Source organism: Cibotium barometz, chromosome 49 (assembly GCF_041138505.1).
Source record: "Cibotium barometz isolate CiBa-2024 chromosome 49, ASM4113850v1, whole genome shotgun sequence".
Lineage (NCBI taxonomy): Eukaryota > Viridiplantae > Streptophyta > Polypodiopsida > Cyatheales > Cibotiaceae > Cibotium > Cibotium barometz.
In genome coordinates this window covers 26,764,930-26,837,018 of record NC_141094.1, presented here as the reverse complement: position 1 = coordinate 26,837,018, position 72,089 = coordinate 26,764,930, and positions in this window count along the sequence as shown.

Genomic DNA, 72,089 nt, shown 5'->3' with positions numbered 1-72,089 from the left:
ATGTATATATACATATATACATGTATACATGTATATATACATATATACATGTATACATATATATATATATACATATATACATGTATACATGTATATATACATATATACATGTATACATATATATATATATACATATATGTATACATGTATATATACATATATACATGTATACATGTATATATACATATATACATGTATACATATATATATATATACATATATGTATACATGTATATATACATATATACATGTATATATGTATATATGTATATATACATATATACATGTATATATACATATATGTATATACATATATATATACATACATGTATATATGTATATATACATATATACATATATGTATATACATATATATATATATACATATATACATGTATATATGTATATATGTATATACATGTATATATATACATATATACATGTATATATGTATATACATATATGTATATATGTATATATGTATAACATATATATGTTATACATATATACATATATGCATGTATATATGTATATATACATGTATATATGTATATACATATATACATATATATATGTATATAAACATATACATATACATATACATATATGTATATATATATATACATATATATATGTATACAAATACATATGTATGTATACATATATATACATATATATATGTATATATGTATACATATGTATATATATACACATACAGGTGGCTATGAGCCGTAGAATACAGGGCCGAGACACCCCTGACCCAGGCCTCGGGGAATCCCATCCTAAGCATCGTCCCCTCCAAGAAGCCCCAATCTACTCGATCATAGGCTTTCTCGAAGTCTAGCAAAAGAATCGCGAGATCCTCCTCTCGGAGCCTGGCCAGGGCGACAGCCTCCCAAAAAGTAAAAATGATGTCAAGGGTACTGCGATCCTTGACAAAGCCAGTCTGAGTGGGGTGAATCGTCGTCTCTAGCATGGGTTGTAATCTTAAACTCAGAGCCTTCGCCAGAATTTTGTAGGCTGAGTTTAAGATGGTGATCGGCCGCACTGTCGCACCTCCTTAAGATCAGCCCCCTCTTTGGGGATCAAGAAGATCAGACCCTCTGATAAGCTCTCAGGCAATCTGGCAGTGTCCATCACCTCCTGAAAGGCAAGTCTCAGTCCAGGCCCAAGAGTCTCCCAATACTGCATGAAAAAAGAGGGAAGCAAGCCATCCTCCCCCGGGCAAGTGTCTCGAGGTAGGGCTCTCAATGCATCATAGAGCTCCACACTAGAAAACAGAGCCATCAACTGAGCACACATCTGGTCAGTCACCACTCGCCGTGTATGTGCCCAGACTGCCTCTCTGCAAGTGTCCTGATGCTCAGACCCCTTCTCTGCTGAGAGCAGGACTCCATAAAAATCAGTGGCAACCCCTCTAATCTCATCTGGCTCAGTAGCGCAAGAGCCATCCGCTCTCCTCAATCTCCTGATGCCCACCTGCGAGTGTCGAGGACTAGTGATCGCAAAGAAATCTCCTGAGACACGGTCCCCCACCTGAGTCCAGTGAGAGGCCTGTCGATGGAAGAAATTGTGGCGTCTCTCCTCAACAAGCTGAAGCTCTCTCTGTGCCTGCTCCAACTGAGTCCCAGTCCAAGGGCTATCGGGATGCCTCTCCAGGAGTCTCTGGAGCGAGGCCACACTGCAATGAAGTCGACACCCTGTCTCTCTCGTCTGGGCCAGCTGCACGCTAGCCTCCTCTTTGAACATAGAGCACAACTCTGAGATGCCTCGAGCAACAGAGTCAGCGCAAGAGTCCTGGAATTGTAGGTAGACATGGTTTTTCGACCAATCATGCACCATTTGTGCTTCCCTCATGAAAGGACGTCCTAAGATCATTTGATATGACAAGGTCTCGCTCTGACCACGCAATAAATGTCCACATCGCCGAATACGGCTCTCACATAAATGGTGCTCCTGAAGCAAAAGAATATCAATAGTGCCACCCACCAAGCATCTCTGGAGCTCCTGCCTCAGACGGCCCCTGTATCACATAAAGTGGGGCCCACCCATCCCCTGCACATTCCATGAGACTATCCTCATGGCTCTAGTGGGAGAATACTGAGGCTGCTGCAGCAGCTAAACGCACCATCTTTGAGGCCGGCTTGGACGGGGAATAGTCCGAATCAGAGCGGCCCCTCCAAATAGATAAGCGCTCAACCATACATCTGCGAACAAGAGCCCAGTCACAACTAGCCCTGGTCAATATCACAGCCTCTGGCAGTCCATCCTCAAAGACATATACATAGCATGGAGGTAGTCTCGTCTCAGCACAAATGTGAACAATCAGGTGCCTCTCCATGGCCCCTAGGTAGGTCGGCAAAACCGAAAAGATAGCCAACTCCCAGAGGGCACTCAATAAATCCGACACCTCAAGATGGCCTACGTGATGCGAAAACTCAATCACCTGTCGACGCAAAAAGTGCATAGCTGTCTCATGAGACCAATCCTGGTCAGAAGTGTCACATAGCGGGAAAGAGAAAGCAATGGGGGAGTCCAGAGCCTCACCCCCTCTAGTCTCAAGAAGCAAAACATGCACCTGCACTCTCCTGGCAGCTGCATCAGCATCACTATCCCCAAAGTGGCGAGTGAACTAATATCCAAATTTCTCCCCCGCAAGTAATAATCAAAGCTGACAAGCCCTGGAGGGTCGGGGAGACATTGAACTCAAGAGGTCGGCGGTGTGAGCTGGGCTCTCGGAGGGGGTGACTCAGTGTGAAATCACTGCTCAAGGATCGGCGTGCTCCTCCCGAGGAAGAAGGGGTAGAAGACAAAGAGGGGTGGCGAGGGGAGGAGGAGGGGTGGGGAGAGGAAGAGGGTGAGAGGGCGTCGAGAGGAAGAGGAGGGGGAGGCCGCAGGGACCGCGGCTGGGCGAGGCGAGGAAGGACCCGGAGCCGAAGGAGGAGGAGGCTGGGTCTGAGAGAGAGGCGGGGGCGGGGCGGAAGGCGCTAGCGGAGGAGGGGGTGGATGGCCCTGTAAGGGGGCCGAGGAAGTCGAAGCTGCGGAAGGGTCGGGAGCTGCCTCAGGGCTCCCCGAATGGCTGGTCCGAGGCTCCTCTTGAAGAACGCTGAAACGGTTCCCCGTGGGAACCCACTGCTGAGCTGGAGCAGGAGGGTGCCGGCCTACGCCTGTCTGCCGCTCACCTGCCCCAATGTGGCGTCTGCCAGTCATTGGCTGCCACCCAGGCACCTGCTGCTGCGTGCTCGGTCCAACTCTCCTGGGGGCGCTTGCCCTGTCGGCTGCTGCGTGCTCGGTCCAGGAGGTCGCGACTCTCCTGGGGGCGCTTGCCCTGTCTGCGGCTGCTGGGTAGGCCCCTGTGTCGGCTGCTGGATAGGCTGAGTCTGAGGATCCTGATAAGTTACCTGAGAGCTCTCCTGAGTAGAGGCTCGAGGCCTACGCCTAGGGCAAGCCTTCGCAAGATGGCCAATCTTGCGGCAAATGAAGCACTGATTCGGGAGGCCCGAATACTCAACCCTCTGGCGAATCCATCCTCCCATGATAGTGGGGAGCAAGATCTCCTTCGGCAGGGATGAAGGATCTGGCACAATAACTTTGACCAAAGGGAGACCTGCTGCCTTGGCAGCTATTGAAGCTGCAGTCGGGGGGGGGACTCAAGAACGGTCCCAATGGCCCCCCCCATCTGCGAAAGAAGATGAAGATACTCTCTCCTGAGGCCGGGGAAGCAAACCGTCACTGGGAAGCCGGTCGCCTCCTCCATCACAGCTGTCGCAGGGTCAAAGCCGTGACGCCAAGGCTGGAAGTACGCCTAAGCGGCGCATATAATCAAGGGACTCTGCTGAAGCACTCTGGACGCCATGGCAGGGGACTCAAACTTGATCTGATAGAAGCCCCGTCCCAAGGTCTGAACATCTGTGATTTTGCCCACCTCAGCGAGCAAACGAGCCTGTAGGAGGTCGCGCAACTAGGGTGGCTGCCGATAAGTTTGCAAACCACTGATGTGGCCTGCAGCCGATCAACCTCTGCGGCTAAGCTCGCTTTCTCCTCGGCAGAGAGAGAAAGTCGGAGGCATCTCCAGCGGGGTCGGGTGAGGGGGCTTCTGCTGAGTCCCTCTGTGGAGTAGCCGGGGGTGCCAATCGTGTCTGCTACACGGCAAAGCGGAGGCGAAGAGGGAAAGGCGGAGCGCAGGCTTAGTTTCGTACATCGTACGGATCAGATCGTACGTACGATTCGTTCCGTACGGTACCGTACGTATCCGTACGATCAGGTACGATTTTGCCCTGTTTCTGCCCGTTGGAAATAGCCGTTTTTTTGCCCGTTTTTTCTGACCGTTTTCTGCCCGTTTTTTTGGCTGTTTTCCTTTCATCTCTCCTGAGTCCTTCTATAAAAGCCTCAAGGACCAAGCCTCTCCTCCATCTACTCCAAGCCTCTCCTCCACCACCCTCCATCTACTCCAAGCCTCAAGGACCAAGCCTCTACTCCAAGCCTCTCCTCCACCCTCCACCCTCCTCCAAGCTCCTTCCATCCCACTTGAGCCTCTACTCCAAGTTCTCTTCCTCCAAGCTCTTGCCATACTTCATCTTCTCTACGCTCTCTCCTCTACTCCACGCTTTAGCCCTTCTCTTATCCATCATGCCTCGGGAGAAGCATGAGGCTTTTGATTTGCATTGCCTCAATGTGGAGAAGGACACCAAGAAGTCCAACTCCCATCATTGGACATGCCGATATTGCGGCAAGTCATACACCAATGGTGCAACAAGGCTTCTCCAGCACCTTTCAAAGATTGGGGGACAAGTTGCCCCATGCAAGGAGATTCCGCAAAGCATTGCCGATGACATTTCGTGGAAGATGAGCGGCGGCTCAAATTCAAGTAGAGGAGCATCATCAACACACGCACCGGCACCACCACTAGCACCACCATCGGCACATGATGAAGCGGCCACCGGCTCTTTCATTGGTGTATCCTCCACTGCCACTTCCACGGATTCACGGTCCGCCTCCGCACCGGGCAAAAGGCAAAGGGTGGTGCAACCCTCTCTCCACCAAGTCACAGGTAGTGTGAGAGGTTTGGTTGCATTCCTTACCTCACACCATTATTGAATGCAATCTTGCCTTCAATGTACTCCAAAAGGAGCAATGGAAGAAGATGGTGACGGCGATTGCGAATGTGGGCCCATGTGAGGGGTGGACGGGGGTCTCTTACACGGCTATGCGCACGAGGAAGATTGATGAAGAGAAGGAGAGAATTGATTGAGCCCTTGACCCGATTCGAGCTGCATGGACGAAGTATGGATGTTCTATTCTCACAGATGGATGGAGTGATCAAAGGAAGCGTGGCATTATCAACATCCTTGTGTCTTGCCCGCTTGGCACATACTTCTTGCGTGCGGTTGACACCGGGAGAAGGGGGAGAAAGACTACCGGGAGTTTCATCTACCGCCATATTGGGCAAGCAATCAAAGGTAAGCATTATTTTACTTAAGTGTGACTAATTTTGTCATTTGTGCAAAGCCCTCAACTCATATGATTTATCTACCATGTAGGTTGGGGCTCAAAACGTGGTGCAAGTCATCACCGACAATGCATCAAATTGTCGACTTATGCCGCTTGCTTGAGGCGGAATTCCCCACCATTGTGTGGACTCCATGTGCGAGTCATTGCATTGACTTACTCATGGAGGATGTGGCGAAGCTCGGGTGGGTGAAGAGGATTGTGCAACAAGCTACATCTATTGTCAACTTCTTCATGCTAAAGGTGAAGGTGCTTGCTATGTTTCGTGAGCATAGCAGGCTTGACTTGAAGAAGCCATCGGCCACCCGCTTTGCCTACATGTGGCTGGTTTTGGAGCGTCTATACGATGTGAGGCCCGCCCTTCGCCAGACAGTTGTTTCCACCATGTGGAACGAATGGGATGAGCACGTCACTGAAGAGGCCAAAGCCATGCAACGCTTTTGCCTAGAGGAGAGATTTTGGACTAGAGTCCGAGCAATTGTCATTGCTATGACTCCATTCTATAGGCTCTTGCGGATGACAGATTGTGAGGGGTCCACCATGGGCCTTCTTGTCCACTTCTTTAGAGCTGCCCTTGTGGAGTTGGAGGCTTGCACAGACATTACATTTGACGAGCGAGCACAAATTATGGAGATTGCACAGAAGAGATGGAGGTGGATGCACAAACCAATCCACGGGTTTGCAGCATTGGTACATCCAGCCTACAAGTCTCTAGTAGTTTGCACCGATAGGGAGCTTCGACAAGATTGGGATGCATATATGCTTCGAGCTGTGCCAGTTGATGAGCACAATGCCTTTCTAGAGGAGTTGGGCTGCTATGTTGATCAGAGAGGTCAAACCTCCTTTTCGTCTCCCACTTGCTGGAGGAGGGAGTCACTTGTGAAGCCCCTTTTTTGGTGGGACAATTCTGGGTATGGACTAGAGCATCTCCAACCCATAGCCTTAAGGGTCCTAGCCCAGGATTGTTCTACGGGTGCATGTGAGAGGAACTGGAGTTCCTATTCTCTCATACACACGAGGATACGCAATCGACTGAGCACACGACAGTTGGAGTGGTTGGTCTGCTGCCGCACTAACTTGCGCATGATGTAGGGCATTCTTAGTATGGGTAGTCCCAAGCAGGTAAGTGACAAGTCTAGACTCTAACTTGTCATGACTCATAACTTTTAAGTTTTGTGTACACTGTACAGACTAACTTTTGTGCCTTAATGTGTAGGTCAATGTTGACACTTTCATGTTGACGAGTGAAAACTTTGCAAGTGTCAATCAACAACCTGATGAGGAGGAGGAGGCAATCTTCAGGGAGCTCTATAGTGAGGTTGTGGCAGCAGATACTCGCAGCACCAGGAGTCAGCAATGGACGGGACCGAGCAGTTGGAGTTCATAGGCCTCCGCCTTCGACATCGGCAGAGGGTGGCCTTCGCACATATGTGAGGTGGGGATCCTCCAGCTCCAATCCCCGCCTTCATGATGATATTCCATTGCCCCCTCATGATGATACCCCACTACCTAGAGAGCCCTTGTTTGATGATGACGGCAACCTACTTAGCGAGAATGATCCCCAGAGTGTCTTGTCCACTTTCGAAGAGTCCTCTTCAGAGAACTCTCTTGATGGACACTCTAGTAGTGATCATGTTGATGATCATGCAGATGTTGGTGATGATGTAGACTTTTGATATGTTATAGCTGTCTAGGCATTGGGCATCTATCTCCTTCTAGCCCATTGATGATGTATTGTAGTATGTAGTATCATGTATGTACGCATGTTGGCGGTCGCCCATGCCATGAGTTTTTGGCCTATCCTTTTGTAGCAATTTTTTACTCTAATGGCATGATGACATTATGTTCATGGTTCTACTATTTTGTAACTTCTTGTTTACAATTTTTAAGTTTAGGAAGTATTTTTTTTAAAAAAACGTACTAATATCGTACCGTACCTCAAAAAATTTTTAAGGTACCAATTAGTATCGTATTTTATCGTACCGTACCGTATCGTACCGTACTAACTAAGCCTGGCGGAGGGGGAAGGGGGGGGGGGGAGGAAGGCGAAGGAGAGCCCACACACCCCCACACACAAGCAGGAGCAGGGGGAAAAGGAACACGCACACACCCACAAACACTCACAGCAAAAAGAAAGACACACACCCACACCCACATGCGCACACACACACACACCCACACCCACACCCACACAAGCTGGGGAGAAAGAAAGGGGGGACTGGGGGGGGGGCGGGGGGTTGTGGGGGGGAAGGCGGGAAGCACTAGAAAGAAAGCCCTAAACACACACACCAAGAGCTCGAGACACAGAGAAAAGAAAGGGGGAGAAGGGGAGGGGAGCAAAGAAAGGGCAAAGCACAGACACACAAACACGCGCGCGCACACACACACACACACACCTACAAGCTCACACGCACACCCACGCAGACACACACACACACACACACACACACACACACACACACACACACACACAAACGAGAAGGAGAGAGGGGCAGCGAGAGGCAGGAGGGGACGCGACAGGGAGGAGGTCAGGGGCGCGGAGCGCAGCCAGCAAGGAAGAGGGGGGGGGGGCGGGCAGAGAGCGCGAGGGCAGAAGGGGGGGGGGCACGAGGGCGAGACAGAGGAGGAAGCGATGGAGCAGGGGGGAGCGTGCCACAAGCGAGCCAAATACCTTGAGATAGAATCCATCCTTGGTGAGAATAGGGGCTAATTGTATTGTCTTCTACTACCATGTTCATGTCGTGGTTGCACCCTTTGCAACCAGCTATCTTGTTCCTTATCTACTTTCTAACCTTATGTGCTTGTTCAAAACAAGCTTCAAATCCCTGGTGGCCTCCTTGCACTATAGCTCTCTGCAAGCTTCTCAGACTTACCCTTGACCATATTTGCAATGAAACGCGTTTCATTCCATCTGAATGAAACGAAACGTTTCATTGGAATGAAATGCGTTTCTTTCATGCTGCCTGGGAAAACCTACGTCATTTTCTATCCAAAGAGCACGTTTTTCGAGAAAAAACGTCTAGAGGCAACTGGGAAACTGATTGAAGGAGCTCCTGCCTTGCACAAATCAGCTCCTCTAGTTTGTCATCATTCATGCATGATTGCATCTATCAGGCTTCAGCATACTTTACTTTGTGTATTTCAGACTTCAGTTTACTTTTTTTGTATCAACTCACGATTCAAACTTGTTGTAATCACTTTGAGTGCCATTATTGAGTAGTTGCCATTATTGATGATGAAATCCAGATCTCGATTCTTGATGTTGCCAGTTTATTTATGCCAATTGGTCAGTGACTCAGTTGGGTGCCCACTGTAACTGGGTCACCCAGATTCTTTAGTTTTAGCTTGTAAACATGTTTTAATGTGTAAATGATGCATGTTTAATATTGTTTTGCAGGGAAGGCAACATAACATATTATAAACCTGCTGGCAACAATGCCCTTGACACCCTAAATTGTGTTGATTCCACTAGCAGGCTGTGTGTTTCATTGGTTTAACCAATGTTGCTATTATCAACTCTCAATAAGGTTGGCCTTCACAATGCTATGGCAACTCTCATAACACAGCCCTCTGTATCTGCTTGCTAAGCTCATATTAGATATCAAGGTGATTTGTACACCTGACAGTTAACTCAACTACCAGGTGGTAGTTACCCCTTGCGTACACACAAAAGCACACTTACATACACATACTTGCACATCCTAAGCCTCGCACATGCACACTTTTGCACGTGCTGCAGTTTGCACAGCGGTAGAGGCAGTGTCGAGCATGGCGGGTTGGGAGGTGCACACACTTGCAGTTACTGTATATTATACGCAGGCTTTCAAGAGTCATGCATGGGTAAACTGGTTAGCTCACAAAGCTTGTGAGACGGGGTCGTGTGTTCAAAGTGAGGTGCGCTCTATGAGCTTTGTACACACACTTGCATTTTCAAAAATTGGGGGTAAACTTGATACCGGGTGCCACGTATACAATCACACCGATATCTAAGTATGTCCTCCTTGTTACAGGCACCAAATGTTATTGAATTAGATTAATATTGGTTCTTGCAACTTGCTGCAAGCTCTTCTCTTAGCTGGAGTTTACACTATCTCTATAACTCCAATTCCATAATGCACTTGGAATCAAACCCGCATTTCACTATACCCTTCCAATTAGGCAATCACACTCTTCCAATGACAAGATGGTTCTGCCACACAATCCAATACAAAACAAAATGCAAAAGTCCGAAACCATATTTATACACTAGGTTGAACTCCTCCTCTGTCAGTTGCACGTCATCGTTGGACTCCAAGCTTAAAATGGGTGTCCCAAACTGAACTGCAATCTCCTTCTCAACTTGCCAGTTCAAGACTTCATTACCCAAGCAGAAAGTGCATTAAGGAAACACCACACACCATGGCAGGCATGGGTTGCGCTGATACCATGAAACGATTTATGGGGAAAATAGACTAGAGCTCACAAGCTCTTACACCCGCATAATCAATACACCATGAATCATGAATCAACACATGAACAAAAGAGAGAGAGAGAGAGAGAGAGAGAGAGAGAGAGAGGAGAATGTGTGGCAACCAAATAACATAGATTACTCTCACCTGAAGTGGTGAGCAATACAAAAGAGATAACATGCTTATATACAAACTGAGGCCCAAGCATAAAAGCCATGTGCCATGTGGCAATACCCTAATGTGCATAATACCTTAGGCTAAGACAATATCAAATTCACCACACTTAATGGTTCGATTTCCTATTTCAACAGCATGCACTGGCTAATAGTGAATCTTTGAGTGGGCGGGTCAGACTTAGCCTCAAAGCTCATAGTGAATATTTGACCCCACTCCCATACTCTTTGAATGCGTACATAAACATAAGACAGATACGAGATGTGTACTTCATGGTTCCTTTAGTTTTCTGATAACGTTCTAATGGAAAAAGCAGGCGATGGAGCTACTTTTCAAAGGGGAAGAGACGGGGGAAAGAGACCGTGGGAGAAGACCGCCGGGGGGTACCTTCAAGCATTTGCACGACTTTTCCCATGGATGGCCGGGGGCCTTCATGTACTCTGCCTGGATGTAGGCAAAGCCAACCTTGAGCACCGCCTCCACCTGCCTCAAATCGATGGAACGCTGGTCGAGCCGGGTGTCCACAACATCCTCCACCCTCTTCCCATACGCCCACGTTGGGAAACACCATCTCTCATTCGTTTCCATCATTGCCGACTCTGTAGAGATGATTCCTTCGCCCATTTACAATTTCCATAATGAGCATCCCATAGCTGTACACATCTGCATTGGTAGTGATGGGCAAATTGCAGACCCATTCTGGAGCTAAATATCCCCTGGTTCCCCTGATGGTGGTCATCTTCACTGTGTGAGATCTCGGCTGTACAAATAGGCCAACCCAAAATCAGCCACTTTTGCGCAGAAGCTACCATCCAACAGTATGTATCCAACAGCCCCTTTGTAAATGGTGCCAAACCCCCCTACCACCCCAATTTATGACTGACTGAAATTCTGAGTTGCCTCTCTTAACTCCTCCTCATAAGAGCATACAAGAGGAGATCCCTCCAGCACTCCATGAAGCTTCATGTACTTTAGCTGCCTTCTATATCTGCTTATGAGGGCTGCTATCGTCCCAGCGAAGGAAGCACAATGCTTGCATCGCAATCACTACTGCCAAGGCTATCTAGAAGTATTTATTGGACGCTTGATTGGTTTTGAGCTTGTAGCAGTAGGGGGCTGCCATAGATACTGGGAGCTCCATTTAGTGGCAGTATTTATGACAGGATCGGATACTAGGGGGTCCGATACCAGATTGCCAAAATAAACAGCTACCATACAGTTGCAATCTCTGGTGCAGCTACTCATCGACTGATAAAGATGGAATAGAAGAAAGATCATTGAATGGGTGATCGACATTCTCAAGCTTGACATACTTGTCGCTACTACAACCATTGAAGCAATTCAGACCATAGACAAAGACAAGAAATGTAGAGAGAGAGCAACCTAACCCCATTCATAGATATGAGTCCCAAGGTACCTGTCATTCATAGATATGAGTCACTTAAGAAACACAGAAGAAAAAAGAACTAGGAGCCAAAAGTTGCATAGCAAGAAGTCTACAAGAAGCTCCAAGCCTTCTGTAGAAAGTATCACTGAGAAGCTGAGACCTGAGGGCAAAGGTCAACCTACTCTTGAGGCAAATGATGAGATTTCTATTGCAAAGGTGAGTGTTGGTGGATCAATCCTGGTCAAGAAAGTCAATGGGCCTTTGGATGCAATTAAGAAAGCCTACAAAAGTTGCATAATGGCTATGACCGAGAACCCAAAGAAGTTCTAGGAGTATCCCAATCCTTGTGAGGGAAAGATAAATCTTGCTATGAATTAGTAGAAGATTAGGGAAACTCAAGCAATATTGGAAACACCTCTACTGACTATTACTTGAGGGACAACTCCCTTAAAAGCTATGCCTCCTGAGGTGATTCCAGAGGTTGCCTGAGGTGATTCCAAAGGTTACTTCAACTATGGAGCACAAAAGTGAACTAGTTGTTTCTTCTATTGATGGAAAGTCTGAGATTAACAAAGAAGGTAATGAGGAAAAATTTAATGATGAATGACCATTGACAATAGACAATTTTGGGGATGAAATCTCTCGGGGCGGTCACTCATAAATATGTAAGTGTATCACGTGGGTTCAACATAAGGGATTTTTTAAATCCTTATTTTACACATTTTTTACACACAAAAGGGTGCCATTTAAAAGAGGTATTCACAGATTGAATAGAAAAAGGGTATGTTTTATTTATGAAAAATATTGATGGAGATGGGGATCCCATCCAACACGTAGAAATATTTAAGTCTACTCCTAAAACTTGTGTACCCAATGATAAAATTACAAAGATTCATTCATTTTTCCTAACATTAGGTGGAAAGGTAGCTCATCGATGTAGGATGATAAATAAGATTATCAAGGCACACTTTTATTTATGACCGGCATAGCTAGATATCTCCTCCTCAGCTTTGTACCTGCCCTCCCTCACCTGCATCCCCCTCCTCCCTTTGCCCTCGCACTATGCTCCCCTCCTCCTTTTTTCCTAGCGCTTCCCTCCACCTCCCTCTTCTTGTGTGCATATCCCCTCCTTTTCCATCACCCACCACCTCCCTGTAGCTTGTCGATGGCTTTGATGTTGAATGACATTCAATGGTCTTTGTTCTTCCGGAGGGAATAAGAAAAGCTAGTTAATGAATGAAAAGATTAGTGGTGTATTGAAAATTCCTAACGGGGTGGAGGTTTTGCGAATGATTGTATTTTTATATTTGTGTGAGCTTTTTTTTCTTTTTTTGGCTCACTTTGTTTTTGACAATTATGGACAAGGTTACATGTGATTTTTGTTAGTGGGGGAGACACTAAGAGATGTTAATAATGGGAGAGAAGAGAGAAGGATCCAGAGGAACGTAGACCTAATCATTAGAATGAGATGATGATTCTGAGTTCCTCATTTGATTCATTGAAGCGACATTCATCATTTGAAGTAATTGGTTGAGTAGGACCTAATCCTGTCTTCTTCTGTCCATGTGCTTTTTATGTTTTTATGCATATTTAAGTGCTCTTATGAAGCAGATTTAGATGAAGTACAAGAATTGAGTATAGACTCTTATTGAACTGCTCTGTATATTGAAGTAGCCACTTGTTGGTGAGGATTGAAAGAATTACGTCGACTTGCGAGACTAATATAGATATCTTCACTAAGGATTAAAGATTATTGATTTGTGAAGTTTGTGGTGTCGTTTGGAGAGGTTTGTAATTTTGGAGAGGTTTGTAATTTTGAAGAAAAAATCCAAGCAATGGGTTGTACCATTGACCAAGCTTTCGCCCACCATGGCCCCTCCATCCAGAGATGTACCTAGAAGTTGTCGATAGTGAGGCTTTGGTGCAAATGTTCTCCAGTGCATGAGTATGGATATGAACTCATGGAGCAGCTGCTACATTAATTTAGTCAAAAGAATAGTAAGCAATAAGGTTAACAAATATATAGTGGCTATTGTGTGATATGGCTTAATCCGTGATGAGGCTTAAATTGTGAAAGTGTAGGTTCTTAAGCCATGAGATGGAAATTCTTGAATTGTAATTCCGTGAGATGGAATTCCGTGAATTTGCAAATTTTGAACCTCTTTTTTTGTATGGATTTTATGGGTCATCTAGGTCATGATTTGTAAGCAACAGCTTCTTATGCGCTCATTTGTTACTTCGAGAGGGGTGACAAGAGCATTGTTATTCTATTCTTGATGTGCTCCTAAGTCTCCGTATTTGATCTTGAATTTGCTGAAATGATGTGGAGGCAGTAGGGAAGACTGATTTGATTGTTTGCTTGAACAGACAAGCTCTTGTGTTAGTGCTGAATGCACGAGAGTGGTTGAGTGATTTGCTTGCTGTTTCTTGGGCCTCCATTCTTGTCGAACTATAGGTGAAGTTGTTGGGGTTGAAGTCGGTGGTGGTGAGGTTTTTTTTATATTGTTCAATTTTAGTAACCATATGATGGAATTACCATCATAGTATCCTTGTTGTTGAAGTACATGCACATGCACCCTTCTTTGACGAACACTGTAATTTGGTTACCGATATGCTTGGTGTTGAGGCTTTCCTCTTTGTGCAAGCTTAGGGGACTTTGTGATGCGCTTGGGGACCCAAGCTTTGGTATTTCTTTGGTAGTACCCTTGTGCTTGCAGTAGTGTTTTTGGTACCCACACTTGTTGCATTGGTGGAGTTCTTTGAGGAACTCGCATAGGCTTTTGTAGACCATGTTGTGGAGTACTCTTCTTCTTCCCGAGTGCTACGTTGAGGAAGAGGTTTTGACTGTCGAGGCACCCAAATTTGATTGGCACCTTCATAGTAGCCTTGAGCTACAAGTAGCTGCTTCTCCACCCACATTTTGATACTATTAAGATATCGTGATTGTGGGAGTCTTGGTGGAATTTTCTTTAGGGTTGATGTGGAAGGTTTAGGGCCCTCCTTCACTTTGGTTGGTGCTGAGGCTGCAGGTTTGAGACTCATGAGCATTGTTGATGATGATGAGGTTAGAGTCTCTTGTGGAGTGGTTGTCGATGACGAGGTCTTTGAGCATGTGGTTGTCTCCTTTGATGAGGTTTGTCGATGAAGATGCATAGGATCCGGGGCCTTTCCTTTGAGTTCCCTGTTAGAGATAGATGGTTTGGCTATGGGAACTTCTTCAGGAATAGATGTTGATTGCGAGGCTCTGGCATTGAACTTTGTAGGTGAGGATGGGGTTGAAGGAGTAGAGGCTTTATCGGAGTTAGTTGTTGATGCAGGTGGTAGGTCATTGTGTAGAGGGGCTTTTGTGGAAGAGGCTTGTATCCTTTTGCATTCAGCATCATAGATATCCATTAAAGTTGGATCCTCTTCCTGGCAGTATGGTATTGTCAACTATTTATTGTTGAACATCATGATGATGACTCTATCGCTTGCAAAGCACAGTGGTGCTTGGGCAGCAACAGCCCATTTATGCCCCAAGATTAAATCTACTTCCAACACATACTCAACCACAAAAAACTTGCAACAAGTGAGGGGGTTAGTTTTCAATATACATTGTATGTTCAAAATACCCCAGACATGGCATGTTCAAGTCGTGTAAAGGTAATTTTTTCAGGATGTGCCGTGAGTGTTGGTTGACCTAACAAATCCCATAGCTCAAGGGTCATGAGATTGTGTTCTCGGTGGATAAAGCTATGCTTGAGCTGTGGTGATTTTATGTGCAATTTTCAATCCAACGAAAATCCCAGGGATCTTTTCAGTAAGATATGTTGGAAGTTCCAACTCCTGCAAGGTTTCTTCCTCCCGTAATAGCAATTGTACATTTCCTTCTGTGCAGGAGTGTTCAAGGTGGCTGTTTGTATGGATTCATCTAGTGAATACAATGATTCACTTATCCAAGGTCCACCAAGGACGACATCATACTTAAGGGAATCTAGGGTAACATGGAATCTTTTCTTGACATTCATAGCAAGTAACATTGCTTTTATCCCTAGTATTATCCTTAATACATGGAGCCTTAGGCGGCCTTGCATTGACTTAGTGCAACTTCAAATCAGCGAATTCTGCCATTAGTTGTGCAATATTATGATCCAGTGACGGAGTTGGTACCTGAGTTGTTGAGGTTACCTCTACCCTGTTGAAATATATAAGTGAATGGGTGTGTGCGGGAATAAGCCCTTAGCAAGAGGCTGTCAAAGAGAATCTGTAAATGAGTGAGAAGTAGTGAAAAGGTGAGAGGTATGTATTGGGAGAGAATAAAGGGTAGCATGAGAAGATTTAGGATGTGTGGAGATATTCTGGGAAAAGTGAAGAGGTGGAGAGAATCAAGCAAAAGAGGTGGAGTGAATCAAGGAGAGATCAGTGGGATTAGATGCTTGGCATCTTGTGGATGTAAACTCTGTGAATTGAGGAATCGGCCTAATGAGAACTTTTTGGTTTTTGATGAGTATCCATGCCTACATTAAGCTATCAATTAATTTCTCACTAATCTCATCTTAATAATCGTCTAATCACTTTGTTATTACTGATGTTGATTCTTGCATTTGATCCACCATAGCTCATCACATTGCTATAAATTTAACATGGTATCAGATCCAAGCTTAGTATTCATCTGGTTTTTAAGCCTAATCATCCTACTAATAATTCTACTAATCATAATTATGAGATAATCTAATTTTTAGCTCTTTTTCAACTAGCCTCTGTACCCCCAGCTGGTCGAGGGGCTTGATCTCCCTCCAGGCTTAACATTAGGCAATATCCTCTTAGCCACACATAGCTACGCTCCCCAAGCTTTAGCCCATCGTATCAAATCGCCAAACCGCCACCGGTTGCTCCTGGAAATTGTGAATTCGTTGGCGCATGTTTTCGGAAGAAATTTCGAGATCTACTCCTCCACATAAGCAATTGGTCTAATTCCTCTTGGCCAGAGGGGTTTTCAAGGGTGCTCTACATGCTGGTGATGTGAGATTTGTGAAATTCCTCAAGGAGAAGTGGCATCAAGCACTGCATCAAATCTACAAGTGACTTTGATAAAACAAAGATTAAGCATTCAATGTTTGGTCAAATCCTTTGTTTCTTGGCTTGATCCTCTACTAGACTAACTGCTATTGATGCCATTAAAAGGAGTTGAGCTTATTTGAACTCTAAGGTCCCAGATCTGGCCTCCTCGTACACTTTGTTTTCTGCACACAAAATAGGGGGATTATTTTGCTAATCAGTGTGATTAATGAGCACTAATCACAATAATTGGTGCAATTGAGGGTTCAAATTTACCATTAGTATCTGATACAGATCCCTATAACTTCAGATTGAAATTCAGAGATGGTTTGATACTCCAACCATTCAATACAGATTTGTTACCCTTGCCTTTATGTAATTTTTGGTGAATTTATGCTGATAAATCTGTTGTAATCATCACCTAAACACCAGATTGACTTGTAAAAGGGTAGACACTGCCCTTGAATCTTGAAACTAGATCAAGAGGTAAGACCCCCTTCACATCACCATGAGCATGGCACAAGAGATAGCTAAATTTAATGGGAGCAGTTTTATGCATGGCAAACAAAAACCATGTATTTGCTCATGAGGAAAAATCTGTGGGGACTAGTTGAGGGAAGAGATGAATGCCCATAGGTGAGTGGAGAAAATGAGTGGAAGAGCAAGAATGAGAAAGCATTAGGACTCATCGTACTCAGTTTAAATGATGAAATCATTCACCACATCACATGGACACAATGGGCAAAAGATGCATGGGATGAACTCAATAAATTATTTGACACTCAAGCAAAAAATTCAAAGATAAATATGTTAATGCAATTCTACAAACTTGACATGAAGGAAAGTGAACCTTTAATCACACACTTGAACAAATACAAAAGCATTAAGCAATAACTGGCAGCCATTGGTAAGAAGGTAGAGGATGATGAGGCACTAGCAGTGCTTCTGAAGAGTGTTGTGAGGCCCTTGCCCCCTCCACGGTGCACTTGCCGGCGGCGGCGGAAGCGGTGCCGGCCTCCCGTGAGGGGCGGGGGTCCACACTTGGGGCCTCGCAGGGCGGTCCCTCCGAGACCTTGGCCTGGAAGACTCCCGTCGCCCAGAAGGCTCGGGCGATTCCGCCATGGCAAAATCTTCTAACGCGGGGAATTACTCTAACGAGTCGAAGTCTTAACTAATTCAACTGATCTGACCAAACTTGAAGTCACATAGTCAGATCAAGAAGAGACTTTGCACTTGGTCCATGGAATCACCGGTTTTTTTTCTCATTTACAAGGCACAGCCGTCGCTGATCCTCAGGAATTTAAACTAATTAACGTAACTAATCGTATCTAGTTGTTTCCGAATCCTCCGATCCAGCACCCAGCCGACCACTGTATTGGTGGGATTCCTTTATAAAGATTTGGTTGTGTTTTTGCCCGGGTACCAAGGAAAAGAGTATCTAGGCCCCCTAGCCGGTAATTCATGCAAAAATTAAGGTAGGCATACCACGTACACACCCAATATGAAATTGCCATTTATAACAGATTTGACTGGCTTTAAAACAATCCTTCAATAGAAATCATAATATTTTTTATCATCATTTTCCAAAATTTCGAGTCCGTTGTATTACAATAATATCCTCTAGACTCTCCGTTGAAGACCAGCTGGCCAACCAATGAGATCCAGTATCAAAATTTGGTTCCCAAAATCTTTCCTTTTAGTCCATCCGAAATCTTCCTCGATGTACGCATGGGTGTCCTAGCAACCACGAGCCCATGCATCACCTGGTCAAAACCCTCTAGGATCCTCCTTAGGTGTCCTAGCACTTCACTCAGGGATCGCTTTGTCGGTCCTCGCTTATTGTACCGGAAGCGCACCCCATTTTAATCGTACCGAGGAGGCTGGTCAAGACCTCGGCAGGCTTTGTCGCGAGCGACGTCCCTTGACGACTCCCCGCCAGCTGTTCCAACGAATATTCTCTTCGAAAAACATAAGCCAAATACTTCCTCCAGCATTTTGGCGTAAAACAGTCCTTTGAATAAAAAAACAGAGGTTCCAATGCAAGTAAAATTCCAATTTGAGATTGGTTCCAAAAAACCTTTTTCCATAATTCCCAGTTTCATGAGGATCCTTGATCTCTCAATAGGGTAAACTACCCATCATTTAGTCGGATTGTCCAACTAGATTCTCGATGAGTTTGGTCAGGAAAAAGTAGTTTAGTTTCGATAGTCTATTCTTTGTGATTAGAAACTAGAATTGGTCATGAAGTTTTTACTTGATTTAGATCGAGAGATGGACAAGTAGGTTTACTGTCCGTCCTTCTCGTAGTCTAACCAAATTCATTCGGTTTAGTTCTACAAGGATTCCCTTCAGATAAACATCTAGTTTTTTGGGGTAAATATCAATTTAGTGATTTTACCAATTAAAATATCCAAAGATGTTCCTTCTATCATATAATTTCTCAACCTTAATTCATTAGGTAGAATTATGGTGGAAATCCATCTTTTGACACTAAAATTTAATTCAAATCCATCTTTTCTTAAATATCATAAAAATTCTTCTTTTAACTAAAATATCAATACCTAATTTTTTTGAATAAACTTGAAATCCTTCTTTTTCTCATTTCCATGAGTGCAATCCAATTATCATGGGAATTCATCTTTTACCAAAATTAAATCTATCTAAAATTCTTCTTAAAAATTACATAAAAATATCCATTAATTCAATTAAGCTAGAAATTCCACTTTTCTCATTTAAATATTTGAATTCCAATATGGTGGGAATTCCTCTTTAATAAGTTAAACTTATCTATGCAAAAAGATAAATTTAACTAAATTTTCTCTTAAAATTTAAATAAAAATCTCCATTAATTCTTTTACACTAGGAATTACACTTTTCTCATTTAAACATTTGAATTCCAATATGGTGGGAATTTCTCTTTCATCATTTAAACTTATCTATAAAAAAAAGATAAATTTAACTAAATTTTCTCTTAAAATTTAAATAAAATATACATTATTTTAGCATCACAATTTTTCTCCTACTTCATTGGAATACATGGATTTCCATTGTCATGGGGATTACTCTTTTAACATAAAAATGGATTACTAAAAATTTCTCTTTTTTTTAATTAACTATTTATGCATAAATATAAAAATTAATTTTCCATGATTATAATGAGAATCATTCAATTAATCTAGGATAATTAATCCTAGAATATGGTAGGAAGTCCTCTTTTCATATTATGAATGAAAATGATTTATGTGTTAATTTTTTTGAAATGTTGCCATAGCTCCGCACAGCTATTACTGATAATTCTCAAATAATTTGAAAGCATAAAGTTTAGTAATATCCCTATGATTAGAATAACCATTAATTGGATCAATATCCAATTATGGGCTTGATTCTTAATTTTTTCATAAATTAAATAGCATCAAAGCATTAAAAAGCCACTTATTTGGCCTCAATTAGACAAGCATAGAAATTACTTTTAGATTAGAGAATTGCTTCATGAGACGCTTCATTTGAATATAGAATAGGTCATAGGAATGACCATTCTTTGGGGGAGAGAGAGAGACATGCTTAAAAAACATTATAATTTAAGCATAAAAGTCAATATTAGATAAAGTGGAAAAAATCCCATTCCCATGAAAAAAGTGGGGGTATGGTAGACTCATCCAAAAGTTTGTCAAAACATATTCATGTGACATATCATTGGAAAGAGCTTGAAAAGTAGAATCTAGATCTACTTTGTCCGACAAATTTGGAGTTTGCATGTTCAAGTTATGGCCAAAACAAATTTTTTAAATACATTCCCATTTTGAGGGATTTTTTCCATTTTATCTAATATTGACTTATAAATGAAAATTTATGTGTTTTATCATTACAATTCATTAAAGAACTTCAATTGTATTCAAAAGCCATTCAATTAAATGCTTCTCAAGCTTGAGAGGGGTTGAGAAGAGAGAAACATTTGGAGGTGAAAGAAAAAAGACCATAAACCACATTTTACCTTATAGATTGCTTGATTCTTTGATCAAAGTAGAGGCCCCCAACCAATCAATTGGTTTGGTATGTTGATGAATTCTCCAAGGAAGATTGAAGAGAGAGAGAAGCTCCAATCTCTTCGATTTGTAGAGGGTTTTTAGAGGATAATAGAAAATAAGCTTATCTTAGAGTAATATCGGCATAGTTTAGTTCATAGATGAGAATACAAAAGAATGAGGGTCTATTTATAGGTGAGGGAGGCCAATAACTGAGTCCAACTGAGTTCTAGAATTTTCCAGCTTCAGTTTGGTTGAATTTGGACAAGTTTTGGACCAGTTTGGCTCCCTTTTTGATTTGGTTTGATTTAGGAGGAGAGGAGATAAAAATATCCTATTATTTTTGAGTTAAAACTCATCCACACATGTGACATAGGTGCCTCCTTGAAGGGCCCCCTTCTCCTTACCAATGTGTCAAAATTGAATGATTACTCCAAAATATCTCATTTTTTATTAATACTTCATAGTTTTTAACTAATAAATCTAGTACTTAGTCAACTCTTCATTTTATGTGGGCATTTACTCATTTTTGGGTATTTTCTTTTATTCTTTGGATTTATCTTATCCCAACACTTGGATTAATCTTATTGGTCCATGAGAACCTTAATCTAAAATTTTTAAAAAATCTTGACCCTTAGGCTAAGGTCTTCTAATTAATTCCAATTGCACCTTGGAATCACTTGTCTCCCACTTCTGAACTGCCCTCACATGGCCAAGCCATGGCCTTCCCAAGATCAATGGGTAAGCCCTAGCATCTAGCTTTGTAGGAATAACGTGAAAAGTTTTAGGCACTGAGATATCACATACATCCACTGCCAGATTCTTTACCACTCCTAGTGTTTTCACCCTAGTATTAGCAAGTTTGATGCGATAGGGAGAGTTAACAGAAGATAACTTCAAATCAACATCTTTCATTGTTTTTTCACTCATGACATTTATTGATGCACCTCCATCAATGTACGCATTAGAAATTGTTTGTCCCCATCAATGATGACATCAATCATCATAAGAACATCATCCCCCATATCTATGTCTACTTTTTGAGCCATAGGGATCCCATTATCCTTCTTCTTCTTTCTCTTGGACTCTCTTGTGCTAGCTAACTTGCCCCATTCCTTCCTGAGTTTTGGAGAGAGTGCCAAAAGTTGCCCAAATGTGATTTGTGCAGTTTTCTCTCTAAGGTCTATGAAAAGGTCATAACTAAGAGATCCTTGTCCAAGAGGAAAATCCGATTGTCCAATTTTCCTCCTAGATCACTTTTTCTTCTTCTTTTATTTCTCCTCTTTCTCTTCTTCAACACTCCTAGTTCTACGATTCCTTCTTGCCATTAATGGCATCAAGGTTTCTTCTTCTTCTTCTTCTTCTTCTTCTTCTAAACATATTTCTTCCAGAAGTGCTACACTTTTATCCTCTCTTTTCCTCAATTTTGGACATCCAAGATGATAGTGTCCCTTTTCTTGACATTCATAGCAAGTAGCATTGCTTTTATCCCTAGGCTTGTCCTTAATACATGGAGCCTTAGGCGGCCTTGCATTGACTAAGTGTAACTTCAAATTAGCAAATTCTGCCATTAGTTGTGCAATATTATGATCCAGTAACGAAGTTGGTACCTGAGTTGTTGAGGTTACCTCTACCCTATTGAAATATATAAGTGAATGGGTGTGTGCGGAAACAAGCCCTTAGCAAAAGGTTGTCAAAGAGAATCTGTAAATGAGTGAGAAGTGGTGAAAAGGTGAGAGGTATATACTGGGAGAGAATAAAGGGTAGCATGAGAAGATTTAGGATGTGTGGAGATATTCTGGGAAAAGTGAAGAGGTGGAGAGAATCAAGCAACAGAGGTGGAGTGAATCAAGGAGAGATCAGTGGGACTAGATGCTTGGCATCTTGTGGATGTAAACTCTGTAAATTGAGGAATCGGCCTAATGAGAACTTTTTGGTTTTTGATGAGTATCCATGCCTACATTAAGCTATCATTAAGCTATCAGTTAATTTCTCACTAATCTCATCTTAATAATCATCTAATCACTTTGTTATTGATGTTGATTCTTGCATTTGATCCACCATAGCTCATCACATTGCTACAAATTTAACATGGTATCAGAGCCAAGCTTAGTATTCATCTGGTTTTTAAGCCTAATTACTTTGCTAATAATTCTACTAATTATAATTATGAGATAATCCAATTTTTAGCTCTTTTTCAACTAGCCTCTATACCCCCAGCTGGTGGAGGGGCTTGATCTCCCTCCAGGCTTAACATTAGGCAATATCCTCTCAGCCACACATAGCTACGCTCCCCAAGCTTTAGCCCATCGTATCAAATCGCCAAACCAGCTGCTCCTGAGAATTGTGAATTCGTTGGCGCATGTTTCCGGAAGAAATTTAGAGATCTACTCCTCCACATAAGCAATTGGTCTAATTCCTCTTTGCCCGAGGGGTTTTCAAGGGTGCTCTACATGTTGGTGATGTGAGATTTGTGAAATTCCTCAAGGAGAAGTGGCATCAAGCTCTGCATCAAATCTACAACTTTGGTAAAATAAAGATTAAGCACTCAATGTTTGGTCAAATCCTTTGTTTCTTGGCTTGATCCTCTACTAGATTAACTGCTATTGATGCCATTGAAAGGAGTTGAGCTCATTTGAACTCTAAGGCCCTAGATCTGGCCTTGTTTTCTGCACACAAAACAGGGAGATTATTTTGCTAATCAGCACTAATTACTATATTTTGGTACAATTGAGGGTTCAAATTTACCATTGGGTATCTCATACAGATCCCTATAACTTCAGATTGAAATTCAGAGATGGTTTGATACTCCAACCATTCAATATAGATTTGTTACCCTTGCCTTTATGTAATTTTTGGTGAATTTATGCTGATAAATCTGTTGTAATCATCACCTAAACACCAGATTGACTTGTAAAAGGGTAGACACTGCCCTTGAATCTTGAAACTAGATCAAGAGGTAAGACCCCCTTCACACCATGAGCATGGCACAAGAGAGAGCTAAATTTAATGGAGAGCAGTTTTATACATGGCAAACAAAAACCATGTATTTGCTCATGAGGAAAAATCTGTGGGGACTAGTTGAGGGAAGAGATGAATGCCCATAGGTGAGTGGGGAAAATGAGTGGAAGAGCAGGAATGAGAAAGCATTAGGACTCATCGTACTCAGTTGATTAGTGGTTTTCCATGAAAAAGATGTGGATTTGATGGTGATTTGTGTGAGATTTGGTGTAGAATAGCTCTCTTTTTTGTTTTTGAAAAGAATGCTTTTTACTTAATTTTTAGATTAATTTATTATTTTTGTTGTTGTTTTTATGGTTTTTCATGTTCTTAGGGCTTGCACATAGTTTATATTAGGCTTAATTTGCATCCATTGCATCAAACAATGCAAGAAAATGCATTTCTTAGTGAATGTTAGCTCTCTTTAGTTTAAACATAGATCTAAGATCACTAATTTTAGTTTAATTGTGAGTTTTTTGTTGAAATTATTTGGATTAGAGTGTTAGCAAGCATTAAGAGTAGCTTAATCTTTCAAAAAATTTCTTAAAACCATAAAAAAATCCTTGAATTTGACTAATTTCTCTTAATGGACTGGTTTTTGTCATTAAGAGTGATTAATCTTGTTCAAAGAGGCTAAAAATTTAGAAAATGTGTTAATTGGGGTCTAAATTGATCATATAAGTAGTCAAAATTGGGGTTTTTAATGTTTTGAGAGCTTCTAGATGCATCAAAACACCTAATCACATCAATTGTTTGATCAATTGGAGAAATTTGACTCTCTTTGCTTAATTTTACCTTAAAAAGGAGACTATAATTAAGAGTCTAATTAATCCTCTAATTTAGATTAATTTACACAATTGTTGATGCACAAAGATTTTACCTTAAAAAGGAGACTATAATTAAGAGTCTAATTAATTTTACCTTAAAAAGGAGACTATAATTAAGAGTCTAATTAATCTCCTAATTTAGATTAATTTACACAATTGTTGATGCACAAAGATTAGTTTTTCCTTGCTCTATCCAATGGTGTGCTCAATTGTGTGAATTAATTAGAGATTAGTGGTTAATTAGAGTCTTTGATTAGTGTAAAAGAGAAAAAGATTAGTGAAAGGATTAATCTTGGTTAATCTTTAATCACCTTTTTACATAATTCAATAAGGCTAATGAGCATTCAATGAGAAGATGCTCATAAGTTGTCAATTTGTCCATTTTGGGGGTCATTTATGAAGGGTGTAAGGTGTGTCATTAAAGGGTTAACTTTTTTTATTCCATTTGCCTTTTTTGGGAAAATACCCATATCCCTTTCATTCTAAATTCAAAAAATTATTCCCCCCAAAAAGGAAAATTTGTATTTCCCACTAGACTTCCAAAAAAAATAGAAAAAATCAAAATTTAATCCCACCACGTGAAGTCCGGTTCATTCGTGATGAAGAGTGTTTCACAGGGCATGAAACATAAGTTCACGCGGGAAAAAAATAAAAATAATAAATAAATAAGCAACATTTAATTCACGTAAAGTCCGGTTCACGCATGAAGAGTGTTTCATGGCGTGAAAAATAGTTCACGTGACAAAAAAAAAATTCTGGAAACCACCCTTGTTTGGAGGCCCGTATCTCCTAAACTGTGTATCCGATGAAGGCGCTCTAGGGCTCATCGGAAAGCTAACATCGAGGTCTTCGACTTTGGACCAATCATCTAAAGTCAAAATCGATCATTTTGGCCTCCGACCAGCAGTCTCAAAATTTGACCCGAAAATCGAGGCAAAAAACAGTCCAAAAACCACGAAAAATCGTAAAAAAACTGCGCGAAAACGACGATGAGCCATATTCGGGCTACGTTTTGAGGGTCTAATTGACAAAATCATAGACGAATTCAAAAATACTACAACTCTCTCATACAAAGTTTTTCAAAATTCCTTTGGATCACTCTAAATGGATCACTCTAAAAAATGTATTGCGAAACAGGGAAAAAATCCTTGAAATTTTTTTCTGTCTTGAGACAGTGATGGAAAATAGGTTTTAGGACCTCCTCTTCCATCTGGGAAGTTCCTAGCATATCTTTTTTCTGAAAAAATATCTCTGGTTCACGTGCGTATAGCGCCTAAGCTAATTAGGGCAAACGGACACCCGTTTGATCCAACGAAGAGTACGCCAAGCCTCTTGAGGCTGTAAAACGGGATGTGGAAAAGTAAAAAAAGCAAAAAAAATTATTGTGATTGCTCATTAAGGAGCATTTAGGCACTCTAATATGGCCACAATAGAGGCAATTACACAAGGTCTGAACCCAATGGCTGACATCTTCAAGCCATTGAGATCCATGCCGCCAATTCACCTCCCCATGCCATTGACCATGCCTATAACAAGCGTGTCATCAGGTTTTACACCCCCTGTCACTTCGATTCCACTAGGCTTTGGCCTCTTGCCTAACATTCCTGTAAATTCTATAAGTACCAACCCTTTCCTGGATGTCCACACCTTGGACATACTGACTAGTCTAGGAAGGGGGGTGACCCAAGGACTCAGTGAGTCTCTTCCAACAAGAGCACTCAAATACAGTCTCAATAACTCATACAAAAATACCACCGTACAAATTTCTAAAATTATGGGCAAATACGACGGAACAACAGACCCTGCTCAATTCATTCAAAAGTTTGAATAGAGATGTGAAACCTTTGGAAATCCTAATTGCCCCACTAAGGTACATGCATTGAACTTATGCTTAGAAGGAAAAGCTAGTCGATGGTTCATCGCATTAATGCCAGCAATCAAGACTAACTTCAAAACTTTGAAATCGGCCTTTATACATCGCTTTTCCAGACAAGGTGATCAGTGGAGTGCAGTAACAGAACTCTATTCAATTGAGGCGTCAACCACATGAATCCATTAGAGATTTTATCCTTTTGATAAAACTCTTGGACTCACGTTGTGAGCCATGGGAAAAATTAAACGATGTTCAATTGAGGAGATGGTTCATCTCATGAGATGAGCTTAAAGAATAACAGCTTACATAACTTGATCATTGTATCCAATCCGAAAACATTCGATCAATGTTGTAAAGAAGCAATACGTTAAGATGACAACATGCTAGAAGATGATCATGCTACGAGATGTTACTTATCTAAACTAAATGAAGCAATGGCAAAAGAAAGATTGATCTCGAAATTGACATTTCCAAAATTTTATGCAGCCTTGCGTAAAACCTTACAGCCAACATCACAGAGAGGATGAAAACCTTTAGAACGAGACATCCTTAATGCCTATAAAAGGGACGAGCGAAATGCCTTGTGTTAAATGCAATCACTATGACCATCCCAATCCTCATTGTGCATACATGGCACCTGTTTTTCTATACTGCATGTATTGTAAAACCTTTGATCATAATACTAAGAAGTGTCCCGCTTCATCTACAATGGACTAAAAATCTCCATCTCCTGTGCACAAAACAGAAACTATCCAAGGGGTAGAAACTGCTCAGGAGGCAGTTAATCGGATACTTCAGTGTTTCTATTGCCATGGACCTCACAAGGTGGCAGACTGCACAGTTTTGGAATACTTCCATGCCCATAGTCACTGACGCCTTACGGCCCATGTGTGAACGATGTGGCATTGATCACATGTTCCAAGATTGTCCAAGATGAGTTGCTTCAATGCAACTTGTCTCAAAAAATACAACTCTTAACATCTTAAGTGTACAAAATGGGTAACTGGCCCCAGTGCCATTGAATGTGCTTACACATTTACAAGCCACGATATGACAAACAGTAAAAAAGAACGCAAAAGACAATACCTCAACATGGGTAGAAGAACATGCTTTAAAATAGAACCCAAAAGAGAAAACAAAACCTTCTAAACCCAAGAAAAACAAGGGACCAAAAATTGTCGAAAACAAAGGTCGAGTTAAAAGACAGGGAAAAGGAGTCTGTAAAGGACATAAACCCAAAATGGGACATAAACAAGATAGAGCCATAAGCTATACATGGTGCAGAAGCATCCACATCTAAGATTATCACACAAACTTCAACACCCATATGTGCGACACATGATACAAAAACCCAAAAGAAAATTCGATCTCATTGCATGGGTAAACATAGTGAAAAATTACCAAACCAAAGAAAGTCACAGAACAAAACAAGTTCTAGTACATCACTAAGTGAGGATGAAACAAGTTCTTACTCTTCGCTCAATGCACCACATAGACTAATCAAGACACTAGAACCCACCCAATCACCCCAAATGGATAATAATGATCACATGACATGTGGAATGCAAAAAGAAAGCTCAAGAGAGCATGCTTAGCTTGGTTGAATGTCTTACAGGGTCACCGGTTGTGATTGAGCCTCATAATGCCAAACCTAAAATAGCAACCAAGATACAAAACCTAGAGGAGTACCGCTTTCCCTTCAATAGGAAGACATACTCTCTACAAAAGAGTCATTTGAGATAGATTGACTATCAGGCTTCACAAGTTTCCAACTAGCCCTCATTAAGAATTGTCAGAGGGCCAAGTGTGCCATTGTACGCATTGGGTACTTTTGAACAAGCTGAGACCCAAACAGAGGATGAAAGTGAATGGGAATATGAAACAAACACAAGATCTGAAGCTGAAACAATAACCAAAACACTTTTAATGGTATCAAAATGTGGGTGGAGAAGCAGCTACTTGTAGCTCAAGACTACTATGAAGGTCCCAATCACATTTGGGTACCTCGACAGTCAAAACCTCTTCCTCAACAAAGCACTCAAAAGCCAATGAAAAACAAGAGTACTCCACAACACCGTCCACAAAAGCCTATGTGAGTTCCTTAAAAAACTCCACCAATGCAACAAGTGTGGGTACCAAAAACATTGCTGCAAGCACAAGGGTACTACTAAAGAAATACCAAAGCTTGGGTTCCCAAGCGCATCACAAAGTCCCAAAGCCTCAACACTAATCACATCGGCAACCAAATTACAGTGTTCATCAAAGATGGGTGCCTGTGCATGTACTTCAACAACAAGGATACTATGATGGTAATTCCATCATATGGTTGCCAAAATCGAACAATGTGAAGAAAACCTCACCACCGACTTCAACCACCACAACAACTTCACATATAGTTTGACAAGAATGGAGGCCCAAGAAACATCAAGCAAATCCCTCAACCACTCTCGTGCATCCAGCACCAACACAAGAGCTTGTCTGTTTAAGCAAACAATTAGCAGTCTTCCCTACTACCTCGACATCGTTTCAGCAACAAATTCAAGATCAAATACGGAGACTTAAGAGCACATCAAGAACAAAATAACAATGCTCTTGTCACCCCTCTGGAAATGATAAATGATCCATCCTAAGCATGTGCAAACACAATTGGTCAGTCTCTACAAATTCACGTCATGACTTTCACGTCTGCTATTTCACATCATGACTTTCACGTCTGCAACTTCACGTCATGACTTTCACGTTTGTAACTTCACGTCATGACTTTCATGTCTACAACTTCACATCATGACTTTCACGTCTGTAATCTCACATCATGACTTTCACATCTACAACTTCACGTGATGACTGTCACGTCTGCACCTTCACGTCTTGGATCTTCACATCATGACTTTCACGTGTGCAACTTCATGCCATGACTTTCACGTCTGTAAATTCACGTCATGACTTTCATGTCTAGTCCTTCACGTCCTAGCCTTTCACGTCTGTAGTTTCACATCTGCATAATCATGCCTTAGTTTTTCACGTCTTAGCAGTTCACGTGAATAAGAAAAAAAAGGAAAAAAAAACTACGAGGTCAAAATTTGCAAAATCAAGGAGTTCCATCTCACAGCTTAAGAACCTGCACTTTCACGATTTAAGTCTCATCATGGATTAAGCCATATCACACAATAGCTACTATATATTTGTTAAGCTTATTGCTTACTATTCTTTTGACTAAATTAATGTAGCAGCTGCTCCATGAGTACGAATCAATACTCATGCACTGAAGAACATTTGCACCAACGCCTCACCATCAACAACTTCTAGGTACATCTCTAGATGGGGGGGCCATGGTGGACAAAAGCCTGGTCAATGGTACAACCCATCGCCTGGAATTTTCTTTCAAATTAAAACCTCTCAAAACGACGCCACCATCTTCACAAATCAATGATCTTCAATCCTTAGTGAAGATATCTATATTAGCCTCGCAAGTTGACGTAATTCTTTCAATCCTCACCAACAAGTGGCTACTTCAACACAAAGGAGTTCAATAAGAGTCTATATGACTCAATTCTTGTACTTCATGTAAATCTGCTTCTAAGAGCACTTAAATATACATAAAAACATAGAAAGCACATAGGCATAAGAACACAGGATCAGGTCCTACTCAACAACATTTGATAAGAATCTTGCCACACAAAGGGACATCATCACAAGAAGCCATTTACTTCATCACAAGAAGCGAAATACGTCAAATGATGAATGTCTCTTTAATGAATTAAATGAGGAAGTGAGAATCACCATCTCATTTTGATGATAAAGTCTATGTTCCTTTGGATCCTTCTATCTCTTCTCTCCCATTATTAACACCTCTTAGTGTCCCCACTAACAAAAATCACATGTAACCTTGCCGAAGATTGTAAAAACAAAGTGAACCAAGAAAAAAAAAGCGGCTCACACAAATATAAAAATGCAATCATTCGCAAAAACCCCCCCACCCCATTAGGAATTCCCAATACACCACAAATATGAAAATGCAATCATTCGCAAAAACTGCCCACCCCATTAGGAATTCCCAATACACCACTAACCTCTTCATTCATTAACTAGCTTTTCTTATTCCTTCCGGAGGAACACAGACCATTGAATGTCATTCAACATCAAAGCCATCGACAAATTCTCCCCACACAAAGTCTTCAACACGATCATGAGGACGCGATCGTCATCAGGAAGGGGGGAATGTTAATCCAATTCTAGGATGATTAACAAGAGCTACCGCCATTATCTTACATCAAGGAGTCACGGTAGATACACCAAAGGGTCATACATTCAAGATATCAAGCAATAGTGTCCAAAGCTACAACTTGGACATGCGCTCGTAATGGTGTGATGGAGTATTTATGGAAATTCCTACTTCAAGAGTGTGTGGTAGAAAGTTAGGATGAAGTCCTAAGTGATGTACTTCATGGATATATTATGAGAGTAGTCATTGTAATAGCATTAGGCCTCTTAGGAGCCTAAAGTGCTCGGTCGGCCACACTTTAAGTGAGTGTGAACACTAATGACCATGTATATAAGTGAATGTCTCTCATAATACAACATACTCTCCCATTGTGCAATTGAGTTTTTCTCTTGCTAATCTCTCTCCCTAATGCATGCTAGTGAGTGTGTGTGAGTGAAGTCAGGTAAGAGGAGGGACGAGGACCCGTAGTGTAATGCGGGAGTGTGACAATGCTCGTGGGAGACACATTGGAATTGCTTCTTAAGGAGTTGTAGAGCTTGGAGACCTTGAGGGTTACAAGCTCCGCCATTGGAAGGATCCTCACACGACAGTTGCGGTTCACTAGGTAATCTCTTTTTGGATGTGTTTCCAGGAGGGTTAGGATGAGTCTTAACATTTTTGGCGCCGTTGCCTCGGGGAGCCACCCCTTGGATTTTTCCATCGTTTTGTCTCTAATCTACGCATACCCATTGCCAATTATCTTGATTAGTGGTTTTCCATGAAAAAGATGTGGATTTGATGATGATTTATGTGAGATTTGGTGTAGAATAGCTCTCTTTTTTATTTTTGAGAAGAATGCTTTTTACTTAATTTTTAGATTAATTTATTATTTTTTTGGTTTTTCATGTTCTTAGGGCTTGCACATAGTTTGTATTAGGCTTAGTTTGCATCCATTGCATCAAACAATGCAAGAGAATGCATTTCTTAGTGAATGTTAGCTCTCTTTAGTTTAAACATAGATCTAAGATCATTAATTTTAGTTTAATTGTGAGTTTTTTGTTGAAATTATTTGGATTAGAGTGTTAGCAAGCATTAGGAGTAGCTTAATCTTTCAAAAATTAAAACCATAAAAAAATCCTTGAATTTGACTAATTTCTCTTAATGGACTGGTTTTTGTCATTAAGAGTGATTAATCTTGTTCAAAGAGGCTAAAAATTTAGAAAATGTGTTAATTGGGGTCTAAGTTGATCATATAAGTAGTCGAAATTACAATTTTTGAATGTTTTGAGAGCATTTAGATGCATCAAAACACTTAATCACATCAATTATTTGATCAATTGGAGAAATTTGACTCTCTTTGCTTAATTTTAACTTAAAAAGGAGACTATAATTAAGAGTCTAATTAATCCCCTAATTTAGATTAATTTACACACAATTGTTGATGCACAAAGATTAGTTTTTCCTTACTCTATCCAATGGTGTGCTCAATTGTGTGAATTAATTAGAGATTAGTGGTTAATTAGTCCTTGATTAGTGTAAAAGAGGAAAAGATTAGTGAAGATTAATCTTGAGTTAATCCTTAATCATCTTTTTATATAACTCATTAAGGCTAATGAGCATTCAATGAGAAGATGCTCATAAGTTATTAATTTGTCCATTTTGGGGGTCATTTATGAAGGGTGTAAGGTGTGTCATTAAAGGGTACCTTTTTTGGAAAAATACCCATACCCTTTTCATTCTAAATTCAAAAAAATATTCCCCCCAAAAAAGAGAAATTCGTATTTCCCACTAGACACCCCAAAAAAATAAAAATTTAATCCCACATGAAGTTCGGTTCACGCGTGAAGAGTGTTTCACGCCGTGAAACATAAGTTCACGCGGTAAAAAAAATTTAAAAAAATTAAAAAAAAATTTCACGCGTGAAGTCCGGTTCACGTCGTGTGAAGAGTGTTTCACGACGTAAAATAAAAGTTCGCGTGGCCAAAAAAATAAAAATAAATAATCGACATTTAATTTTCACGTGAAGTTCGGTTCACGCGTGAAGAGTGTTTCACGACGTGAAACAAAAGTTCACGCGACCCAAAAAAAAAACTTTGGAAACCACCCTTGTTTGGAGGCCTGTATCTCCTAAATTGTGTATCCGATGAAGGCGCTGAAGGGCTTACGAAAAGCTGACATCGAGCTCTTCGACTTTGGATGTAGTCGTTTTTGAAGTCAAAATCGATCATTTTGGCCTCCGACCACCAACAGCCTCAAAATTCGACCCAAAAATCGAGGCAAAAAACAGCCCAAAACCACGAAAAATCACAAAAAACAACACGAAAATGACGACGAGCCATACTTGGGCTACTTTTTGAGGGTCTAAATGATAAAATCACAGACGAATCAGAAAAACAAAGTTGTAGTACTCTAAAAATACTACAACTCCCTCACACAGAGTTTTTCAAAATTTCTTTTGGATCACCCTAAAAAACGTGCTGCAAAACAGGAAAAAAATTCTCAAATTTTTTTTTCGTCTTAGAGAGTGATGGAAAATAGGTTTTAGAACCTCCTCTTCCATTTGGAAAGTTCCTAGCATACGCTTTTTTCGAAAAAATATGGTTCACGTGCATATAGCGCCTATGCTAACTAGGGCAAACGGACACCCGTTTGATCCAATGAAGACTACCTCAAGCCTCTTGAGGCTGTAATGAGCTGTGGGAAAGTAAAAAAAGCAAAAAAAAAAATGTGATCGCTCATTAAGGAGCATTTAGGCACTCTGACATGGCCACAATAGAGGGATTGCCTGCAATTACACACTGCAATTACACAAGGACTGAACCCAATGGGGCTAACATCTTCGAGCCATTGAGATCCATGCTACCAATTCACCTCCCCATGCCATTGACCATGCCTATAACAAACGTGTCATCGGGTTTTACACCCCCTCTCACTTCGATTCCACCAGGCTTTGGTCCCTTGCCTAACATTCTTGCAAATTCTATAAGTACCAACCCTTTCCTGGATGCCCACACCTTGGACATACTGACTAGTCTGGGAAGAAGGGGGGTGGCCCAAGGACTTAGTGAGTCTACTCTATTCAATTGAGTGTCAACCACATGAATCCATTAGAGATTTTTTCCTTCGGATAAAACTCTTGGACTCACGTTGTGAGTAATGGGAAAAATTAAACGATATTCAATTGAGGAGATGGTTCATGATGGGCTTAAAGAATAACAGCTTACATAACTTGATCATTGTATCCAATCCGAAAAAATTTGATCAATGTTGTAAAGAAACAATATGTTTAGATGACAACATGCTAGAAGATGATCCTGCTACAAGATGTTACTCATCTAAACCAAATGAAGCAATGGCAAAAGAAAAGATCGATCTCGGAATTGACATTTCCAGAATTTTATGCAGCCTTGTTGAAAACCTTACAGCCATCTCAAAGAGAGGATGAAAACCTTCAAAACCAGACATCCTTAATGCCTATAAAAGGGACGAGTGAAATGCCTGTGTTGAATGCAATCACTATGACCATCCCAATCCTCATTGTGCATATAGAAGGCACCTGTTTTTCTATACTGCATGTATTGTAAAACCTTTGATCATGATACTAAGAAGTGTCCCACTTCATCTACAATGGACTCAAAACCTCCATCTCCCGTGCATAAAACAGAAACTGTCCAAAGGGTAGAAACTGCTCGGGAGGCATTTAATCGGACACTTCAATTTTTCTATTGTCGTGGACCTCACAAGGTGGCAGACTGCACAGTTTGGAATACTTTCATGCTTATTGCTTACTATTCTTTTGGCTAAATTAATGTAGCAGCTGCTTCATGAGTACGAATCCATACTCATGCATTGGAGAACATTTGCACCAATGCCTCACCCCATCAACAAATTCCAGGTATATCTCTAGATGGGGGGGCCATGGTGGGTGAAAGCCTGGTCAATATGGTACAACCCATCGCCTGGAATTTTCCTTCAAATTACAAACCTCTCCAAACGATGCCACCATCTTCACAAATCAATGATCTTCAATCCTTAGTGAAGATATCTATACTATCCTCGCAAGTCGATGTAATTCTTTCACACCAACAAGTGGCTACTTCAACATAGAGCAGTTCAATAAGAGTCTATATGACTCAATTCTTGTACTTCATGTAAATCTGCTTCTAAGAGCACTTAAATATACATAAAAACATAGAAAGCACATGGGAAGAAGAAAACAGGATCAAGTCCTCCTCAACAACATTTGACAAGAATCCTACCACACAAAGGGACATCATCACAAGAAGCTAATTACTTCATCACACAAGAAGCGAAATACTTCAAATGATGAATGTCGCTTTAATGAATCAAATGAGGAACTGAGAATCACCATCTCATTCTGATGATAAAGTCTATGTTCCTTTGGATCCTTCTATCTCTTCTCTCCCATTATTAACACCTCTTAGTGTCCCCACTAACAAAAATCACATGTAACCTTGCCGAAAACAAAGTGAACCAAGAAAAAAAAAAGCGGCTCACACAAATATAAAAATGCAATCATTCACAAAAACCCCCCACCCAGTTAGGAATTCCTAATACACCACTAACCTCTTCATTCATTAACTAGCTTTTCTTATTCCTTTCGGAGGAACACAGACCATTGAACGTCATTCAACATCAAAGCCATCGACAAATCTTGTTCATTCTCCCCACACAAAGTCTTCAACACGATCACGAGGATGCGATCGTCATCAGGAAGGGGGGAATGTTAATCCAATTCTAGGATTAACAAGAGCTACCGCCATTATCTTACATCAAGGAGTCACGGTAGATACACCAAAGGGTCATACATTCAAGATATCAAGCAATAGTGTCCAAAGCTATAACTTGGACATGCGCTCGTAATGGTGTGACGGAGTATTTATGGCAATTCCTGCTTCAAGAGTGTGTGGTAGAAAGTTAGGATGAAGTCCTAAGTGATGTACTTCATGGATATATTATGAGAGTAGTCATTGTAATAGCATTAGGCCTCTTAGGAGCCTAAAGTGCCCGGTCGGCCACAGTTTAAGTGAGTGTGAACACTAATGACCATGTATATAAGTGAATTTCTCTCATAATACAATATACTCTCCCATTGCGCAATTGAGTCTTGCTCTTGCTAATCTCTCTCCCTAATGCATGCTAGAGTGTGTGAATGAAGTGAGGTGAGAGGAGGGACGAGGACCCGTAGTGCAATGTGGCGGTGTGACAACGCTTATGGGGGAGATGCGGTGGAATTGCTTCTCAAGGAGTTATAGAGCTTGGAGTCCTGGAGGGTTATGAGCTCGGCCATTGGAAAGATCCTCATGATAGTTGCCGTTCACCAGGTAATCTCTTTTTGGATGTGTTTCAAGGAGGGTTAGGGTGAGTCTTAACAACATGAGTATCTTGCTTCCAGATCTATTATAAGAGGATCCTCTACTCCCTTGGGGGAAACCTCAAACCACCATGCATCTTGGATGTTATTGCTCTAGTGAGGGAAATCGTTGCCTCTCCCCACATAGCTACAGGCGGGTATAAACAGTTTTGGTATTGTTCACTAAAATAGTCATAACTTTGTGCTCCCTTTTTTGTTTTTGATGAAATTTATATCACAATATCTATTTTTTCAAGATCTATCCATTGATGTTTTCAGTTCTCTGTTCTGATCAACATAGAAAAATCTATGGCTGTCTGATCAAAGCAAACTGTGTATTTGGGATAATTTTGACACTTCTCACTAAAACAGTCATAACTTTGTGCTCGCTTCTCTGTTTTTGATGAAACTTATATCAAAATATTTTTTTTTCAAGATCTATCTATTTATGTTTTCAACACTTTGTTTGTTTCCAAACAAGCACATACACTACAGAAAGTGGTGTATGATGAACATCATCGATATTTTCCTCCAAACCACCCAAATTATGCTCCATTAGAGGTTTCTCCGATTGTGATGAGAGAGGTGTAGAGTGGGAGGCCATGTGGCATTTGCCTCCTACAATGCCATTAGAGGGAAGGTGGAGAGATGGAGAGTGGGATGAGAGATCGAGGGCGACTTCCATCACAACACCCGTAGGCATGAAAAGGTACTCAATCTTCTATCGTCTACCATATTGGACAGAGTTAAGAATAAATCATCTTTTGGATCCAATGCACATTTTTAAGAATGTGGCATCAATGATTTAGGAATTGGTAAAAAAGACACCCATGTAATAAGGGATGACCTAAAGGATATCGAACGCATGGAAAATGCATGGCCAAGGATAGTCAATGACAAGGTGGTTTTACCAAAGGTGCCATGGAGGTTGATAAGGTAAGGGGAAAATAATGTCAAGAATCAGATATCATCTTTTTGTACACCAACTGGTGTAATGCATTCATTAAAGAGTGCATTTACATTAAAAAAAATAAGGGCGAGCATCAATTGTATGATATTAAATCATATGATTGGCACAAGATGATGCAAGTACATAACTATATCTATTTTTGGGCACTCCTCTCGATTTATGTTGTGTGGACTCTATTTTGATCTTTTATTGTTTTCAAAAATTGATTGCACTAGTTCATACTTCCAATATCAATTGGTGGGTGTGGAGAAGAGAAAGCTTGGAATGCCATCTATAAATTAGGTGGATTGGTGGGGTGAGTTCCAATCCAAACTATAGATTTGTGCATTTGGTATAGCATATAGCTTTGAAATTATCTATTATTCTTTAATTTATCATTTATTCCTTTGTTGAATAGGTGGATAGTGTCAAAGGAGATTCATCCAGGTTCCATTGAGAAGACTCGAGTTGAGTCAATTGAGGCGGTGCACCCTCTCAAACATCCACTCATATGTGAGGCAAAGATGGGCAAGAAGGCAAGTGGATCATACACACCCACACTCTCACACACACAAGTAATAGCATGCACACAAAGATATAAGAGGGCAAGAGAACCTACGCACAAGGAAGCAAGACCACACTCTCATTCAATACTCAAGGGATTCTCCCTTTTTCATTAGAGAAACTGACTTATATCAAGAGAGTTATAAGCTGAGATGTCCAAAACTAATAACTAATTGCACCCTAACTTATTGGTTGACCATATATAGGCTAGAGGATGAACAGAGTCTTGTTTAAGTCAGCCACATGTATGCTAAAGGAGAAGAGCCTCTCCAACACCTACTGGGCTAAAGCTATCAGCACAACACCGTACTTCCTCTAGCAAGATACGCTCAGACGATTCATCAATAAAACCATGGACTTGCCAAATTGCAATTAAGCCCACCACTTTGTCCTTAACTTGAGAAATTTTTTCATCATTTTCAGGAAGTGAAAAGGATGTGAGACCTTTCCATGCTTGTGCACCATCTATGGTCTTCTGCTTAATCTTCACATCAGTGGCCTCCCTCTCGATACATGCAGCAACAACTTCAATGCTAACATTTGATGAGGCCATCACAAACAAAAAGAAGGAGGGTTTGGGTTATTTTACTCTCCTAACAAGGCTTGGTGGGCAATGTTGTATAACAAATTGCTTTGGAACTTACCTCTATATTTATAGTAGTAGGAGAGGTTCAACACTCAAAATAAAAAACTACATTTATTTTTTTAATGTTATTTTTAAAGATTTCTTTCCTCGAATTTTGGCACCACAATAAAAAATGCATATTTTGAACTTATTTGCGAAAGAGCGAGCATGTATTTGACAGAGATAGACATTGCACAATAGAACCCTCTACAATGAGGTGACATCCAGAAAGGTTAAGCTCAATTGATTATCTTGCATTCAAATTTCTAAATTAGGGTATGTTCTCCTACGAGAAAACACATTGTAAAGCTCAAGGTTAGATAGGATAGGTTGGTGGATAAACATATTCTTGCTTTGGCTTAAGCCTAGCACACGTAAATAAATGAAGTACAAGTGCTTGTAGTACGACTTCTTCTTGGCATCTCTATCTACAAAATCTGCACGTGTATAAGACAGTTTGTCTTTCACATGCACATCATATTTTCCCACGTGTGCATCATCCCTGTGCAATATTGAAAACTTCATACTTGTGCTCCACTCTCTGCACTTCTTCTACCACCATAGCTTTCATTTTCAAAGCACCCTTTATTTTCTTGGCTACGATATTGATGCGTGCAGTACTTGACTCTTATGCCATTTCGCATGCTTGACCCACCGGCCTCTATGTTAGTAGTGGACCCATATTGCTTGACCCACCGGCCTCTATGTTAGTAGTGGACCCATATGGTAGATCTTTTGAAGTTGTAGTTGTAAAGAACCTTGAAGCCCCGCTGCTATGCGATGGGGTGGGCACAACACCTTCCCACAATGAATATACCTCCTTGTTTATGAGGTTCGTTCCTATAAGCAGCTGGCCATATCTTGGGTGGTGGACTAATCTTTGGGTCTATGTTATTGTCCATTATATAGCAATGAAGCATGTGATCAGGGCGACAGAACCACATCCATTGTCTAATGAGACCATTAGGGTGCTTGCAATAGCCTTCAAAGGAAGGTGCAAACACACCCTTAAAGCAGATCTGACTATGTGTTGCCCACACCTCTTACCCCCACAAGGCGTTCTGTTGCATGTGACCTTGCTGCCAATGCATGTCCTTCGGATTGTCCACATTGCTTCATTCACCTTGCGCTCAATGACATTGCCCTCTGTGACTTCTACAATTCTTTCTGGATTTTGTCTTGTATCATGTTCTTTGAAATTGATTTTTCATGGCCTCCCAGAATACTTATGATATCTTACATGTGTGTTGTACTCTGGTTGATGCGTGGCCTCATCATCAATATAAATTACCAACCTTGTGACGTGCACTCTCTTTTTCACTAGTGAGAGGGGTATACATGGGTGTTCCTTGAGTTGCTTGCTTAACTATTCAAACCACCTGGGCAGGGCTTGTAGAGCACCATTCTTTTAGTTTCTCCAAGCTTGGGCCTCTCCCTATGTGCTTGCCTTGACTGTAAGAGACTGCCTTTTGTGCTTTGTAAAATTGCATTTGCTATATCGGTAGTACATGCATCGTAAAGACAAATCTTGCATCTATATACCTCCCCTGCGAGCCAACTTCCATGCTTGCTTTTTGTGCTAGGTTTGTTCTTGGGGTATTTAGACCATCATTACTTCTCTCTATCGTTGTCCATGACTGAACCCCAATGTGCTATGTGCACTTCCCACCACCTCAACCAAGAGTCCATTGCTAACAAATTCATGTCCATCACATGACCACTGCGCCACCATTGACGTATCAATCGAGCCTCCACTGATGCAACTTCACTAGTAGGAGCCATGCACCACTTCTCACACATTGCTTTGTGCTCTCCTTGAGACATAACACACATACTTTGTTGTGTGGGCAACCATGCTTTGCTCCCTATGAAATAGGCAAGACCTCTCCCTATCCGTCAAGACGTTGTTTCTTCCACCATTAAACACATGTTGAACTACATTCCAATTTTCCTGAGCCTCGTCTGCCATGAAACCATAGAAATCTACCCTCTCACAACCATGGTTGTCCATCACTTCATTAATGCATTCTCAGAATAGACATTGGGCATCCACATCCTCCTCTTTGATTTCACATGTCGCAATGGTAAGAAGACCTACATGCTGCGTGAAAACAATAGTCATTTAAGAGGTTGTACAATTAGCTTGCTCTAACCACCTAAATACTCTACATTGGTAATTTTCTACCTTGGATCATATACATGACAAGCCACGGTCACCCAAACTGATGTTTGTCGGGTGTGGTTGAAGTGTATCCATGCATGTCGTAGGTGGCCAAAGTCGGCGGTCCATCACATTCTATTCACCAAATCCAACCCTAAAGCAGGTCCAATGGTGGACATCTTGAAAACATAGCACTTCTCACCTAAGGACCCTTGACCTAGGAACCTTCTTCCATGGAAGAAGTCGTAGTGCACTCTCGCTTCAGCTTCAAAAGTGCATCCAAGCCAAAACTCTCCTTTGAAGGGCCTTTCTGGGCTGCAGCACAGCAACTGACCTCTCCGAAACCTAAAAAAAAAATTGTTCAAATATTACAATGCATCTTATCAACATTTTAATAACTATTTGACACCTACCAAATTTACCAACCAGATTAGCTTACCAACTGTCTTACACTCTCCTACAATGTTGATGAACTCTTGTTCCCTAATGAAATGAGAGGAACCACCTTCTTGCACTAGTGCTGCCATGACAATTTCTTTTGCCACACACATTTGAACCTTCCTTGCCCCACCATTGCGATCCACCCCTAGCACCCTAAACACCATTTGCCTAGTCCTATCAGTTAGTGCCTTTGTGGATGTGCTTGCACGTACATTATGTTGATGGGTGGGGATGCGTATCATTAATATGTTCATCCTCTTGTCGAAGGGCATCACATAATAGATGTAGCAATTGCATGTAGCAATGCACATCATTGGAACTGAGCAGTAATGGCATATGAGCTTCCTAGATGCATTACTACACTCCTCTCCAGTTGTTGGTGCCTTTAGCATGTTTCGAGTAAAATGTTGTATATTTGACACCCTGTGGTTCTTTAAACACGAGCAAAGTTCATTAACACACTTCAAACTACCTAGACAATGGCTTCGCCGACATACTCTAGGGAATGCAATGTTAGAGGTTTGCGGCTTTGACCACCCACCAGTGGGGATCATACTTATGCTCTATGGAGTCCATTCTTGAGCGTGTTCCCATGGTCGCTGGCAACTCAAATGCAATATCACCATTGTATTGTTTAGGAATCTCCACGGCCTTGATAACGTCTTTGACATTTAGCAAAATCTTTGTTAATCTGTTTCCCTTATTCATGCTGAAAAGGTATTCTAAAATGCTTACCTTGTCCTCTTGCAACACTGGATGATCCTGATGCATTAATCTATCACATAAATCGATATCCTCTGGGCTGCATAAATCTATTACATTCTTCAGAGTTGGAAAACCTTTGGGTGAGTTGTCTAAGATGGCTATTGGTTGTAGGTGTGACATCAATGAAGAATCAACTATTGCCTCAAGCTGATAGAGAGTCCTATGTAGAACTCCTCTCCCTAATGATTAGAGGTTGCAATACCAGTCAGACAACAGAGATACAGAATGAACCCTAGCTACACCAAGCAAGTCAAAGAAGAAATCGACAGGCTATTAAGAGTAGGATTCATTGTGTGAGTGGATAAAGTTTCTTGGATATCCCCAATTGTGGTAGTTCTATGTGGATTACCACAAGCTAAATGCTACAACTACCTCAAACCCCTTCCCACTTTTGTTCATGAACTCCTTGCTAGATGAGGTGGTAGGGAAGGACCCATTCTTTTTGCCCACTATCACTATGGGTGATACCCACTCTGTGTGCTCTATTTTGTAGATGAATCCGGCATCAATAAGTCTATAAATTTCTTTCCGGACCATCTTGGAATACTTTGGGTTCATAGGTTAAGCCCTTTGTTTGATCGGCCTTGCTCCATTGACCATCGGAATGGTGTGCTTGGCTACTTTGGGAGGTACACCTTTCATGTTCGTGTACTTCCAATCGAAGCAATCCTGGAATTCAGTGAGTAGAGCAATGGGCTTGGTCTCTTCCTCTATAGAGAGGTCATCTCTCCAGTGTACAACACTAGCCCTCAGGTCTTTGCTTAGGCCTACCAGGTTAATGTCTGTTACCTTGGCTAGACCATCATATGAGGTCCCTGGTTGTCCGTTGTGTGACCTTTGGGTCGAGTCATATTTCATGAATATGTCAGCCATCTAGAAGGTCTTAAAGTGTTTGGGAACTTGTTTGGTCTCTTCTATTATTTTTTTGGCTTCTTTTTCCACCAATGCTAACTTGTTATTGCATGCTCTACGCGCAGAGCGACAAAGCTTTTACGGTTTGGGTCTGAGATTAGTGGGTTCCAATGGCTTTGGGGTAAGCCAAGTAATGGCCAAGACTTAGAAAATTTTATCCGTATGAAAAGTAGAATAACTGTACACTCTTAACCAGGTTGATTGTGGAACAAAATTTTTGATAACTAGATCAACGAAAGTTGATAAAATCAAACCTGATTCACTTAAAGCAAAAAGAAACTATCTTGTTTGTAGAGATTGGAATAATGTGAATGAATGTGGAATGATGTGAGATGATGTGAATGAATGTGGAAATGATGTGGGATGATGTGAATGAATGTGGAATGATGTGAGATGATATGAATGAATGTGGAATGACATGAGAGGATGTGAATGAATGTGGAATGATGTGAATGAATGTGGAATGAATGTGGAAATGATGTGAATGAATGTGGGATGATGTGAATGAATGTGGAATGATGTGAGATGATGTGAGATGATGTGAATGAATGTGGAAATGATGTGGGATGATGTGAATGAATGTGGAATGATGTGAATGAATGTGGAATGATGTGGGATGATGTGAATGAATGTGGAAATGATGTGGGATGATTTGAACGAATGTGGAATGATGTGAGATGATGTGAATGAATGTGGAAATGATGTGGGCTAATGTGGAATAATGAGAAATGATGTGGAATGATATGGAATGATGAGAAATGACGTGGAATAATGGGAATTTTGCTTGGAAACTATATTTGCATGTGAAACCTATTTTTTTAAAGATTGTTTTACATCAAGAATGCTAGGGGAAGCATTTTGACTATCTTATGGAATGAGGTCGTGGAACCTAAGTGGAAAATGTTGCAATAGCTGACAGAGAGTCAAAGAAGGACGTCTCACGTGGCAAGGTCGGCCGAGGTCTTGACCAGCCTCGGTTTGGTTAAAATGGTGAGCTTCCAGTACGGTGGTGGATGAGGGGTGTGAGGTCCCCGCCCGCCCGCTCCGGGGCTCCTCCTCCCGGCGGCAGAAGCGGCGTCGGCCTCCCGCGCGGGGCGGAGGTCCTGCACACTCGGGGCCTTGCCAGCCGATGTCCGGGGACGAGAGGTTAGCCCGGGGGGCGGTCCCTCTCCGAGACCGAGCCCGAGAGACTCCCCTCACTCGAAAGGCACGGGCGATTCCGCCAATTGGGAAAAATCTTCTAACTAGGAGATTACTCTAACAACGAGTCAAGTCTTGACAAAATTAAACTGATCTGACCGAATGTGGTCACATTCTCAGATCAAGAAGAGACTTGCACTTGGTCCATGGAATCACCGCTTTTTTCCTCATTTCCAAGGCACAGCCGATGATCTTTTCCTAGAGAACAAGGTCTTCTCAGGATTTAAACTGATTAACATAACTAATCGTATCTAGTTGTTTCTCAGGAATCCTCCGATCCAGCCTAACCCCATCCGGCCCTCATGGGTTAGCTAGCCACCCCCAACCACTGAATTGGTGGGATTCCTTTATAAAGATTTGATTGGGTTTTTGCCCGAGTACCGAGGAAAAGATTTCCCAGGCCCCCTAGCCAGTGATTCATGCAAAAATCAAATAGGCATACCACGTACACACCCAATATGAAATTGCCATTTATAATAGATTCGACTGGCTTTAAGACAATCCTTGAATAAAATTGTAATATTTCTGATCATCATTTTCCAAAATTCCAAGTCCATTGTATTACAAAAATGCATCCTGTGAACTCTCCGTTGAAGACCAGCTGGCCAACCAACGAGATCCAGTATCAAATTTTTGTTGTTCCCAAAAACCTTTCCTTTTTGTCCATAAGATATCTTCCTCGACGTACGCTTGGGTGTCCTAGCAACCACGAGCCCATGCGTCACCTGGTCAGAACCCTCTAGGATCCTCCTTAGGTGTCCTAGCACTTCACTTAGGGACCGCTTCGTTGGTCCTCGCCCATCGTATCGAAAGCGCACCATTTTAACCGTACCGAGGATGGTCAAGACCTCAGCAGGCTTTGCCGTGGGCGACGTCCCTTGATGACTCCCCGCTAGCTATTCCAACAAACCTCCTCTTAGAAAAACATAAGCCAAATGCTTCCTCCAATATTCTGGCGTAAAACAGTCCTTTAAATGAAAAACAAAGTTTCCAATGCAAGTGAGATCCCAGTTTGAGATCGGTTTCAAAGACCCTTTTTCCAATAATTCCCAGTTTTCATAATGAGGATCCTTGATCTTTCATGAGGGTAATCTACCCATCATTTTATCCATTTATCCAACTAGATTCTTGGTGAGATTGGTCAGGGAAAAACTAGATTAAGGCTGTGCTGAGATCCAAGAAAGTTCTTACTACTTCAAAGAACGCAGTCCAGAATTTTGATGTGAATTTGGGATCTCAGTCACTTACTATCCTCCTGGGTAAACCATGCAATCTGAAGATCTCCTTAAGGAAAACTCTGGCAACATCCACTGCAAAGTATGTTTCTTTCACTGGAATCAGATGGGCAACTTTGGTTAGCCTGTCAACTACCACAAAAATGGAGTTGTAACCTAATTGCACTGAAGGTAATCCAATGACAAAGTCCATACTAATGCATTCCCACTTCATCTGTGGAATGTCTAGAGGCTGCAATTTCCCTGGCATCTTGACTCTCTCTGCCTTGACTCTTTGGCACATCAAGCATTTCCTTACATGATCAAGTACATCCTTTTTGAGCCATGGCCAGAAGAAGCTTTTCTTCACAGACATATAGGTTTTTATAAACCCTGGATGTCTAGCTATCAAGCTATCATGGGCTTCTCTCAGAATTCTTCCCTTTATTCCCGCATCATTGGGGATACATAGCCGATTATTAAAATACATGCACCCTTCATCGAGTTTGTATCCAAAAACTTGACTCATTTCCTGAGGACTCTTGCTTCCCTACATCAGAAGGGTAGCAATAGGGGTAAAGAATTTGTCCTGCATGATTTTCTCCTTTGCTTCATTGATCAATGGATTTGACACCACTATAATTGCAAGCAAGGAGGCTTTTCTGTTGAGCGCATCTGCAACCACATTTTCTTTCCCCGACCAATACTTTATTTCAAAATCAAACTCCTACAGGGTCTGCATCTCTCTTTTGACGCATGTTGAGATCCCTTTGGGTGAAGATCCACTTCAGATTTTGATGATCTGTCATCAAGGTGAATCTTTGTCCCCAAAAGATAATGTCTCCACAACTTCAGAGCATACACTCTGAGAGTAACTCCAAGTCATGGACGGCATCATTCCTCTCATGTGTTCTGAGTTTTCTGGATTCATAAGCCATTGCATGACCTTCTTGCATTAGAGCACCACCTAAGGCAAATCCCCATTGGCATCAGTAACTACCTCAAAGGGTTTGGTAAAATCTCGCAATTTAAGGATAGGGTTGGTTACTAAGGCTGTCTTCAGCTTGTCAAAGGCACTCTCACACATTGCAGTCCACTAAAAAAGTGTACTTTTCTTGAGAAGGTTAGTTAAAGGGGATGCTATCTGAGCATACCTAGGTATAAAGATCCTATACCATCCGATTAACCCTAGGAATCCTCTGACTTCCTTTACTAACTTGGGTTCTGGCCATTCAACTACTACTTCTTGGATCTTTACGGGGTCAGGAGAAATCCCATCCTTTGACACTATACATCCCAAGTATTCAGAGAAGGAACACTTACTCTTCTTTGCAAAGAGTTGGTATTTCCTTAGGATTTCCAAGACTTTGCACACATGATCTTCATGATCTGCAACATTCTTTGAGTATACTAAGATATCATCAAAGAAGACAAGAACAAAATCATCCAAGTATTCTCTGAGAATATCTTGCATAAGACGATTGAATGTCACCGGGGCATTAGTCAATCCAAACGGCATGACCGTGAACTCATAATGCCCATAGCGAGTATTGAATGCTGTCTTTGGGATGTCCTGCTCCTTGATTCTGATCTGGTAGTACCCAGATTTGAGATCTATCTTTGTAAACATTTGGGTACCACTTAACCGATCTAGAAGTTCATCGATCCTAGGAATAGGATACTTATTCTTAATTGTTAATTGATTCAGTCCTCTGTAGTCAATACAGAGTCTTAATGTTCCATCTTTCTTCTTTTGAAAGAGAACGGACGCACCCCAAGGTGAGACACTGGGTCTGACGAATCCCTGCTCTAACAATTGTCTTAACTATTCCTTAAGTTCTATGGCTTCGGGGACTGGCATTTTGTATGCATGCTGGGCTACTGGCTGAGCTCCGGGGGGGGGGGGGGGGGGTTAATTTGATCTCATGATCTACTTCACGAGATGGAGGCATCTCAGTCAATTCTTCAGGAAATACATCTGCATACTCACTTAACCACTCTGGTTCTTTAGCTTTACATTTTATGTCTACTGGATTCATTTTAATGACATACACAGCTTGCCTCTTTTTGAGCCCTTTTAATAATTTAGAAGCCTTGACTAATTGCAGCACTGGGGATCCAGAAATATGATGTCAATTTTAAACTTAACATGAGACTCACTCTTCATGGGTAAGCCGTGAAAACAAGTCTTGCCAAGTCGAGGTTCACTGGTTCAAACCAGGACATAAGGTTCAAAAATGTTGAGCTTTAATTTTGGAATGTCGCGAAAATGAGAGGATCCACAGTATATGTATAATTTTGAACCTCTTCTAGTAGTAGTAGTAATATACAATACCTAAAGGCAACAATGAAAAGAACAAAGAATTAGTCCACTAGTACTTAGAGCTCAGTCATGCATCATACTATATACATCATGCATTGTATATACTATACATACCATAGTAAAATATTGACAATGTTATCTGTGATTTTGAATGCGTCATTCCTCAAAACATTTAAATCGTATGCATCCTGATGCCTGACAACTCTTGCCCCCCGAAGTGAAAAAGCCGCTCTAATTGGTATAGCAGCCTCCAAAACTCTCAATTCTCTGATATTGTCTGCTTTAATCAAACTTAATTCCCTCTCAATCCTGTCAGAATCTTCTTCTTCTACAACAGGGCTGTGGCTATGCTGCAGTAGCCTCCGGTTATGGTTGTGCTCCGGTTCTAATTGTTTGTGAGGTTCTTCTTGAGGGGCATCATCACTGAAGTGTTTAAGTCTCAACCTACTCTGAGAATGGGTGTCCCTGTCATGTGAGGAGCACGGGACCTCTCAGATGGCCTTGTACAAGGATGGAGGGGGGGAGCTGTAAGGATACGTCGCATTTAAGGATCGCATACAGAAATAGGAACAAGCATCTAGTCGTATCTGTACCGCGCTCAACGAAGGGTATCAAAATCCCTTGGCATTATTGTCAGCCTGTGGGGGCATGAGCGGCGAGAAATTATCGCTTGGTACTAACTCCATGACCCCATGACTCACAGTGGGGTCGGTACCGAGTGATATAAAGCATGCCTCATAGTGGGGTCGGTACAAAACCATATAAAGGAGATAGGATCTCGGAGGTCTTTGTTTTGCTTGGTACTGGTACCAAGCGATATAAAGGAGACAGGATCTCGGAGGCCTTTGTTTTGCTTGGTATTGACCCCATGACTCAAAGTGGGGTGGTACCAAGTGATATAAAGGAGACAGAATCCTAGAGTCTTTTGTTTCGCTTGGTACTGACCCCATGACTCACATTGGGATCTACACCAAGTGATATAAAGGAGACAGGATCCCGGAGGCCTTTGTTTCGCTTGGTACTGACCCCATGACTCACAGTAGGGTTGGGACCAAGAGATATAAAGCAGACAGGATCTCGGAGGCCCTTTTTTTTTGCTTGGTATTAACCCCATGACTAAGAGTGGGGTCGGTACCAAGCGATATATACAGGATCCCGGAGGCCTTTGTATCGCGCTTGGTATTAACCCCATGTCCAACGTCATTAAAGTGGAGTCGATACCAAGCGATATGAAACAAACAGGATTCTAGGAGTCTATAGGTACTAATATCACTTGATACTAGACCCGTGGGCAATATGAGCCAAGGGGGTTAGTATTAAGCAATATGGGACTAGAAGGACCCCGATGAAACCCTAAGCGCTTTGTACAGACACTATTATCAACATTCACAAAACAGACAGCAAAACGTTAATAGAGGGTGTGAAAGAACTCTAAAATACCTGTAATGGATGTAGAGGCTGATGGCATTTTGCTTAGTTTGGGGGGCATTGATGAGGAGGCTGATGCAGTCGGAGACTCGGAGGATGATGGATGTAGCAGCGATGGCGTTTGGCTCTGTAAGATTCCTCCCCCCGCTTTTGAGGTGTGCAGGTGTGAGAACCTCCCCTTCTGATCTTATAATTATTCCCCTCTCTGAAATAAAAGAAAGATCCTGTTTTACCCTGTTTTGGCCTAGAGAGAGAAAATCTCTAGAGAGAGGTAATTAAAAATGGAGATATTTTTGGATATAAAAATCCTCCTAGTGTTTAAAATGGTTTCCCCTAGAACAAAAATTCAAAAAGAAGTTCCAATGTGCAATTGGAATTGATTGAAAATAGGTAAAAAGGACCGTAGCCTAAGGGTCCAGATTTTCATAAATTTTTAGATTATGGTCCAATTAAGGTTCCTATGGACCAATAAGATTAATCCAAATTTAGGGAGGAGATAAATTAAAGAATAAAAGAAAATCCCCCAAAAATGAGTAAATACTCACATAAGATCAAGAGTTGACTAAGGACAAGGTTTATTAGTTAAAAAAGAAGAGAGATTTAGAGGAAATGATACATTTTTCACACCTAAGTGTGCGGATCTCCCCTCATGAAGGAGGCGCCTATTTCACATGTGTGGAGGAGTTTTAAACTCATAATAATGAGATATTTTCATCTCTCCTCTCTCCTGTTTCAACTAGATCCAAAAAGTAAGCTAAACTGACCAAAAAATGGTCAAAAATTGACCAAACTGACCTGGAAAATTCTAGAATCAGTTTGGTTGGTTAGAGACTCATTTTTTCCTATAAATAGAAGCCTCCCCCTTTATAAAAGGTTAATAGTGTTTATGCACTGTTACTCTACTCCTCCCCAAAATCAAATACATTGAATTCACTTGATAATTCAATTGTTTTTGACTAAATCCTCTCCAAAAGAATTGGTGGCCACTCTTGATCCAAACAAGAATAGAACCCTCAATCCCTCAAGCCAAAGGAAAGCTCACAAAACTCCATGTAAGCTAAAAATTCTACTTTTTAATTTCTAATCTATGGTTTTTTGATTTCTTTGCTTTTTTAGTTGATTAAAGTGAATCTTGATATTATGCCTTGAAGAAAAGGCCACCCCCTTCTCTTCCTTAATGAATTTAGCCCTTATTTATCCTAAAATGAGTTATAAATAAACTGATTTAAACTTTTCTTATTGTTTACTCTTTAGAAAGTGAAAATCGAATAGATTAGAGTACTTTACTTCAAATTGGGATTAATTTTAAAGTAATATTAGAATGTAAATGGTCAGCCATGCAAAGGAGGTTATGGCGAAATTTTCTTAAATTTTGTGGAAAATAAAGTTTATTTTTATGTTATTCCAAAAGAGTAATCCCCACCGTTTGTGCATTCTAAAAGAAATATTTTTATTTACTCCATGCACCTATTCACCTATGAATATGCATGGATATCATTTTTATTAATTATTGAAATTAATTTCTATGCATAGAAAGATGCATATTGGAAATCTTTTTATATAAAAGTGTTGTTTTCATTGAATTTAATTTCTATGCATAGAAAGATGCATATTGGAAATCTTTTTATTATAAAAGTGTTATTTTCATTGAGTTTAATTTCTATGCATATAGAAAGATGCATATTGAAAATCTTTTTATTATAAAAGTGTTATTTTCATTGAATTTAATTTCTATGCATAGAAAGATGCATGATGAAATTTTTATCATAAAAGTGTTGTTTTCATTGAATTTAATTTCTATGCATAAAAGATTTATTTTCATTTCAAAAGTGTTATTCTCATTAAAATTGATTTATGCATAGAAAGATGCATAAAATATTGATTTTTATTTCAAAAGTGTTATTCCCATTAAAATTGATTTTATGCATAGAAAGATGCTGTAAAAGATTTATTTTTATTTCAAAAGTGTTATTCTCATTAAAATTGATTTATGCATAGAAAGATACATAAAAGATTTATTTTTATTTCAAAAGTGCTATTCTCATTAAAATTGATTTTATGCTTGGAAAGATGCATAAAGGAATTAATTTTATTTCAAAAGTGTTATTTTTCTTAAATTTGAATTTATGCATAAATAGATGCATAAAAGGATTTTTATATAAGTGTTATTCCCATTGAAGTTGATTTTTATGCATAAATAGATGCGTAAAGAATCTTTATATCAAAAATTAGAATTCTCTTAAATGAATAGATGTGATGTGAATGGATGGATGGGTGTGATGTGAATAGAGGTGATGAGATGTGAGGTGAATAGATGTGAATGGATGGATGGATGTGATGTTAATAGAGGTGATGAGATGTGAGGTGAATAGATGTGATGAGATGTGAGGTGAATAGATGTGATGAGATGTGATGTGAATCAGATAGATATGTGAATGGATGGATGGATGTGATGTGAATAGAGGTGATGAGATGTGAGGTGAATAGATGTGATGAGATGAGATGTGAATCAGATAGATGTGAATGGATGGATGGATGTGATGTGAATAGAGGTGATGAGATGTGAGGTGAATAGAGGTGATGAGATGTGAATGGATGGATGGATGTGATGTGAATAGAGGTGATGAGATGTGAGGTGAATAGATGTAACGAGATATGATGAGAATCAAATAAGTGTGAATAAATGGATGGGTGGTTGTGATGTGAATAGAGGTGATGAGATGTGAAGTGAGTAGATGTGATATGTGATGTGAATCAGATAGATGTGAATGAATGGATGAGATGTGATGCCATGTGAATCAGGATGTAAATGAATAATATGGGATATGAGTGGATGATATGTGATGAAAATGGATGTAAATGTATAACTGAAGAATGGATGTGAATGTGTATGTGAAAGAATGGATGTGGATGTGTATGTGAAAGAATGTGATGTGAATGTGTATGTGAAGAATGGATGTGAATGAGTATGTGAAAGAATGGATATAGATGTGTATGTGAAAGAATGTGATGTGATGGAAAGAGATGTGATGTGTCATAAATATATGTGGATGTGAATGTGATGGATATGAATGAAAGTGAATGTGATGGATATGAATGAATGTGAATGTGAATGTGATGTGATGGGATGTGAATCGGGATAGATGTGAATGAATGAGATGTGAGGTAAAATGAATGAGATGTGATGTGAGTGAATGTGATGTGGTCTGAATGGATGAGATGTGAATGAATGTGATGTGCTGAGATGTGGATATGGGTAGATGCGAGTGGATGAGATCTGATGCGGATAAATGAGAAAAGATGTGATGAAATGGAAAATGATGTGAAGAGAATGGGAATACATATGAAATAAATGAGAATTGATGTGGAACAATGTGGAAAGACGAGAGTTCATTATAGAAACTGTATTTATGTAAATGACTGTTTTATGTCAAGAATGTTGGGGAAGCATTTTGATCGTCTTGTGAATGAGGTCATGGAGACCTAATCTGATAAAGTTGCAATAGCTGACGGAGAGTCAATGGAGGACATCTTGCATAGCAAGGTCGGCCGAGGTCTTGACCAGCCTCGGTTTGATTAAAATGGTGAGCTTTCGGTGTGGTGGATGAGGGACCAAGGAAGCGGCCTATGAGTGAAGCGCTAGGTCACCCTGCGAAGGATCCTAGAGGGTGCTGACCATACGGTGCTTGGGCTCTGGGTTGCCAACGATACCCACACGTGCATCGTGGAAGATATTGGAACAATGAGTAAGAGTTGTTTTCTGAATTCGGGCATGGATCTGGTTGATTGACCTTGTTGGTCAACGGATGAGTCCATGGCTCTTTTATATGGATCCATTGGTTGATCTTGCTAATCTTCAATAGAGATTCCATTTTGATATGTGATTATATTGCCAGTTACTATGAGCTAGGAACTATCGAAAAGGCCCTTGAGTGGTCAGGTGGTGAGCGTTCTGGTTGCCAATGATGCCATAGGTACACCGAAGAAGGAAAAATTAGAAATTAGGATTCAACTAGATATTTTTGAAGATTATGATCAGTGACACTATGGTTTCATTAAATGATTGTTTTAAAGACACTGATTCTATGAAAAAGGCAATTTCATATTGGGTGTGTAAGTGATGTGACTAATTTTAAGTTTGCATGAATACCCGGCTAGGGGGCGTGGGAACTCTTTTCCCTTGTACCCAGGACAAAACCTAACCAAATTCTTAATTGGATCCCATCACTACACTGGTTGGGCGGTTGGCTAATCCACGGGACTAGATGGGGTTAGGTTGGACTGATGGATCCCTAAAATGAGACTCAATTCTGTTATGGTACGATAGATGAAGTAAATCTTGGATAAAAATTGTTCTATGGAAAAGAATCAATGGTCAAATCAGTTTAGCTAGTTAAGGCTTTTGACTACGCTAAAGTAAAAATTTTATCCTGGAGGAATCGCCCGTGCTTTCCGAGCAAGGAAAGTTTTTTCGGGTTCCGTGGGCGAGGCCCCGAGTGAGGGACCTTGCCCCGCGCAAGAAGTGCTACTTCCGCTGCTAGCACCCCTGAATTTGTTGCACGGTGGGGACAGGGATCTCACAAGCTCTTGCTATTTTGTCGGAGGCTCAGGTGAAAAAAATGAACTTATGCAAAAAAGTCAATGAGTGAGCACATAGTACATACCATATTCACGCGTCGTTAATGCGGCCAACCTTTTAAATGTCTGCACGAGTGGTATGAGTCGATAACGTCCCAAAACTCCTTGTGTGATGGTACTAGTTTTTTAAGTCCCAAATCTCCCTTGGGAGCAATGTTCGGGGAGGATATTTTTGAGAAACATACCCAAATTCCCATTCGACTCCTCTCAAACCAACAAATCAAGCAATTTGGGACATACATTTTTAGAAATTTACACTATTTCATAAAGTTTCTTTGCATGCTAAAATCCTTCTAGGTTTAAGTCTTATATGAAATCCTCAAAGCTAACCGCCTCTGTGATAAGCTGAGACACCCATTTGCGTTGAGTTACCTATGTTGCCATCCCTCTACATCACCAACACCATTGCCAAAGCTTTCAATATTTTCTATAGGTATGCCCATCTCTCCCTCCCTCCCTCCCTCTCTCCCTCCCTAAGGTTTCAAATGAAATGAAATTTTCTAGAGTAGTAGTGGGTTACAAATGTGTAAACATGAAGGCCAAGTAAGTTTATAGGCCTTCAAGTTGAAGCTTAGGGTAGGCCTTAAATTTTCAGGCCTGGAAGACACACTATTTTAGCTTACAAAATACAACTAAAATGCAAAATATGCGGCTTGTATTTTTTTATTTAATATATATAAAGGCTTCATCTAAAAAAATAATAATAAAACTTATTGACCCCTTTAAGTATCTTTAAATTTAGGGTTCAGTACTACCAAGCGGTGATGGGCTCGTGAATTCTGTGTGAGCCCTATACCGCTTGGTACTGACCCCTCTTTTTTTGCCTAGTACCAAGCGATAGGGGGCTTGCATGTGTATATCCAAATCTCCTTATCGCCACATACTGACCCCATGTATAATATGTGTGCATGTTCTAATTGACTGAAATGTTTTTTTAGGCATGTCTTCAAAAGAGTTGGACATTGTATACAAATCAGATGACGAGGCAGAAGAGTCTTGTGCAGAAAAGCTGTTTATGTTCTTGTACAATGCACAAGCCCACGAGCATATCTCGGAGTTGTCTTCAATGTTCAACAAGGAACTTTCTCTTCAGAACATCATTAATTTTTGTAGGATTGTTCTCGGTGACCATGAGCAGGAGTATGAAGACACTGTTTCTACCAATATTGTTATGTCTAATGGTGAACGATATGTTCATCCATCTGATTTTGCAACAGACAAAGTCATGAAGAGGAGGCTTAGCCGTTGTATTGAAAAGATTCCCAGCTGTAGCAATAGAGTAGAGGAGAAATGCCCAATACACTCAAAGAAGTGTCGCCTGCTCTAATTTAGTTATGGTTTTCTTTGTTTTCTCCATCTTCTTACTGAGGACTCAGAGCCGGAGACAGCGACTTTGGCAAGCACTCAAGTGCCAATCGAGGATGATAGGGTTGAGGAAGAGGTGGCTATAGACCCAGCAGAGGAGAGGGCACAGGCCGAAAAGGAAACCTTCGAGGCTAATGCATCCCTTATTCCCTTCGATGTAGCACCTTCTGATGAGAATGAACAGAGGGAGTTGTCACTACCTTGCTTGCCCAACTTTACTATGGCAACCCGAGATGATTATGTATTATTAATAGACATTATGCAACACTTCAATATTTGTGAAGACTATTGTTTGGCTTCCTTAGAGCAAATTTCAATGAAGCAGACATGGGCTGGATAGAGGAAGGAGTTGACAATTATCTACTAGTTGATTCTGTAGTTGAGGACTCTGAGTACCTGCCTGGCAAGGAGATATTAAAGAAGGACATGGGCTGGATAGAGGAAGGAGTTGACAATTATCTACTAGTTGATTCTGTAGTCCAGGACTCTGAGTACCTGCCTGGCAAGGAGATATTAAAGAAGATGTTCGATGAAGCTAAGACATATGAAACCCAATTGCCTTCCGAGGAGGAGGCTGCAGCAATTGCCGACCGTCTTGGTTTGGCAGATATGGGCAAATTTTTGGCACCAAGCATGCATGAAGACAGTAAGTCCACGATCCCTTTGTGGACAAGATCCATGCTTGAGGGTGGATGAAAATCAAAAGGTAATAGAGCTAAAGCTTTTTCAAACTATAAGAATTTGATTTACGTGGACTTTGATGATTGTGTGAATTAAACATATAACATTGGTACTAGGTTTTTGTATATGATGATGATTTCTTGAAGAGAGAAGGAGGCTCAAGATCATCCAAAGCTCCCACTTTAAAGTAAACAGGTCATCGAAAGGATGTTTCTCTTGCTCAATATAGAAGACATTTGAATCATCAAAAGGTACATGCACTTTACGACACTTGCTTAAAATTAACAACAGCAAGCAGTGGCATGAGTCATGATGATTACAATTTCAATGCGCAAATCATTATATTTCACAAGGAGTTCTCAAAAGACAATGAAAAATTTCCTTTATTCGCATTCAAAGTACTATCCAGGTTTTGTGGTGGACATGAAGTGCCTTTAAATGCTGAGAAGGTGGTGCTTGTCGAGAAATAGTTTGCATTGCGGGTATTTGGTCAGAGGTATGGTTGCTAAGCACTAAGATGCCCCTACTACCTGTCATATATAGCGCATACTATTGTAGCGGGAATTATAGACCCAGACACATTGCATCCATATGGAAAAAGATATCTAACAAGGACAAGAAAAAGTTGGTCGAAACTGTTGCCTCCAACAGTGCAGATGCCAAAAACAGATCTCCCGGCAGATGAAGAGGAAGAAGAGGAAAAGGAAGACGAAGAAGGAGGACCACTGAAGAAGATCAAGGCCACCTCATCTAGACCACCTTCTCCCAACCTTGACTCTTGAGCGATGCCACAAATGATTGCGCTCTCTCGCAGCTAACTGATTCCAAGCGCATTGCCATTTCTCAATGTTTCTCTCTTCTCAACCCCTCTCAAGCTTGAGAAGCTTAATTGGAATGGCTTTTCAATGCTATTTAATTGATGAATGGTAGTAAGAAAATACATAAATTTCCATTTATGATTAATTTTAATGGTTTTTATGATTTTTGTCTTCTCTAAAATGATTATGATGTTATGTCTCATTGAAAAAAGGCATTCCCCTCTCTTCTTTAGTAAATCCAACCATTCTTTATCCTAGTTGAATGATTAATGGATAAAATCAAGTTTTTCATAATGTTTCTCTTTGATAAGTAGAAAATGTTTACATTAGAATGATTTAAATACTCTTGGTTAACTTCTAATTAATTTTAGAGAATAAAAAATTAAAAAATGGTCAGCCATACAAAGGAGATTATGGCAAAATTTTCTAAAATTGTGTAAAATAAGTTTTACTCAAAAAGAGTAATTCCCATCGTATATGTATTCTTAAAGTGTTAATTTTCATCCTAGGTATAAGAAAATGCACACTTAAAATATTTTATTAAAAAAGTGTTACTTTCACATTTGAATCTGGGAAAAAGGCAATTTCATATTGGGTGTGTAAGTGGTGTGACTGGAGTTAAATTTGCTTGAAAATCTGGCTAGGGGACCTGGGAACTCTTTTCCCTAGTACCCAGACAAAACCTAACCAAATTCTAAAGACATCATCCCACATCAATTCACATCCAATCACATCATCTCACATCAATTCACATCCATCATCTCACATCAATTCACATCCAATCACATCATATCACATCAATTCTCATCCAATCACATCATCTCACATCAATTCACATTAAATCACATCATCTCACATCAATTCACATCCAATCACATCATATCACATCAATTCTCATCCAATCACATCATCTCACATCAATTCACATTAAATCACATCATCTCACATCAATTCACATCCACTCACATCCATTCACATCACTTCACATCCATTCACATCTATTCACATCCATCCACATCCATCCACATCCATTCACATCCATTCACATCGCTTCACATCCATTCACATCCATTCACATTGCTTCACATCCATTTACGTCCATTTGACTTAGGTTGAAAGTACAGTTAATCTACTCTCAATATTGATAGAACTTTTTCTAAGTTTCTATCAAATTGCTTGACTTAGTTAAAGGCAATTTTTTCTCGATTCCTTTAAATCTAAGTATCAGAGTGTTGTTGAAGGTTTAAAAGGAAAAATGAATTTTATCACAAAAACTCAGAAAGAGCATTTACAAATAGTGTTTTCATTCCTTAAGCTTCATTAATGAAGACTTTTGATCGACATCCCCTGTTTAAGTCTAAATTTCCATAGAATCTAAATTTTCATTCTCTTTTAGGATCCTTGATCCTCTTAGAGATTCTAGATTCCTTGTCCAAGGAAACTAGAAATAAGCGTGTTTGTGGTCTTTTTCTTTCTATTTTTCGAGAATCTAGACATGTACGTCAACTTCCAAAAGTTCAATGTATTATATTTCCTTTTTCTGATTAAGAATTATCCAAGTTTTCTCGATGAATATTTTCACATTCTCAAATTTCTCAAAATAAAATATACTCAATATTCTTCTTTCTGAATAAAAGATTCATGGGATTTACAAAATCAATTATACCCATAATGAATTTATCTAAATGAATCATTTTCATAATTCTCATGATTCTAGAAAATTTGTGCATACCCTTTTTTATTTTTCTAACAATTGAATAATGCTCAACACTCCTCTTTTTGAATAAATTTTATTTCGCATAAATTTATCCCCATAAAATGATAATACTCAAAATTTCACTTTTGATAAATAAATAAAAACACTCATATTTGGAAATATGCCAAAAATTCATCTTTTAACATTTAAATGTTGAATCTAGAATATAATGGGATTTTCTCTTTTTGCATTATTTTAAAAATTATGCATAAAATAAGATTTATTTCTTTTCTGGAAAATTTTACCACCAGAGCTTCGCTGCAAAGACTGGAAATGTTCAATTTTCTATTTTGAATTAAAAACTTGTAATGAAAATATGATAGAAACTTCTCTTTTAAACTAAAATAAGATTTATGCATACATGGCATAATTATGATTAATTCTCTATATTAAACTAGAATAATCATTCCTCACTTCTGAAAATTTTAGCATAACCTCCTTTCAATTTAGGATGAATTTATATGATTTTTCCATACCATAAACAAGATTAAAAGATTTAATCTTTCTTTTTCCTAGAATAGAAATCATGAAAATAACTCATCTCTTTCTCTAGCTTGTCAAGCTTTGAGTTTGGCTTAAGATAAAGAGATTATGAATAAGAATCGTCCTTCTACCAAGGATCTAGCCATAAGAATGACTAATCTTTTTAAGAGAGATTTTCTAAAAGAAAAACATTAAGATTAAACATTAAAATTAACATTAATCTAAATAGACATTATGAATCTTCAGGAAAGCTTGATTTGAAGAAAAATCATTGCTTTGAAAGCTTCTTAAGGTTGAGTGGGGTTGAGAAGAAGAAAATCATTGAGAAAATTGAAAGAAAACCATTAAAATAGGTTTACCAATGATTTGGGCTTGTTCCTTTAGCTAGAAGTGAAGCCCCCAAGAAATGCCTTGGCCACCAAGAGAGTGAGAGAGCAATCTCTAGGAAAGGTTGGAGGAGAGAGAATCTCCAAAGCTCTCAAGAGAAGAGGCAAATTAGAGAAATAGTAGAAATATGCTAATTTAGAGATAATACTAACATAGTGTTGCTCCAATATGAAAATACAAAGGAATGAGGGTCTATTTATAGGTGAGGGAGACCACTAACCAAGCTCAACTAGGTTTTAGAGCCTTCCACCCTCAGTTTGACCCAATTTGGAAAAGATTTAGATCAATTTGGCTCCCTTTTTGATCCAGTTTTCACCAAGAGAGAGAAGTGATGAAATATCTTGATTTTTTCTGAAATAAAAAGGCCAATCAATGATGATGAAGAAGGAACCTAGCTCAAGTGGCTTTCCCTCCTTACCAAGGTGTCAAAAATGCATCATTTCAGCGAAATATCTCATTTTTTATCTAATATACCTTAGTTCTTAACTAATAAGCCTTGTACTCAGTAAACTCTTCATCTTATGTGAGCATTTACTCATTTTTTTGGCTATTTTCTTTTATTCATTGTATTTATCTCATCCCAACACTTGGATTAATCCTATTGGCCCTCCTCTAGAACCTTATTTTTGGACCTTAATCCAAAAATTTCTGAAAATGTGGACCCTTAGGCTAAGTTCCCTTATACACGTATTCAATTAATTCTCAATGCACATTGGAAAGTTCATTTTGAACTTCTGTTTTAGGGAAATTCATCTTAGACATTAGGAGAATTTTTGTATCCAAAAATATCTCAATTTTAAATTACCTCTCTCTAGGCCAAAACTGGATAAAACAAGATCTTTTTTCTATTTCTGAGGGGGAATGATTATAAGAGACTGAACGGGAGGTTGTTACACCTTTACATCTCAAAAGATAGAGGGAGGAATCTTACAACTCCAATATGAAAATAAAAAGGAATGGGGGTCTATTTATAGGTGAGGGAGGCTACCAACCAAGTCTAGAGGCTTCCTGCTCTAGTTTGATCCATTTTGGACAAGTTTAGACTAGTTTGGCTCGAAGGAGGAGAGATGAAATATCTCACTTTTTTGAATTTAAAAAATACCCTCTTGATGTGATTTCTAGGCACCTCCTTCATGAGCCCTCTCCCCATTCTGAGGTGTCAAAAATTCTATTTTTTTACTAATAAACCCTGTACTAGTCAACTCTTCATCTTATGTGAGAATTTACTCTTTTTTGGGATATTTTCTTATATTCTTTGCCTTTTTCTCATCCCAACACTTGGATTAACCTTCTTGGCCCTTCTTGACACTCTTTGGATCTTAATAAGAAGTTTTCTGAAATTTTATACCCCTAGGCCAAGATGTCCAATTCACATATATTCAATTAATTTCTAATGCACACTGGAAAACTCTTTTTAAGATTCTGTTTCAGGGGATCTCTTCCTATTGACTACTGGGAGAAAATTCTTATTAAAAAAAATATTTCAAAACTATATTATCTCTCTCTAGAATATTTTCTCTCTCTAGACCAAAACACGGTAAAATAATATTTTCTTGCATTCAAAATTAGGGGATGATTATAGAGACTAAAGGGGAGGTTCTTACACCTTTACATCTCAAAATCTAGAGGGAGGAATCTTATAGTGCATCCTCTCTCTCTAGAAAACATTATAGAAAACATCATCACTCATCAAACAACAAAAGAAGTATTTTGGTGCCCACTACCAATCCCTATGCCACTTCTTACAACACATAAGCCAGCCCCTCTTGTGAAGTTGGGCCTGATCAACTTGCTTATTATTGTTCTTTTTGTGAAGGTGCTCCTTGGTTCTCCTAGCGCATAACTAGTCATGCTGCACAATGAAGGTTTAGCATGCCGCAACAATAATCCACAAGAGTGATGCCATGGTGCTATAAAGATTGACCAACATTTGATGATGGAGTGTTAGTATTAGCTTGCTGACATCATGGAAAACACATGCTTCTACACACATAGCCATGGAGTACACATGTACACATAAGCATGGAGTAAGAGACATGGGTCAAGAACAAGGTAAAGACATAAGAAAAACATCATAGTGTATTCCCCCTTCCAATTTTCATACAAGAGGGGAATTATATAACCATCCAACCATGTGAATCTTGGGATACCCATGTGACTATCGGGCTTCCATAACCTCTACAAGATACTAACTCCCCACAAGCCTTCTTGTAACCAGTTCTTGATATGACATCTTTTAATGACCAAATCCCACAACTCATTAGCCTAAACTAATGCAAGTAATGGTGTACGGACGGGGTGTTCACACCCAAGCTAATGCCAAAATTCTAGGGGGTGTTCACACCTATCAGCACCTCTCTTCCCCTTTATTTAATTGAGGGGGGTGAACTATCTCCTATCAATGCCAACAAGTACATCATGAAAATGTGTGAATAAGTGGTTGCTAGAAGGTAAAATGCAAGCCATTTCAAGATTCTAACTCCCATAACCTCTAGAAGATACTAATTCCCCACAAGCCTTCTTGTAACCAGTTCTTGATATGACATCTTGTAACCAGTTCTTGATATGACATCTTTTAATGACCAAATCCCACAACTCATTAGCCTAAACTAATGCTAGTAATGGTGTACGGGGTGTTCACACCCAAGCTAATGCCAAAATTCTAGGGGGTGTTCACACCTATCAGCACCTCTCTTCCCCTTTATTTAATTGAGGGTGAACTATCTCCTATCAATGCCAAGTACATCATGAAAATGTGTGAATAAGTGGTTGCTAGAAGGTAAAATGCAAGCCATTTCAATTCATACAATATAATCATGGCAGAGCCACTTAAAGATGATAGTAGACCAAGGAGATGGTGGAAAGATGATTTCCACCAATACAATGAAGAATCCACGAGCATATGTTGATGAAGAATCTCATCCATGGGCACTCGAGTGTGCTACCATCTGTGTCGGTGAAGCTTGCCAGTCTAGGCCATCAACATAGGCCTCTCAGACCATAAAAAACACTGCATGAGGTAGGCAAGAATCATGTAGTGATAATGGTGTCAATTCTCCATGAGCATGGGATGCTAAAAATGAGGGCCATGTTGACCCCATCATAAGTTGGTGTAGGTAATTTGATGTAGCCACCTGATCCATGTGTCCCGGGAAGTCAGCTTCATCTCTAGAAGTTTGTATCTGAGAGTCCAGGAAGTTTTCTTCCACTCGCGATTGTCTACAAAGTGAGTCCGCCCTTGGATCCTGAAATTACAACACCCAACAAGTAACTGCATTCTAGAAATCATTACATCATTTTTTGTCTTATGCTTTTAACATTTTTGTTTTGGTTTACATTCTGTTTTTCCTTTACTTACAAGAGACTTTGTAGAGAACTCATGGGCCTCTCCTCTGGCCCTCATGCCTCATTCTTGGACTTAGAGGCAACTCGGTAGGGATATCATTGGGCCTCTCCTCTGACCCTCATGCCTCCTTCTTGGACTTACAGACGATTCGATAGGGACCTCAATGGTCCTCTCCTTTGGCCCTCATGCCTTGTCCCTAGACTTACAGGAGAGGCGACATGGTAGGGACCTCTTTGAGCCTCTCCTCTAGCCCTCATGCTGCATTTTTTTAATGTTTTTATTCATTTAATATTTCAAGGCAACGTACAACAAATTACGTATTTACAACAATTGGCAAATTACTCACCATGTCCGTTAGGTCGACCACCCCGAGTTTCCCACGGAGTTTCCCACGGCGGAGGTGAAGGATGTGTTCCAAGTACTCCATGTAGTAGGCATAGATGAGTTGGATCATCAAAGCCAACATGTTGGAGAAGATCCCTATCGACAACATGTGGAACATGTACATGAAGAAGTGACCTATCAAGAGAGAAGTCAAAGCCCAAAAGTCAAATTGGGTGTGGTTTCATCATGGAAAGACCATCTACCTATGGCATGAATTCAAATTAAGCATCATTATGAGCATCATCATTTAAGATATCATAACCTCATGGTTGTCATCATTACATGACACATGGTCCTTAACAAGGAATCCTGGCATCATGAGTATTATCAATAAATAATATTACCATGCATAGAACTTAAGGAGCAGTTAAGACAACTGCTAGAGCAAGGATTCATAAGACCCAGTGTTTCACCTTCGGGTGTGCCAATTCTCTTTCAGAAAAAGAAAGATGGAATGTTAAGACTCTATATTGATTACAGAGGATTAAATCAGTTTGATAGTAAAAAATAAGTATCCTATCGCTAGGATTGATAACCTTTTGGATCAGTTAAGTGGAACCCAAATGTTCACAAAGATAGATCTCAAATCTCAATATTACCAGATCAGAATTAAGGATCAAGATATCCCCAAGATAGCCATCAATACTTGATATGGGCATTATGAATTTTAAGTCATGCCGTTTGGATTAACAAATGCCCCGGCAATGTTTAAACACCTTATGCAGGACATTCTTAGAGAATACTTGGATGAATTGTTCTTGTCTTCTTTGATGACATCCTAGTATACTCTAAGAATGCAACTGATCATGAAGATCATGTGCGTAAAGTCCTGGAGATCCTAAGGAAGCACCAACTCTTTGTAAAAAAGAGTAAGTGTATTTTCTCCGCTATCCATGTCGAATACTTGGGATTTATAGTATTTCTCTTGACCCCGCTAAAATCCAAGTAGTCGTAGATTGGCCAGATCCCAAAATAGTGAAAGAAGTCACAGGATTCTTAGGATTAACCGGGTGTGGTATCAAATCTTTATACCCAGGTATACTCAAATAACATCCCCTTTGACTAACCCTCTCAAGAAGAGTACCCTATTTCATTGGAACCCTATATGTGAGAGTGCTTTTGATAAGCTGTAGACAACCCTAATAACCAACCCTGTTCTAAAATTGCCAGATTTTTTGATACCCTTTGAAGTAGTGACATATGCCAGTGGCTTCACCCTAGGAGGTGCACTGCAGGAAGGTCATGCCGTAACCTATGGAAGAGCTTCGAAGTAAAAACAAATCTTTTGGCTATCAAGGTTTTGGGCACCAGCTCAAGGACTACCTAACTCCTTCAATGTCAATGGGCCAGGGAAGCCAAGGTCCTAGAGTGCCGAGAACGACTCCTTAATATCAATCTAATCAAGGTCCCTCTTGCCAAAATTAGAGCAACCCTAGAAGAATGCCAGCTCAGCCTATAGCCTCAATGTAGAGTAGTCTGAGATCCCCCTCCAAGAATTGGGGATGCTAGAGAGAGAGAGTTCCACCCCAGATAGTAGGAGCCAGAGCCACCATAATCGCTGATGTAGTGGAGGAAGAAAGAGGACATATTTATGTCGCAATTGAACATCAAGGGCAGAATCGTCAGTTCTCAGTCCTTCAGACTCCACCAGAGTATAAGGGTAAGCACTTTAAGCTTTTGATTGATTCACGTAGTACACATTCTTTTATTCCCTAGGATGTTTGTGTAAGTTAGTCCTAGATCACAAAACAAGAAAACCTATGCAAGTAGAATTGGTCAGTGGGAATATTCTTTTCACACACCATGAGATAGAGAGTATTCAGTTTAATCTAGATGGGAATATAAGAGACTGCCTATTCAGAGTCTTACCCTTGGGAATCTATGACAGAATCCTTGGAATGGATTGGCTCCATAAGAATCAGGCTGACATTCATTGTCACAAGGGAACCATCTCTTTCCTGGACCATCATGGGAATCAAGTTCAAGGAACTAGAATTTCCAAATCCCCGGTCCTACAGTTAGTCAAAGCTTCTAAGTTGCTGAAGAGGGATCAGAAAGAAGCAAGTTGTCTATGTCGTTAAAATGAATCCAGTAGAAAATCCAAGGCTAAGGAACTAGAGTGGGTAAGTGAGTATACTGATATATTCCCAGAAGAGCTGACTGAGATGCCTCCGACTCGTGAAGTAGATCATGAGATAGAGCTAACTCCCAAAGCTCCGCTCGTGCCAGTAGCCCACTGTGCATACAAGATGCCAGTCCCAGAAGCCATAGAACTTAAGGAGCAGTTAAGACAACTGCTAGAGGAGAAAGGATTCATAAGACCCACTGTTTCACCTTGAGGTGCCCTCGTTCTCTTTCAGAAATAGAAAGATGGAACGTTAAGACTCTGTATTGATTACAGAGGATTAAATCAGTTTGACAGTCTCAAAAATAGGTATCCTATCCCTAGGATTGATGCACTTTTGATTCATAAGACCCAGTGTTTCACCTTGGGGTGCCCTCGTTCTCTTTTAGAAATAGAAAGATGGAACGTTAAGACTCTGTATTGATTACAGAGGATTAAATCAGTTTGACAGTCTTAGAAATAGGTATCCTATCCCTAGGATTGATGAACTTTTGGATCAATTAAGTGGAACCCAAATGTTCACAAAGATAGATCTCAAATCTCAATATTACCAGATTGAAATTAAGGATTAAGATATATCCAAGACAGCCATCACTCGATATGGGCATTATGAATCTATGGTCATGCCCCATTCGGATTAACAAATACCCCAGCTACATTTAATCGCCTCATGCACGACATTCTCAGAGAATACTTGGATGAATTTGTTCTTTTTTTCTTTGATGACATCCTGGTATACTCTAAGAATGCAGCTGATCATGAAGATCATGTGCGTAAAGCCCTAGAGCTCCTAAGGAAGCACCAACTCTTTGCAAAAAAGAGCAAGTGTGCTTTCTCCGCTGACTATGTTGAATACTTGGGATTTATAGTATCTAAGGATGGGATTTCTCCTGACCCCACTAAAATCCAAGCAGTCATAGATTGGCCAGAGTCCAAAACAGTGAAAGAAGTCAGATCATTCTTAGGATTAACTGGGTGTGGTATCGAATCTTTATACCCAGGTATACTCAAATAGCATCCCCTTTGACTAACCTTCTCAAGAAGAGTACCCTATTTCATTGAACTGCTATGTGTCAGAGTGCTTTTGATAAGCGAAAGATAGCCCTAGTAACCAACCCTGTTCTAAAATTGCTAGATTTTTCCATACCCTTTGAAGTAGTGACAAATGCCAGTGGCTTCGCCCTAGGAGGTGTACTTATGCAGGAAGGTCATGCAGTAGCCTATGGAAGAGCTTCAAAGTGAAAACAAATGTTTTAGTTGTCAAGGTTTTAGGCACTAGCTCAAGGACTACCCAACTCCTTCAATGTCAATGGGCCTGGGAAGCCAAGGTCCTAGAGTGCTGAGACTGACTCCTTCGTATCAATCTAACCAAGGTTCCTCTCGCCAAAATTAGGGCAAAATTAGAAGAATTTAAGCTCAGCCTGCAGCCTCAATGCAGAGTAGTCTGAGATCCCCCTCCCAGAATTGGGGAAGCTAGAGAGAGAGAGTTCCACCCCAGATAGCAGCAGCCAGAGCCGCCACAATAGCTGATGTAGTGGAGGAAGAAAGAGGACATATTTATGCCACCATTGAACATCAAGGACAGAATCGTCAGTTCTCAGTCCAGACTCCAGCAAGGTACAAGGGTAAGCACTTTAAGCTTTTATTGATTCAAGCAGTACACATTCTTTATTTGTAGGATGTTTGCGTAAGTTAGTCCTAGATTAGAAAACAAGAAAACCTATGCAAGTAGAATTGGCCAGTGGTGGGAAGATTCTTTTCACACACCATGAGACGGACTGTATTCAATTTAATCTAGATGAGAATGTAACAGACTGCCAGTTCAGAATCTTACCCTTGGGAATCTATGACAAAATCCTTGGAATGGATTGGCTCTCGAATCTTTATACCCAGGTATACTCAAATAGCATCCCCTTTGACTAACCTTCTCAAGAAGAGTACCCTATTTCATTGGACGGCTATGTGTTAGAGTGCTTTTGATAAGCGGACAACCCTAGTAACCAACCCTGTTCTAAAATTGCCAAATTTTTCCATACCCTTTGAAGTAGTGACAGATGCCAGTGGCTTCACCCTAGGAGGTGCACTTATGCAGGAAGGTCATGGAGTAGCCTATAGAAGAGATTCGAAGTGAAAACAAATGTTTTAGCTGTCAAGGTTTTACGCACCAACTCTCAAGGACTTCCCAACTCATTTGATGTCAATGGGCCAGGGAAGCCAAGGTCCTAGAGTGCCAAGACCAATGCCTTCGTATCAATCTAATCAAGGTTCCTCTCGCCAAAATCAGGGCAAAATTATAAGAATGTTAGCTCAGCAGCCTGCAGCAGCTGCCTCAATGCAAAGTAGTCTAAGATCCCCCTCCCAGAATTGGGGAAGCTAGAGAGAGAGAGTTCCACCCCAGATAGCAGTAGCGAGAGTCACCACAATAGCTAATGTAGTGGAGGAAGAAAGAGGACATATTTGTGCCACCATTGAACATCAAGGGCAGAATCATCAGTTCAGTCCTTTAGACTCCAGCAAAGTACAAGGGTAAGCACTTTAAGCTTTTTAATGATTCACGCAGTACACATTCTTTATTTCCCTAGGATGTTTGCGTAAGTTAGTTCTAGTGAAAACCTATGCAAGTAGAATTGGCCAGTGGGAAGATTCTTTTCACACACCATGAGATAGACCGTATTCAATTTAATCTAGATGGGAATGTAACAGACTGCCAATTCAGAGTCTTACCCTTGGGAATCTATGACAAAATCCTTGGAATGGATTGGCTCCATAAGAGTCACTCTGACATTCACTATCACAAGGGAACCATCTCTTTCCTCGACCTTCATGGGAATCAAGTTCAAGGAACTGGAATTTTGCCAGTTCAGAGTCTTACCCTTGGGAATCTATGACAAAATCCTTGGAATGGATTGGTTCCATAAGAATCAGGCTGACATTCACTATCACAAGGGAACCATCTCTTTCCTCAACCTTCATCGGAATCGAGTTCAAGGTACTGGAATTTTTGGATCCCCAGTTCTGCAGTTAGTCAAAGCTTCTAAGCCGCTGAAGGGATCAAAAAGAAGCAAGCTATCTATGTTGTTAAAATGAATCTAGTAGATAGAAACTCCAAGGCTAAGGAACTAGAGTGGCTAATTGAGATGCCTCCAACTTGTGAAGTAGATCAGGAGATAGATCTAACTCCCAGAGCTCAGCCGAAAGCCCAGTGTTGTGCATACAAGATGCCAGTCCCAGACGCCATAGAACTTAAGGAGCATTTAAGACAACTGCTAGAGCAAGGATTCATAAGACCCAGTGTTTCACCTTTGGGTGTGCCCGTTCTCTTTCAGAAAAAGAAAGAATGTTAAGACTCTGTATTGATTACAGAGGATTAAATCAGTTTGACAGTCAAAAATAAGTATCCTATTCCTAGGATTGATGAACCCAAATGTTCACAAAGATTGATCAGTTAAGCGGAACCCAAATGTTCACAAAGATAGATCTCAAATCTCGATATTACGAGATTAGAATTAAGGATCAAGATATGCCCAAGACAACCATGAATACGCGATATGGGCATTATAAATTTACGGTCATGTCATTCAGATTAACAAATGCCCTAGCAACATTTAATCGCCTCATGCAGGACATTCTCAGAGAATACTTGGATGATTTTGTTCTTGTCTTCTTTGATGACATGCTGGTATACTCTAAGAATGCAGCTAATCATGAAGATCATGTGCGTAAAGTCCTAGAGATCCTAAGGAAGCACCCACTCTTTGCAAAAAAGAGCAAGTGTACTTTCTCCAATACTTGGGATTTATAGTATCTAAGGATGGGATTTCTCCCTGAACCCGCTACTAAAATGCAAGTAGTCATAGATTGGCCAGAGCCCAAAACAGTGAAAGAAGTCAGAGGATTCTTAGGATTAACCGGGTGGTATCGAATCTTTATACAAAGGTATGCTTAAATAGCATCCCCTTTGACTAACCTTCTCAAGAAGAGTACCCTATTTCATTGGACCGCTATGTACTAGAGTGCTTTTGATAAGCTGAAGACAACCCTAGTAACCAATCCTGTTCTAAAATTGCCAGATTTTTCCATACCCTTTGAAGTAGTGACAGATTCCAGTGGCTTTGCCCTAGGAGGTGCACTTATGCAGGAAGGTCATGCAGTAGCTTTAGAATCCAAAAAGCTGAGAAATTTTGGTGTCCATTACTTGGAGTTACTCTCAATAGTTTATGCTCTATAGCTGTGGAGACATTATTTCTTGGGATAGAGATTCACCTTGATGATGATAGATCATCAAAGTCTGAAGTGGATCTTCACCCAAAAGGATCTCAACATGCGTCAAATAAGGTGGATGTAGACCCTACAAGAATTTGGTTTTGACATTAAGTACCAGCCAGGGATAGAAAATGTGGTAGCAGATGCACTCAATAGGAAAGCCTCCTTGCTTGCAATAACATTGGTGTCAAATCCGTTGTGATCAGTGAAGCAAGAGAGAAGATCATGCAAGACAAATTATTTGCCCCTATTGCTACCCTACTGATGCAAGAAAGCAAGACTCTTCTGGAAATGAGTCGAGTTCTTCTCGGTACAAATTGGATGAAGGATGCATGTATTACAATCATCGGCTATGCATTCCCAATGATGAGGAAACAAAGGGAAAAATTTTGAGAGAAGCCCATGATAGCCCAATAGTTAGACATTATTAAGACCTACATGTCTGTAAAGAAGAGATTCTTCTCACCAGGACTAAAAAAGGATGTACTCAATCATGTGCGTGAGTGTTTAATATGTCAAAGAGGCAAGGCAGAAAGGGTTAAGATGTCAGGAAAGCTGCATCCCTTAGACATTCCATAGATGAAGTGGGAATGTATCAATATGTATTTTGTTACTGGACTACTGTCAGTGCAATCAGGTTACAGCTGCATTTTTGTGGTAGTTGACAAACTAACCAAGGTTGCCCATCTGATTCCAGTAAAAGAAACCTACACTGCAGTGGATGTTGCTAGAGTCTTCCTCAAGGAGATTTTCAAGTTGCATGGCTTACCCAGAAGAATAGTGAGCGATAGAGATCCTAAGTTCACATCAAGGTTCCGGACTGCATTCTTCGAAGCAGTGGGAACTTCCTTAGATCTCAATACTACTTATCATCCCGAGACAGATGGCGAGACAGAAAGAGTGAACCAAGTTATAGAAGCTATTCTTCGGTCATGTTGTGGCAAAGAACCCAAGAAGTGGTTACGCTGCTTACATCAAGTTGAGTTTGCTTATAATGCCTCTTATCACCGAAGTATCGGGATGAGCCCTTTCAAAGCTCTGTACGGACAAGATTGCCTCACACCATTAACTTGGTCCGACCCATTGATCAGGGTGGTCGAGATGTCCAGATAAATGCTTGATGATATGGAGCAGCAAATATAGGCAATCCGCAAAGATATTAAGGCTGCCCAAGAAAGACAAAAGCAGTATGCTGATAAGAAGAGAACGGAGGGAGTGTTTGAAGAATCAGATATGATCTTCATTCATGTACGACCTAAGAGAAGTTCTTTATCTCTAGGGAAGTACAAAAAGTTATCTCCTAGATAATGTGGGTCGTACGTTGTGCGCTTTTGCCGCACAGGTCGTAGCTGGGGACTTGCCAGACACCGTATTGCGAGCCACGAATGGCTACAAGCATACAACCAAGGAAGGAAGCTCAAACAGAATGCCAAAGGGTGTGTCACTCACCGCTCAACCGCCACCTTGAAGGATTCCCACTTCGCAGCCGTGAAGGAAGAGCCGCCGTCGCCGCTCTACCGCCTCTCCGCCGTCGCCGCCGTGCCGCTACACAGTGCTCGATCGCTCTCTCACTCACTCTCTCTCTCTCTCTCACAAACGCAGGAGAAGGAAACCAAAGAGATAAGGCAAGAGCACTCTTGTATTCACAACACATGAGAATGAGGATTTTAGGGTTACATTTGACTCATATAGGTGACTTGGCCGTTCACACTTGGGCGCCCATACATGGCCGGCCGACCCTAACCCTTATCCTACTGATATCCAAGGTGCGTCTCTCATCGGCGATCACCCAATCCCTTCATCCTTAACATATGGTGCCGACAAGCCCGGCCCATGACTCAGAATATTTAAATTAATGACGTAAAATATAGTATGTCGCAATGTCCGCCATGGGTTAACATGCCCCCCTTCCTGATGTAGATTCCGTCCTCGGAAGCTATGGTATGGTAAGCTCGAGAGGGTTGTTGTGGTAGACCGTCTGCAAAACAGGGAAGTAGAGTGAAGGTATGCTGGAATTCAAAAGATATAAAGTGTATAAATTCAAGCGTGTGAGACCACAATGGATGATGCTATTAGAACTTAGTTTAAGGGTACATGAGTGAGCTAGTGTAGCAAATTAATGGGAGTTTAAAATTATTGAAAGGAATTCAAGAGTTAGCAAGGTGTCAAAGGTTAATCAAAGTTTATAACTGGCCTAAGTCAAGGAAAATAACCAAGCTTAATAAATAAACAGATGACCATACTATGTCTACTCTAAGAACAAGTAGTTACCACGAGCCTAGGGACACAAGAAACATCAGAGTTACAGGAGCCTTTTGCCTTTATTTTATTTTTTTTGCACATGACAATTTTTATACACAATGGCGACCTTCCTAAGGCAAAACTAACATCGATCCTGGTACCATGTTTAACACAAGGCATTATCCAGGAATCTATTAGCTCACTTTAGGCAAGGCTACCCCCTACCAACCAAGGCATCGGTCTGGAGTAGAATACTCCTCGCCTACCAAGTATCAATAAGGCGATAGGCCAACATTAAAGCACATCATAGACTTGTATTGCCATTTATTGTAGGCTTTTTTTTTTAAAAGTTTGTTTTGATCTTCGCTCCTGAACTAAAATGTGTTCTTACATCTTTTCGACAAGGGGTAAAATCTATGTCCTAGAGGTCAACACACACACAGCCAGGTGTTCAAACATTAAGATGGTTTGACTCTAGACCTAAGACAATCGTATTCCAAGGTTAACTAAAGACGTCATGCTGCCTAGGAATATTTCCAATAAAGTTAAGCTCATTAATGATTTACACTAGCATGCAAGCAACTTCAAAAACTAAGTAGTACATTGACAATTTCCATGTGGTCATGCCTTATAGTTTATGAAATTAATTGAACAGAAAAAACGAAAGAGAGTGGGTATGGAAGAATTACACCTGTAATTGGAGATCTCCTTGATTTGACGAGACAGCTTGCAATTTGATGTAGATATATTTTGATGAACGTTGCGGCAGTCTCAGGACTTGAAAGCGAACCCACCTCAAACTTTTTAACCTGTACAATCAACTAACAAGCACTATACCTCGAGAGGCACATCAGTGTGGAAAATCAAAGACTCGTTTAAAGAATCCAAACTAGAAAAAACTTGAAAACACTAACCTACCTACCAGTCACCACACTACTACTGAGGATACGGTAAGAGGATGTTGTAGAGTCCTAGCTCTAGCCCTAAGGCTAAGCCTCTATCCGCATCATCCAAATAAATAAAATCAACCTCAGTAGTGCCATGAGTTTCATCCGTCCATTCATCATTGTCAGATATTTCCTTTTCATTTTCCCATCCACATAAACTCATCAAAAATGTAACCATGCGAGGATAGTCATCTTGTGGAAAAGGAAAGCATTGGGCTATCG